Raw genomic sequence first — 72,089 nt, forward strand, 5'->3', positions numbered from 1 at the left:
TCGTCCCCGGCGTTGCCCTCATCACACTTCTCTCCTCTGCAGATGATCGTCTTGCAGTCGCTTCATAAATACCAACCGCGACTGCACATTGTGGAGGTGACGGAGGACGGGGTGGAGGACATGAGCAACGAGGCCAGAACTCAAACCTTCACCTTCCCAGAGAACCAGTTTATAGCCGTCACCGCGTACCAGAACACGGATGTAAGCACTGGAATGCTACATTATTGTAGAGTTAGAATATATTCAGCTTTTTAGAGGCCATGCATTAGTTTAGTCATTTAGTTGTGTGTAAAATTATCTCTCACATTATTAATGCAATATTTCTTTTTTGTTTGTTTTAGATCACCCAGCTGAAGATAGATCACAACCCTTTTGCGAAAGGGTTCCGGGATAACTATGACTCGTAAGTGTCTTACACTTTGAGTCCGTGCGGTCGCTCTGTTTTTTCCTGTGTTATGCTGTTTGACGCGCGTCACGGAAGCTGACTTTTCTTGTTCTCTTTTTTTTTTTGTCAAGCAGGATGTACACAGCCCCGGAGAGTGACCGGTTGACTCCGTCCCCAACAGACTCCCCTCGCTCCACCCAGATTGTGCCCGGCGCCCGCTATGCCATGCAGCCTTTCTTTCAGGACCAGTTCGTCAACAACCTGCCTCAGAACCGCTTCTACGCCAGTGAGCGGGCCGTCCCCCAAACCAACAGCCTCCTCTCCCCACAGAGTGAGGACATCGGCGCCGCGGCCTCTGCCCAGCGCTGGTTCGTCCCCCCGGTCCAGCAGCCGGGCTCCAACAAGCTGGATCTGGCCTACGAGAATGACTATTCCACCAGCAGCCTGCTGTCCTACGGCATCAAGCCCCTGTCCCTGCAGACGTCCCACGCCCTCAGCTACTACCCAGACTCGGCCTTCGCCTCCATGGCCGCGGGCTGGGGCACCAGAAGCTCTTACCAGCGCAAGATGACCACGGGCCTGCCCTGGTCCCCTCGTCCGAGCCCCCCAGCATTCCCGGAGGACCAGCTGGGGGCCACAAAAGACAAGCTGCCCGAGGAGAGCGCGCCGCCCGCCTCGACCTGGATCGAGACGTCCCACTCGCTGAAATCGGTGGACTCTAGCGATTCCGGGGTGTACTCCGTGGTGTGCAAGCGGCGCAGGATGTCTCCTGGGGGCTCGAGCACAGAGAACTCCCCGACCATCAAGTGTGAGGACTTGACCACGGAAGAGTACAAGGACAACCCAAAAGGCATGGGTTATTATGCATTCTACACAAGCCCCTAAGACTGTATTTATGGAAACTACATATAATTCTTTTGTTTATTACTGCGTGCTCTCCATTCCTTGTTAATGTCTGTTTTCTCTTTTCTCTAAAGGTGCCAAAGCTTAGTGTTCTCTTCCCCCCCCCTCCCATACCCCCCCCCCCCAAGCAAGCTGCACATGGTTATTTTCCCAGGCCAACCCCTCTCACATACCTGAGCAGAAACATGCATAGTGATTGTGTTGTTTTAAAAAAAAAAAAAAAAAAGCATGTCCCTTTTTATTCATTTATTTTTACAAGTTTTTATTTTTTACAAATGTGAATTTTATTTCCCCCCCCCCCCTCCCTCCTTGCGTATTTAAGTCATTTCCGTTGTACAGTATTCGTGCACTTTAGAATGTGATGTATCTTGTACAAATTGTCTTCATGGAGGTGTTATTAAATGGATAATAAAACGGCTTTTCACAAAGCATCTGTCCAAATGTCTGTCTCGGTATGTTTTAACGTCCCGTGTCCACGGTGTGTGAATAAGACGGGCCTCTGGCAGTTCTTAAAATCTACTTTTTTATCACCAGTAGATAAAAGTCTCCACACACATTTTTTTAAATGTACAGTCGCTGCTGGAACTGAAATAACTGGATGCGATACATTTTCTGAAGAAGATATGCAGTGAGTGAGACCTGTGATATTATACTGTATTTTTATGGCTTGTTATTGAAATTTGGGCCTCCAAAATAAAGGCTCCCTGAGTGGTTGCTGCCAACAAGTTGACATAGCAACAAGCCTACTATATAAAGTCCTTTCATCTTAAGACGATGCTTTTATATGGAGCGGAATGATGATTAAAATCTAAGGAATGTCTGATAAAACTTTTTGGGAATATCGTAAACATTTCTCCTGAAAGCGCATTGAGACAAACTGCAATTGAGGAGGGAATTAATTTCAAGCAATGTTACTTTGCAACTTAAAATCTGTTGTCTTCTCTATTGCCCTTCTCTGCTAATAAAACACATTTAGCTGAATTTTTCAAATCATTTTGATATGCAAAGACTTGTAATCAGGTATCATAAACCAAAATCACAAGCATTTTCTGACACTACTTGGCTCAGAAAATGAAAAGGGCATGGGATGGCGTACAATGTGTGGAAAGCCTATTTCTCTTAAGGTCACAGTCAACACTGTCTGGTTTTTTTTGCCATGTTTTCTTGAGATTCTCCAAGCCCATGGTGTTCATGCACAAAAGAGCTGAGCAATCCTTTTCAAGCAACAAATGAGTGCAAGGAGCTAACACCACAGCTCATAATTCAAGTGAGCAAAGTGTGATTTACATATATGTACATGTTTTTCGATGACATGACTCAACATAGACCCAGTTTGGTAAAAAGCACATAGTCCTACCGTTCCTTCTGTTGTTGCCATGGTGTTTTCACGCATTATTATCATTTACCCAAGTAGTGCAACTGCACTGCGAGGCATGTGTGCTTTGAAGATATGAAAACAGGCTAAATGAAAAATGGTCCATCGGCCACCCATAAGGGCAACGCACAGCCCAACACCTCTATTTATACGCCTCACAAAAGTGGATTAGTGGAGATGAAATCCATGAAAAGAGAAGTCATAATATTCACACAGAGACTACTTGGCTCATGTTCTCAACACCTGTTTTTTTTCGAGTGAAAATACTTTGAATCCACCCCCATAAGGACTCCAATTTGAATTGATTTGCATACTCAAATTCTAATTAATTCTGTTGTCAGACTCCTTGACAAAGTGAGGAGTCTCACTAACTCCAATTAACACCTCCTAACAAGGTAGAGTGCCTGATTGCCCTGGCCTCTCAAGAAAGCTGTAAGAAAAAGGCTCTTGGGTGGTGGGGGTGGAGGTGGGAGGGTGCCGGGAGAAAATATATGTTTGCACTTGTGCGTGTCAGCAAATTGTATTTCGGAGGATCTGAAGATGTTTTTTTTTCTCATTTTCATGCGGCCTCGACCTCTGCTCCTCAGTGGTCATGAGGCGGAGAATCGAGGTTATGACTGGACGACTCCAGCGACTACAACGGAGAGTAGCGGCAGCGATGTGACAGTAATCGATGATCGGGTGGGAAAAACAATCAGAATTTCACACGCCCTTAATTTACAGCCCATAACTGAGCGAGAGTTTAGTGGAAATGACGTGATTCTTTCAATCAGATGAAAGAAATGCATTTAGGAGCTCTTCTTATATTTTTATTCAACCTTCATTTAGCCAGGATCATCCTTTTGAAATTTTGAGACTCATTTAAAAGGGGTCTTGGGCCAAGATGGCGATGTAAAAGCTTCACAAAAACAGCAAATAAAAACATAAATGACCAAGTTTTTCAAACAATTTAAAAAACGCATTATAAAAAAGTTTCATATCAAAGAGGTAATAAAACAAACCAGCAAATTACATTAGCCAAAGAATTGTGGTTGTGGGTTAGAACAATATTCAGAGCATAAATGGTCTTTAATTCTCATGGTGAAATTGTGCATATATAATAATGCAGTTTTTAATATGCTTCTAGTAACACAATTCTGGTGCTTTGTAGTGACCTGAGTGTGCAAGAGCGATGAGTATTTCACTCCAATCATTAGAAATACTATAGTTTAACTACCAATAAACATACAATTGCTGGAATTTGTCTCTCCAGCACACATACAAACAAACCCAAGCACACATGCACGCTTCCAGGTGCATTAATCATTGTAAATGCCTCATCAAATGCATGTTGGCGCTGCATATGTAATGTCTGCCATCCTCCCACTGGAATGAAACCTCATACAGCGACAGCATGGCTTACATACGCGATTACAGGGACATGCATCTCGAATTTAAAGTACAAACATCGTGCTCGGTCGCCTCTGCTGCTCTGTCAACAATCCTCTTGTTATTTATTTGAAAGATATTCCAGGTGATTCATGGGCACTCTCGACAACTCCAAAATAAAGACGCAGCATCACGTCGATAAATTGTGTCTTTCTCAACCCGTTCATGCAAGAAGTACAGTAATCAATAGACACCTCGACAGCATGCTACCACAAATTCAGACGGTGTCGACTCGCTGTATGCGCATCGGGATAAGACCTGAAGAATTGACTATACTGTTGTTAACATTGCTTGCTACAATCTCAGTAATTGACTGGGTTTTGCTGCAGTGCCAGTAGCACGAGGCCTGGGAGAAACAATCCAGCGGTTTGTAGGATTTAAAGCGCTTTAGTAAAACTTCTTCTTGCTTCGCGTGTGTGACCAACCTTCCCTCAGGCCGTCCATTGGCGACCACGTTGAGGGTTCATGTAAGAAAGGCCAAGGAAGCTACGGAGACATTGTACCCAAGGAGGACTGACATCTAAACACGGATGAAGGCCTGAGGCTGTTTCCTCACCTTCAGTCACACACTATTACTGCTCTCACTGACTAAATGCAGCCACAGGCAGACGTGTGTCTGGGTCAACATTTCTTTTAGACGCTCACCACCCCCCCCTCCCTTTTTTTTAAAAAGTACCCTACAGACGAGCACGAGTGAGACGGTGGCGATTATGTTTCCTCTTCACACTACATTTCCCCTTTTAATGTGTTGATAAATGTCACCTCGGTTAAATGCTTATCAAGCCAGTTAGAATTACTGTGGAATTGTTCCTCAGGGACGGTTTGAGCCTCGTATGGCCACTCTGCTGTTATGTGATGTATTCACGCATGATCTGGCTAATGGCTTTTATTTAAAAACAGACTTTCCTGAACATCTTGAGTTTATTGTCATTAGTCGACATGAGTCAGATCTTTTTAACAGTAGGAAACGATGGACACTGCAGGCACACGCAGGGCCACACCGAAGCCAGGAGCCAGGTCCAGTGTGCTATCGTATATTGTAAAACTTGCCCAACACACTGTAGATATTCTCTGGCACGCGATGCAATATTCTGTTTCCCCTGTGATGAGCACATGTTCTTTGTGTTTTCAAGTAGAGGTCGTCGGCATCGACAGTCCTTATGGTGCTGACAAAGGCTCTCCTTTTAGCTCGCCCCAGGTGTCAATGTACACAACACAATGCTATATGTAGTCTCACTGTCTGCTTTGGACCTGGTTAATCAGCAGTGAATGGGGTGAGGTGGGGGTATGTGTGTGTGTGTGTGGGGGGGGGGGGGGTTGCTGACTAAAGCATGGGTGTAATGCTTGCAGGTCTGCTGAAGTGAGACCCTGGTGTGAGATGAGTCTCAAGTTGGAGGGGCCACAACTGTTTGCAGAAGGGCGTTGAGTGTTGGCAGAGAGCGCGGAGGTGAGAGGAACCGGAGGCCAGGCCGGGCCCTCGCGTCGATGCCCTCAGACGGCGTGTGCAGCGCGCAGGCAGGGCCCTGACTCACTGGTGCATGGATAACGTTGCAGAGAGTATCCCGCGGCTAAGCTGCACTTAACAGCACATTGATTTCAAACCCCCGTGTTGCCTCTTGAGGGCAGGGGGACGCGACTCAACAGGCCGGACCCCCCCCCCCCCCCTTCCCGCCTACCACCCTCTGCCCCACCCTCCCTTTCTTTTCCCCTTCTGACCACTACCATTTATCATCTCCTCAGCTATACCCCTCCCACCATCTACCCATCCCCGAGTCAATTTGGGTACACCATGCTGGTCACTGGCCTCTATCCCCCCACATCCCCACCTCCTCTGAGTGTCCCGTAGGAGTTGAACAGGTTTCAGGGGCACTAAGGCTCCAGCAAGTCCCTGGTCTTGAGAGCGATGTTTTGGGTTAGGGCGTGCAGACGCAGCCGCGTGGAATAGATCTGTGGTCAAAATCAATGCATTGGCACTTTGATGGAGCGCTCCAACAGATTTGGATATGTCACATTCTGGTCTTTCTCTCCTGGCGCCATCAGAAGACCTCGCCACTGGAGAAAAAAACATCATCCACTAAACCTTCTGGGAGAGAGGGACTCTTAATTTTGACAGCTTGTGGGACAAAACATGACACAGTCAATATTCATTTGGTGGCTTGCACCTGACATGTTACTCTCTTCGAACTGCCGACCTCTTGCTGCTCAAAGCTAAATGAAAAATGTCTGTGTAACCTTTGCACACATTCTATGAGTTCTGCAGCCATTCCTTCTGGATTGGACATTTGACATCAAGAGAGAAGGGTTGTAATTCTTCCACGACAGTTGGTTCAGTACGACTACATTTTTCTTTTTTCTTTTCTTTTCTTTTTTCTTTCTGAAGCTCCGAAAGAGAAAACTTTCTTCCTCAGCATCGTCACACCTTGCAGTCAGCATCTCTTTCCGCGAGTCCCCCAGCACAGGTGGATGCCAGTGTGGTGCTTCTTCCACTTGTCTAACTTCTGACTCATCTCAGCTTCATTATGCGGATGCATGTTTCAGGAGCAGTACACAGCACTCTTGGTTGTGCGCTAATGGGCTCTCAGCATCTTTAAGACTCAGGGTACAATTAAGAGGTGATAGTTTGATCTCCCACCTCGCAGTTCTATTTTTGAGCTGCCGCGTGATTATGCCGGAGGTTGACGGGTGGGTGAGGAACGGGCCTCTATTTAAAGGAAGACACCCAACTCTTCTGAAAGAACAGAATACTTTTGCTGTTGCCCATGCCTGATTTCTGTTCTAACTGTACTTGTACTCAAATGCAATACAATGTATGACTCAATCTCAAAGTGATTTTGAAATAATGCTACTGGCCGTATCGCTGAAGTTAACTTTCTATTTTTGTGTGCTAAATCCCACAGCTCTGTAAAAGAGGTGGTCCTACAGTTGATTCCTATTGGTCATTAAAGGTAAACACAAAGACTAAGCGCACCACACTGTGTATCCACTCCAACTTGACCTACCAGATTCTATGCAGAGGCTTAAAACCATCTTATTTCTTATGTTTAGTTTGTGATCCATCACATCTCAATCACAACCTATTTCTGAAATTAGGTGTCCCTTCACAAGGGGTTTCACTTGACTAATTATTCAGCATTAAAGCTCAGGAGTTAAAGAGTGAAACTGAAAGTGTTGTATCTGAAGAGTGAAATAAATATGTTCATGTCTGCCGACTGCTGTCTTACTCATGGAAGAATGGTTGGTACAGCATTGCCATCTGCTGGTGAAAGGTAGTTATTACAAAGTCAAATTGTTTTATACATGATAAGCAAAGGTGGTTTTGGGGAAGATGGATAACAAGCAAATGTCATCAGGGTGTAGGATAATAAGGAGGATTTAATTTCAAATAATTGCAAATACAACAATTTAGCTTTCAGTCTTTTAAAATTTGACATACTTAGCAGCCTATACCAATTTGAATGGATTGTAATTTGTGATTTCATTATATTTATTTTAGTGAATAACTTCAGATCATAATAAACATATTTTAACAATGCAATTGTAATATTGGTTATTTCCTTTCAAACCCAAGATACAGACATGGATCATTTCTATATCTGCAGTTAGTTTCGATATAAAATATAAAAACTTGGGGATCTAGCCTTCTAAATAAGTTGCATTTACTTCAACAATTATTCTCTTTACAACTTACACTTCAAATGACTATGGAAGCAAACCGTCCCCGCAAGTTTACAGAAGTGAAGAAAAAAAAAAATCACAAAAAAAGACACCAACCAAACGAACCCGCTTGATACTTTATCGGAGCACGGGAAGTAGCCCCTGCCCTTTGTCGTGACGTATTATATCTGATTGGCTGAGAAGGCCGGCATTGCACGTGAATTGGCAAACCGTCACTGTCAATCACTTTAGGGGCGTGTCCTCACCGTGTAGTTAGGTAAAGCACAGCCAGTCCTCACAGTTCACGCAGTCTTTACCGGCCCGGGACCTTTCCGTTACATCAACTGTTAAAAAACAAAAGGTAGTGGGCAGAAGACCGGCAGCAGATGAAATGGACGAACCGTCGGAACAAATGAGGCCCCTTTTGAGAACAGTAAGTGCCCGCCCCACACAGTTAACCGTTAGCCCACCATTACATCTGTGCGGCTCTTTGTCCGTGTTTGCCCCTTGTTTGTCCCCGTGTTTGCCAAGCAGCCGCAGAAGTAACGTTTTCCAGTGATGCTGATGCTCGGGAGTCAGATTCAGCGTGGACCCACCCGGCGGCTGGCTGCTATTGTTAGCCGGCTTTCTACTTCTGACACGTGGCATGGATACAAGTTGGGTTCGGGTCTCCCGTTTAATTCAACCAAAACCGTTCATTCAAACCCACGTTTCATAGAAATGGGGTTCTCTGCCACAAGTTTTTTGTGTTGTTCCTCTTTACTTGTTTTCAGATAGCACCTGCTAACGTTAAAGGAACGATCGAGGGCACGAGCGTAGTCCAGCTTGTTAGGTGCCGTTATTAACGATAATCGTAATTAATAGAGGTCTCGTTTGGACCGTTCGTGTTTGCTTAAGCAGCTAAAGCACACATAGGTTGATGAAAGCCTTTGGTGAGCGAGTCTGACGACTGTTAATAAAGCACGGACCTAATTAACGTTTCATTTGTACCAGCTGTGTAGCATTTCCCCCCTCACGTTCAACAGGTCCACGCGTCCATTACTACGTAATATGTGTCCCAGCTAGTCAATTGGTACGATCCGCTGGTACATTTTACAGAAATAAAAAACTAATTTGCATATCAAATGCGCCCAAAATAGAGCAGCCTTCTTCCTGTGTGACATTTCCAAGTGAGGAAACGTTGCTAATTTTACAACCCGGGCTCGTCCAACTAAAGAGGAGAAATGCACGGCCAGAGTGAAAGAGGAATTGTATTGAACAATATAAGACACGTAAAGGTAAAGTTGGTCACGTCCGACAAACTCTTTTCAATTGTTCTATTTTTTGTTGTGACGGAGTAGAGACTCACATCCTGTTTCTTTTCGGTGCTACGTTTACCGTCACTGAGGTAGTGATGAGCATCAGACGCACAGCGGTGTGCGCGAGCCCAAAAGAAGAAACTGGCTTCAGAGCTAAGTTTTAAAAGGCGTGCTGACATCAATGCTGGTGTTGGGTTATCCACTACTATGTTTGTGTGTGCGCCTTATCCACGTGCATGCATGCGTCTGAGGAAACATGACCCCAGGCTGCCCTAAGAAAAGGAGTTGCTGGATAGCTGTGCACTCCTTCCCGGCAATGCAATCGCTGTGACGTAGAGGCCCGTAGACAGACATTCAACTGCTCGATGCCTATAATTGCTATTGTTGAGCTTTGAGTCTGACATTTAACTAGTGTGGGCATGTTTAACTCCCAGGAACCTAGTTTAAAAAAATAAACTTGTTATATTCAGGCTTGCTGATTGTCCAATGAGATCACTCTGAACTGAATAGTTTGCTGTTATTGTTTAGTTTGGCTTCAACTTCTGTACATTTAAACAACTGTGAGTCATACCAGCGGGCCATGGGGATACTCGGCATGAATGTCATTGAGCGGTTGTTGTTCGGCTGCCTTTATTCCACCGATTATCATCTCAGGCTGTTTGTGGCATTTATAGAAAGCTACTTAGACGGATTTGGCTTTGTGTTTAAGTGACCCGCATTAGCCTCAGTGTTAAAGATGATCTTCCATCCCTGCCTGCATGCCTTTTGCATGTTTAACCTTATGAGTGCTTAGTGGCCGAATATTAGACCTATCCGCACCACAGTGTAATGGTTGAAGCGTATACCAGAAAGATAGGTTGAATATGGAAAGGCTGAGGCTATAGACACTGAAAGAAAACAGAAAGATTATAGTAGCGGTTTTATAGCTTGGACCATTTCGGGTTACCTTACTGGTTGTTCAATGCGCATACATTTTTTAATAAATGCACGCTTTTACTTTGTCAGTGAAGTAAGTAGACTGCAAACTAGGATTTTCAACAATTTGCATCCATCCATCATCTTTAACCACTTATCCTGTTCAGGGTCTTGGAGGAGCTTGAGACAATCCCAGTTGACATTGGGGCGAAGGCAGAGTTCACCCTGGATCAGTTGCCAGAAGATTGCAGGCCTCACACACATATGCATACAACTATTCATGCTCACATCCACACCTATGTGTAATTTATAATCATCAATTAGCCTAAGCTGCATGTCTTTGGGCAGTGGGAGGAAGCCGGAGAACCCAGACAGAGCCCATGCTACTCCGGGGAAAACATGCAAACTCCATACAGGCCCGTCTTGGCCGAGAATTGTCCCTCCTTACTGTGGGGTGACGGTGCTAGTCACCACACCACTGCGCATCCCTACCGACTGTGACGTGTGATCTCATTGAATTTAAGCTCAGGCGTTAGCCAACTTACCAAGAGAAGAGGGATTTGTGTGGCCTGCTGTTCCACTAGTGAAAGATGGGTTTTAGTCCAGCCAGGGTATTCTCTATGAGCTGGACTATTATTGGCTCAGCACTTACTGCCAGGGTTAGTGAGTTTTTTTATGAAGCTTACACACCGTATGACATTGCTTTGGCTGGGCAATTAATTACTCATAAGACCTCCAGTCTGATGGTGCTGTGCACTATTAAGATAATGCTTTACAAATATATAATTCCTACCGTACCCAGCGATAGGCTAATTTGTGTTCACAACAGTGAGCCTGTTTGTTTATATTGGACCAAATCTACTTTCAGAAAGTAGAATGTGATTAAACATGCCACAAGCGTTTAAGTGCCCTTTGCAGGCAACAATCAAAAGTCCACAAAAAAGTCCTGTACTTTTGATTCTTACTTAAAGTAAAAGTTGTCTTTCATTTTGGGATTATATTTACTTGTCACAGGAAGGTAAAATGGCACGCTTTTCTAACTTCTCTGTGCCTCACCTCGACACAGTTCAATGCATTTACGTTGTCATGCGGCTCTGTAGATTAGAAAGAAGCCATGGAGGCGGGGGACAGCGTTGTTCATTTCCTTTTGCCACCCACATTTTTCTAACCGAGGGATTCAGAGCAGCCTTAATAATACTGCTGGGATTACCAATCAATGCCTTAAATGTAATTTCTTGAATGTAAATGCAGAAAAGCAGATCAAAGGGCTCATGATTGTACTAATCTGCATGGTAGTATGGTTTTGTTCACCATGGGAACAGAGAGGATTTAAGAGTTCATCCAATTACAGGAAAACATAGGAAACCTTATCAACCCCAAGCTGCTACGTTTGGCCTGAGTCAATCTGGGTGGTTGCATATAATGGTTGCTTGGTTCCAAAGCCTCTTTCTTGTGCATAATCACTGGACTGAACACATGCAACCATGTGCCAGAAAAACTTTAATCTTTTTACCTTACAAGAAGCAAAACCTTTTGGATGGCTCTAGGGATTAATAGGTTTACAACTGAAGTAGTGAGTCAATTAATTGATTATTTGATCTTTTATGATTGATTATTAGATTGTAATTTTCAAACAAATGTTCCATTCTCTTAGTCCAGGTTCTACAATGCAAGGACTTACTGCTTTTTCTGTCTGCTTAATATCCTTGAGTTTTTGGATTGTTGATCAGCAAAACACGCAGTTTGATGTCGGGGCTCAACAACACTAACTTATACCCTGGTGGCCAAACTAGTAACCAGACATCCACTTTTGTGAGGGTGACTGGGTAGCTTTAGGCCACTGCTGTACACTGCTCTCATGGTGACAGACGATAGGCCAACACGACCCACAGCATCGTCGCAGAAGAGTAGCACCTGGCATCCGGTTACCCCAACATTTTTGTCATAGTTAGCCTTATTAGCCATGTTAGCGTGAGGTTCCCGCCCAGCGGTGTTGAAAGCCATATGGAGGCAACAGAAAAGCTCCCATTCTCACATACGTCACCTTTTTAAATGCCCTTTCTACAACCTCCCACCACAACAAATCCTCATGACATACTATATGAAATACTACAGGACACAATCATTTGCTCCAAAAAAAAAACATCAGACAAAAAACTGATGCAGGCTATAGTTTCAATAATGCAGAACAGCTCAACTGTTAATTTAAATCTATTTAAATTGGTCCAGCCCACACATCTTAATCTACGCCAACTGTAGCTGACCACAAGATCCATGAACAGATTGCTGTAAGCAACACATTATTTTCTATTTTCCATTGACTCATGTCATTGAGTCAATACTACAAATACTGGTCTGTATTACTTTTCTCCTTTAAATAGTTGTCGATTCCATGACAGTGCGCTTGATGTAACCAACAGTAGAACTTTCTACCAGCAGTATACTGTACTAATATTATACATTATTACTGTACTGCCCCTTATTGTGACTAATTGATATGTAACCAAAACCCTAACGTGCACTGTTTTTACCCTAACGCCAGTATTTATTATGGTTGTGTTGCTTAGCTCTGGGTCTGAATGTGTTTTTAATGATGGGGGTTGTATGAGATGTATGTTGAAAGACACAAGGCACCTTCTGCATCCTTGATTATACAATTTGCCAATAAAGAACACTGTAAATCTGTTGAAAGAAGTGCTTGGTCAATGATCAACAATAAATGGTTTCAGCTTCATTCATCTCATATTGTATTACACTGAATATTTGGAGTTTTAGACTGGTGGTCTGGGAAAAGGCAGTTTAAAGACGTCACACTGGGCTCGGAAAATTTGTAATTTGGCTTTTTATTTTTTCTTCAACACAATTATGACAATTTACAGACTATAACAATTAATGGCAATCGTCAGATTAATCAATAACAATTTTGTTTTAGTTGAAGCCCCATTTTAATTTTAAAGCTTTTAATTCTCATGCAAATCCTTAAGGTCTTTTTTTTTCCAAAACATTTGCAACATGCACAATAGTACAGTCTTGCTCTTTGTTCTGGCTCAAGACCTCAAGTTGTGAAGTCAAATTTGCTTGATGGCTCAGCGAAGGTTCAGCCTTTAGATGTCACTCTTTCTATTTTATTTCATGCACACTTTATGTCCGTCACCATGAGGCTATCTTAATTTTAGGTTTCGTGTAACCTTTGCCTTTATCATTTTGTGGCTACTTATAACCGACTGGCACTGTTATGGATTCTGCATTCAAAGGGTCTCCCTGGACTAAGCTCCACAGCGTTTCTTTCAGTTAGAAAATAGTTACTGCTTAGGTTTCAGAAATATGCTCCTGTTGCCCTACTCGTGTAACGGTTCCGGTTTTGGACAGAACACAAATGAGCCATAGTTCTTTGTCAAATTGCAGGTTGTCAAAAGACATGAGCGACCTTCAGGCTACGATGAGGATTGTGAATGTCAAAAGGCACAGATGTATTTGAAGTCTCAATGAATATGCAGCTATCTGTTCTTTTTCAATTCAATGCCACCTCTGAGGAATGCCCAGCTCACACGTGTGCTTGTTTCTATTTATCTGTGTTGGGGGTGGGAGAAGGGGGGTCTTCATTTGTGACCTGAATACCTCAGCGGGTGAGCATTTGAATGTCCTCCAATTGTGCGTGTACGTCCTCTGTGTGTATGGGTGTGTTTTTAAGCTCTTGGCCAGGAGAATAAAATATTCATGGTGGCATGGTGGGATTGGCCGCTGAGCAAAGAGCGCGCTGACAGGGTAGAGCAAAGCACCCTGCATTCAGAAGCGGCTGGCTCTCTCTCTCTCTCGCTCGCTCTCGTTCGCTCTCTCTCCTTTCTCTGTATAAAGAGATGAGCAGAGGAAAGGGAACTGTACGAGTGTGACAGCGTCTCAGCTCACGCACGCCTTCCACAACAGAGATAGCAGTCAAAGAAGGAACTGTCCGACGTCTTTACTGCCTTTGCTTTGCCGATGTTTTAGTTTAAATGGATGAACAGAGCGAAGGGGAGCATGTGCTTACGGTACGTCTGGTCCTGTGTGTTTGTGTGTGTGTGGGGGGGTGGTTTTACGTTTGCATGCTCAGAGCTTGTGGATCCTGTTTAAGGATAGAACATGAGTGTCAGCCAGGCAGTGTTATTTGTATAGTTGTTTTGTATTGGTTTGCCCTTCTACCGTAGAGTGCAGTTGTCTGTGCCAATGAATGGGACAGGTGGTCAGTACAGGGAAGCTGTTGCCTCATGTGTCTTTTTTGATATAGAAACGTTTCCTCCTCTACTCTTTAATCCCTTTTGGGAAACAGGAAAGCAAGGAAAGCGACGGTGACAGTTATGGCTGCTTGAAGGAGCGGGACAAGGAGAACAGGAAGGAAGAGAGGAGAGAGATGAGTGTTAAGCAGAGGGGGGGAATGGGTCTGCCAACTGCCAAGATAGCTGAATGCAAACGAGGTGCATGTTGTCAATAGAGATGACGTTTATCGAGTGAATTTAAATGAAATGCTTATTTCCATTCAGTCCAGATAACATGATAAAGCCCAGAATGGGAGCAACACGCAACGAGGAATTGTTTTGATTCAGGAGGAAAATATTTGTGAGGCAGAGAGAAGGGAGGGCTTCCATCTTTGTGTTTGTCTGCAAAGTCTGTACATGTTTGGGAGTATTGACTACATGTAATGGAGACTATGATTATTATGTTTGTTTTCTGCCAAATGAGCAGGTTAAACTATAAGATTAAACTACATTTTCACTTGGGAGACATTAGAGATGGGGCTCAAGCTTGTGACTACCTCTGCCTTCTTAATTTTGTCCTGTCCAAACATAGAGAAGGGCTCCAGGGAGGTTAATAATTGAATAGGTAGCCTGCACAAGCTGAATGTTGCTGCCTGATCAAATTATATAATTATTATCCGTGTTTACCTTTGTTACCCAGCCTCTGCTAAGCACCATGGATGTTGGTGCCTTCCTGAAAAGATTTTCCCAAATTATATATTACTTGTGCATATAATTTAATATACATAATTTGGTTATCAGCCATCTATAATGCATCAAAGTGTCTTTTCTGTTTTCAGACATCATTTAATTGGTAACATCATTTACCCTCAATTAGCAGTAAATAAATGTCAATATTCTCATACGTTGTATGCAATTGTGCAATTTGGCAGTATAAGACCGAGAGAGATTCAGTATTCTCGCTTGACAGGTCTCTCACTATGTAACACCTCTCTTACGTCAGTCTCCATTTATTGGATCGGGTCCCAGTAAAAAGAGGCTGGCAAGGAACCAGGCCTGTTTGGTGGCTGGTTGTTCTATTCACTGTCTGGTTGGCGAAAGAGGCATTTGGCAGCTGTGTGGCTCAAATCACTCCCACGCAAGGTTCGTAACAGATGAGAGGTTAACCTTCATATTGTCAATGAATCAGCACATTAGTTTAAAGTGTAAAAGATATAATGATGAAGTGATCGTCAGAAAATAAATCGGTAACTACTTCTTATCAATCAATTAATCCTTTCGGGCAACAACATGAAATATTTTCTGGTTTGAGCCTCTCAATTGTGAGGAATTCATTTAAACATAAGATCAAAATATTTATTAACTGTTGCAATTTAAATGTGCCCCTTTCAAATCTGTCAATACAATTTATACAATGGAAAGCATGGCCATCAAAAATTTTCAAACTATTTTTCTGTGGAGTTTTTGACCTCAAGTAGTGCCTTTTTTCTGTGAGTGGGTCACGTTTTACTCAAGCATGCACACAAGGATACATATGCATGCACACATGACATGACACGCATTCCTGTCAATGGTGTCACACTATCCCACTGATCTACAGGTGCCTGTTATGTGCCAAGATATGCAGCAATGCGCTGGCAAATGCAGGAGAGAAGTACACTGCTTTCTAATGAACAAATATGTAAAGTAAATGGGGCTTTCTCAGACCAAGTACATTTTGTTTCACGTAACACAGTTTCTCCACAAAAACACATTAAAGCACCACTTACAATATTGTGTGTATTAGATGTGCTCCAAAAAGCTTCTTGAAAATAAGTCATTCAGCATTCAAAAACAACAAAACTTCAAAGATGACTGAAGGAGGAAGGAAAACTCCACAGGACATTAATTAAGAAAATAGCCCTACAGTTGCCAAATATGAGAAATATATACCAATTAGCTAATTGAATGTAGTGTGTAATTGAGGTAAGGCAGATTTAAGACACTGACATTAATTGTGACATGAAATATTTATTCAGCTCTGGTAATTAGGGAGGCTTTACGTGAACAATATTTGACGATATTATAAAACAGAATGAGGTGATGAACTGACATTTGTTGCGTTGTATTAAAGTTATTCATATCTGAATGACAAACACCTCTACATGAACAACATTTCCCATCAAGTCTATCGTGAGCTTGAATATGTCCGTTTGTTGTGGGTTGTATCACAACCTTGTACTTGTATAAAGATTATACTTTATATAAGTACATTATACTTGTATTTATATAACCTTATACTTTCATCTTGTACTTGTATAAAGAAAATATATAAAGTTTAATGGCGAGTTCAAATGGAGTGTTTTCTTTGCTAGTGGATAGACACACGGAAAGCCTTGTGTTTACTCTTAAAGCTTCATGTGAACCATAAATCCCCACTCCTGCATCATAATACCCTATGTTGATTTTACCTCCTCAGCTGCTGTAAAAGCCAACAAATCCTCATATACAGACATAAATGCTTGCGGTAACTGTTTTAACAGTCTTTTATGATTTCCTTCATGGATACTGCATGGAAACTAAAGTACATATAGTGGAACATATATATTTGTAATTAATATTATTGGATTTGTTTTGTACTATCTCGCACAGCAACTTTATTATTTCAAAAATATTATATGTAATTTTCATAAACACTTTTTGCCAGTATTGGTAAGTTACACTTCTGACCGTATTAGAAACTGTAGTACAGTTCAAACTGATGTTTTGGGGTTTGTCAGGCTGCCATCACGTCATTTGCTCCCACCTAAGTATTTGCTCAGTGACCCACTTCAAAACAATACCATTTAATTGTTCTGTTGTAGCTAGCGGATATCCAAGGCTAAGACTTCCTTTTACATGCCCTGCTCATAGTTTACGGTCCGATTAGCAATTTGAGACCAGAGCAGGAATTGAGAGGTGACGTGTAGCTGGCAGTTTAGATGCTGAGTTTCAACCAATATAAAACAAAATCATCGTCAGACGAGAGTTGGGTTCTGCTTTTGCATTTCCGCCAATTTATTCCACATCTTTTGCTCTCCACATGGAGCGTTTACCTTTTTATTCAACCACAGCCTACTATACAAATGGAAACCGGCACGCTTCAGATACCTAAACCTGTCCAGTTGCATATGAATTCCACTAATTGTAAAAATCACATTGAATGATGGTTGCGAATAAACTAAGAGGAAAAACAGATTGTTTTTTTTTCTCCAACCACATATTTTCATCATTTTATCATAACGGTATTCCCACAAGACACCCATGTGAGAAAAAATAGAGTGAGGGGGCTGGCTTGGAGAAAAGAAAGATAAGAAATGAAGACTGACACTTTACTTCATGATTGTGTTGTCTTGGCAGGTTGCCTGCTGGTGTTGCCTACCTCTCTTTTTTGAGTGTTTTGAGAAAAGCCAGACAGGGTTTATCTCGCACCAGACTCCATGCATGCATGCTTTCACTTCTGCTGAACTCGGACGAGAGGTGGCGCGATCTTCCCTGGTGACAATCAGGTGATGCTTGTGATCGGAGTTCCCCACTATGCAAGACATCTGTTTTGCCAGTGGTAGAGCAGAATATAGCGCATCCCATGAGTAATGCTTCTGTCGTGGGGCAGTATGTATGTCTCAATGGACAGGCCAGGAAACACTGCTTATATTTAGGACTACAGTACACCATTTTCTAGATTAACCTCTTACCATTTATTGTGCAGTCTACTGTTGTATGGATCCAGAGCTACTTGAATAATGTGACCTGCAGCTTTGCTTGGCACTCATTAGTTTCAGATAGGTTTGGTGGCATATTTAAAATATCATAGTATAATATTGGTAATTATTAGACACTTTGCATCCACAAGAAACAGTGCTAGGCCCACAGTCTGGCTGTGTAGATGTAGCCAGAGCTGCATCTGCTTTTTGCATTTTGGCATAATCTATTAATGTCGCCGGATGGTATATTTTCTTACCTTTCCCACTGGCGCAGCTTCTGCAGCCCAACCACAGCTGTGCTTAGTGGGCATAATGGACAATTGCCTTTCTTGCCTGGGGACAGTGGGTGATTATAGAAGGAGTTTATTTTGGACAAAGCTATGTGACAGGTTGTATCATGTGTTCTTAAATTGTAGAAAGCAATGTGGAGTTGAGGGCACAACAGACTTTTAACATGCATAGAATACATGATAATAGGACAGATTTGTAGAAGTGGTATTTTAAGAAGCTTAGGAATAAGACTCATGAAGCAGGAATATTTTCACACTAGCTTTGTGTGCTTTGCTTGTAAACATTTGTACATGTGATTCCAGCAGATTAGGAAATTAGAACTGTGGCTGGTAGCCAAATTTTGTTCAAAATCTATACCATTAGTTGATTTAAATTGTTTGCTTTTTTATTTATTTTTGTTTTTCATATGAAAATAAAGTTTGTTTTAATTAAACAAATGGCAATACTTGTAATCTTGTTTGATCTTACATTTTTAGTCAATTGAAAGGCTTTTTAATATTAAAACTAATTACGCAATACTCAATCTAATCTCTAAATGCGTCAGCTAATGTGACTGACACAAATGACCACGAGGAACCAGTCCAGTTTTAGTTTTTCGCGCCTTTGATGTGCGGTAGTTGGAGGGAAATAACTTGAGTAACTAGAGACAGATTAATTTCCCTCAGCTCTGCTCCCTGCAGCTGAATTATTACCGCCCTCATGAAGGCACTGTCAGAGAGCAACACGACTCATTATCATGCAAATCCACGAGTAACTGCAAAACGCAGGCACACAAGTGCACACACAGACACAATCACAGATGGCATCATTCATCGTACGTGGGGTTCTAACAGGAGAATGATTATGGTAATGTATATCTGAATGTCATTGACAACATATCCACAGTAGGAAGCTACTCATGAAACGGGGAAAGCAGGACATGGACACTGAGTAAATGCTTTCTACAAGAATGAAACTTCAGTGTGGTGAGTGTTGTTGTGGCTAAGATGCAAATGAGTCCCTGATATCATCCACGTATCAAGTGTCTTTTTAGCATATAGCTGTCATCGTCTTTTATGTTTCCACACTCCTGCTTTGCTGTGTCTCTCTGTGATTGGTTGAAGGAACTGAAAGGCTCATCCAATTGGGGATTGTGTTGCATCAAAGAGTTTGTACACTGCAAGAGACCAGCGAAATTGCTGTTGGTGCGGTGTCTGATCATGTTGTATTAAAACATCAGTTAAGAGCAAATGGTAGATATAAGCACTTTGGTCTCCGTTGAAATGTACAGAAATGTATTTTTAGACTGTATTCTACAATTTGTACTGACCTGTTATTAAAACATAAGCTGTCAAAAAAAACTGGAGGAAAAAAAACCTGTGATAGGACCCTTACTATTAGTCGTAATGGTCACAATTATAGGAATTATTATGATGAAATCCTTCACATTTAATTGGACCTTAACAAATCCTTCACATTTGAAGAGCTACAGAGATTTGTTGGCGCAACACATCTCTTGGTGTATTTGGGAAAATGTAAGGATCTCCATGCTGTGTTGTTCCTACTAGTCTTATCACAGCCAAGTCGATTCTCGCCAAGCCACTCTGTTTCATGGAAAACTTCCCACGCGTTCCCACGCGTCCTGAATTACCTGGGAAAACAGTTGACTAATTTTCCAGTCATAGAAAACGCATGGAAAATTAGAGAAAAGGTCAAATGTCCTCCAAACACTTGTGTTGTCCTGGAAAATTGTTCAACATTCTCCTATTTTTAAAGGAACTACAAGGCTATCTGTTAGAGCCCTTTCAAAACAGATATTATTGCCATCTGAAAGGGCAGATCTATGTTCAGGATCATATTAACGCCGAAATGTGTTTATGGACTAGAGTACTTTGGTTGTATTGGGAAAATGCACACCCTAAAGTGGTCCCATGTAGGTTAGATAAGATTGCAACTCAAATGGCCAAAACTCTGAATAATGTAAGTTACATTATCCTTCAAATGTAATGTTAGTCACCGCTTGCTGTTAAATACTTATTATATTTTTTAAGCACATAAGGGATGATATCATACGGAAGTTAAAGCAATGGACTGCACTTCTTTCTTAAATAAGACTTCAACAGAGAGGAGCATGTTAGGGTACGGTGTGATCCCTGACTGTCATACCGTCTAGATCTGAAAATGTCCTGGAGATGTGCTTGAAAATGATATCAGAAAAAGGTCCCCTTGATAGTTGAGGATCTTTTCTTGGCCCTGTTAGTTTCCCACAATCCTCTGCTACATCTTACAGCCACACCAACAGATCATATATCTGCCTTGTTCATTAACTTTGAGTTGAAAGTTGAAGTATATAATATTTGCAGTTTGTCTTTGTTCCTAACATTGTGTTTTATTGCAGCAATGAGAGGTCTTGTTGAATGTCTGTTTAAAAAAAAAAATAAAAATAAAATCTTCTCTCTTTCTCTCCCCTGTCATTCTCAGGGACTAGATGAGGAGGCAATAGTTGACCATGGGAAGAGCAGCTTCACCACTCAAACAAACTATGAAAGGGAAGATTTGGAAAGTAAGTTTCAAGCCAACGACTGACGTATTCTTCCTGTCACCAATGTATAAGCTGTGTTGATGAATCAATAAATGTCATTTACTAATTGAGATCAAAAGTGTTATTGAGAAGGTAGCAGCACTCTCTCAGCCCACTGCTCTTTCTGTATGTGGCTCCACCACACTTTATATCCTCCATACTCTATTTAATAACATCTCTATTTATCCTGTCCCCACCCCTCCACCTTCCCACCCCCACCCTTTGTGACATCCCTGGAGCCCTCTGCTCTTTGTCCAACTAAGCTGTTTATTTTCACTCCATCCTCTTCTTTCATCTCCGGCGTAGTCTCTCTTTCTCTCTCTCGCTTCCTCTCCGTCTCTGTTTCTCCTCCATCTATTCGGCTCATGTGTACTGTATGTCACTTATGCCTTGAGTGCTGCATCTTGGTTTCATTCCTTCTGGATTTCAAATCGAAGTGTGATGACTCATCTGTGAAAAATGAGTATTGGCAGATAATGTAGGTCAAAAATAGGGCGTATGCATTTCAGAACACAGTTTCTGTGTGGCAGTAATAATAATGGGGGAAAGTAAACATAAGGGGGCAAATGTCAATGTCTTACTCTGGTGTCCTTCTAGTAGAGTAGCACAAGAACTAAAAAATAAATGGAAATAAGTTCGTCTTCGGTCTAAATTTGAGCTTCAGCTTTACTTTTGTTCCAACAGACCTTGGGCAGTGACACTGTTCTTGTAGGCTTGAATTGTCCATTTTACAATGTAGCCTTGGATTTTTAAAGTGAATTTTGTCGAATGCATTTGGAATTCCATTTATACTATTGCTGTACTCTGGGAAGACTCTGGCATAATGCTTGCTTAGTCACTTTATTTGCAACCATCTGTGTGTGATGGACAAGAAAAAGACAGGAGGCTTCAGCTTTTACAGTAGAATAGTGTTGTAGGTGGAAACTGTTGTAGATGTATCAAATGTTAACGTCTTTATCTGAGGTAAACACAAACCATGTGTCTACTCTATTAAATACATAGCATGTGTTTTTTTTCTTCTCTTTACCACCTATTTATTGATTGCATAATACTGAGGATGTAACTAAAGGAGCAAACATACTTTATGCTATTTAAACTTTTCTTTTGTTTACTAAATGCTTTCCTGCTTGTTTTCCTTTTCCAAATTGTGTGAAAGTAGGTGTACAGGAACAAGTAGTCTTATTGGTTTTGCACTTTTTTTCGCCGCAGGCCACAGAGCAGTGTATGTTGGCGTCCATGTTCCTCTTGGAAGGGAGAGCAAACGAAGGCATCGCCACCGAGGACATAAACATCACCGAAAGAAGAAAGAGAGAGACTTTGAGGAGGGGAAGGAAGATGGCAGGGAATCTCCTACATATGGTTGGAAACACTCCCCCTAAATGTCTTGATCTTTATTTGCCACCTTCAACCTTCAAGCCTTCAACTGTGTTTATTCATACGGGACTAGCTTCAGACAATACACAGAAACCCTGACGATACACAATGGATAGACCTAGCTTCCATTTGGCATACGTTTTCAATTTATTTCACAGCACACTATCTGCTACCTATACAAATGTTCTTTCTAAATAGTTACAAAGCAGTAACTGGCCGGCACCGAATGGGCATTGACATGAACTTTTAATGCAATATGGAGGCTATTAGACCTTAATTTAAGACGCACTAAAAGCTGAAAGGTTTTCAACAGTGTACAGATTGCCAGGTACAGATTGCACCATCCTGCTTTAGCCTTCTCTGACACTCATAGAAGGCAGTGACATTTTAAGTAATCTGTGCGTGCGTTTGTGTCAGAAATTGCTACATCACCTCAACTGCAAAACTTATAAGCACCCAAACAATGCTGTGAACTCTGTCATGGTTTGAGATGGACTCTTGCACGCTTTCTCAGCATCAAGGCTGCAAATGTATTCCTTCTTAAGTATTATAATGAAAGCAGTTACAGTGGTGTAGTGGCCTTTCTGCACCCTACCCTAAATATTATTATCTTTAGAAGGCATTAGGGCAGTTGTACTGGCCAACCACAAGCACATATTTTTTATTACACTAAGCACAACAAATTCTGTTTCATCCTACTACTATTATGATGAAATTGAATCTACTTTAAGATGCTTGGTGGAGTTTACATTCAACCTCCACAGGTTATTTTAATAACAACTAACCTGAAGAGTTTTTCTTGTATTGTAAATATGAACATTTGCCCTTTTTTTTCCTGTTACTCTTTGTTCAGACACGCCATCCCAGCGGGTCCAGTTCATCTTGGGTACAGAGGATGATGACCTGGAGCACGTCCCCCATGACCTCTTCACTGAGCTGGACGAGCTCTCCTTCAGACATGGCAATGCCACTGAATGGAAGGAGACTGCCAGGTCAGAAAGCAACACAAGGGACAAACGGCATGACGCTAACCGCATGAAGTGAACGCAATACAGAATGATGGACCTTTTCAAACTTGATAACTGGGACTCCTTTGTATTTCCTGTTGCAATGCTTGTTCATGCAGTATCTGACCACAAGTGAACTTGTTGCCCTAGCAACAGAGTGGCAATGAAAAAAGTCTATGAATCTGTTGGCTTTTTAAAAAAAATTTATAGAAGTATTAGTTTTCAGAATTTGTTTTTTAATGTATCTGTACAATATCTATAGCATAATTATTTAATATCATTGGCTGGAAACTCTGATTAGGTATCATGATCATGGCTATCAGTCACTATCGGCTTCAGTTACAGTACATGTGCACATTTTCAATACCATAAATAAGGCGGTCTTCATAAGGGATCTGAGGAGACCCAGACTAAGCTCACGCTCAACCAAGGGTCATTTTACTCAAGTTTGAAATTATAAGTGTGACTATAAAAATTACTTTATTTATATAGCACTTTTAAAAACAGAGTTTTCAAAGTGCTTTCACAGATTCGCAAAGCATAGACATGACCCAAATGGCGGCAAACAAAAAAGACCATACCATAAAAGCTTTGAACACAACCAAACCAAACCAATAGCCAAAAAGGACAGTAGAAAACAAACAAACAAATATATATAAAATCTACAAACAAAACTATGGGGACAAAAGAACTGCACAATAGATCATAAAAATAAAAACGTAACCTAATTCATGATGTAATCTATATTATTTTTTGTTACAGTAGAATTAGTGGATTCACTAACAATTAAGTATCTGTGTGTTGTGCTCTTGGTTTTAATCTGCAGGTGGTTGAAGTTTGAAGAGGACGTGGAAGACGGCGGAGAGAGGTGGAGTAAGCCCTATGTGGCTACGTTGTCACTACACAGCCTATTTGAACTGCGTAGCTGCATACTCAACGGCACAGTTATGCTGGATATGAGGGTCAACAGTATCGAGGAAATTGCGGGTAAATTTCTCATTGAAATATTCATATCATGTTACAGTATTTCTTATGTAGCAGTGGGTGACTTGTACTTCCCTGTCTCTGTACGACTCAGACATGCTGATTGACAGCATGGTGGCGTCAGGCCAGCTGAAGGAGGATTTGCGCTACAACGTTCGGGAAGCCATGCTGAAGAAACACCACCACCAGAACGAGAGAAAACTCAGCAATCGCATCCCTCTGGTGCGCTCCTTTGCTGATATAGGCAAGAAACATTCTGACCCGCTCTTGCTTGAAAGAAACGGTGAGATCCAACAATGCACTCGCATTTCTTTTTCCTCCATTTTGTTTTTTTTTCAACCTCTGGGGGAATTGTTCCTAAAAAATCCACTGTTCAAATCCCTCAATGCCATCGTAGAAGGTGGATGGTTAAAGTGAGTAAAATCTAGAGAGTCGGTCCAAATAATGAAAGAGAAATTTGGGTGCTACTGACTGTGCTAACCTGTATTGCTGGCCTGGCTTGAGGTATTGAATTAATGATTGTTTTCACTCCAAAGGTTGACACTCAGGAAATATTGCTTCAACTGTAACTGGAGTCAGCATTGTGTGTGTGTGTGTGTGTGTGTGTGTGTGTTTTTTGTTGTTTTTTTTACTGGGCATGGCCGCAGTGATGTTAATGTGTGGTGTGCATTTTAAGAACTTGTGGTTTCTAATAATGAAAGAAATATCACATTCTACACTTTCCGGCCGGTTGTCCTTGTTGGGCGTGCGGTTTTAATTTAATTAAAAACGCAAATGTCAAAATGATATGCTGGTGATGATGTGCGTCTTGTGTGAAATAAGTATGTACGGTGTAGGATTTATGACTGGTCTGTTGTGGTAGAGCACACGTTTGCTTACTGTGCACTGACACCGTGCTAACTCATCCTCTCCTGCATGCAAATCTCTCTAAAGTCGGAGCTTTGCCTTACCTCCGACATGTTGTATGATTTGTTGGTTTGAAGTTGAATGAGACAAGCCGTTTGGCCCTCGTGGACCCTCCTACATATCTCACTGACTCATTCTTAGTGTCTTCTGCTCACAGCCATGCTTTTCGTTCAAGCACGATTCTCTCTAACTACACCTCTGCCCTGCTCTTGCTGCCCACCCCTTCTGGCTGCGTCTCCTCCAGATACCACCTTTTGTGATGTACTCCTACTTCATATGTTTTTCCTCTCTGCTCCATCCCTTATTCCTTTTCCTACTCCTCCTTTCTCTCCCTTCTCCTATTCCCTTTCTGCCATTGTCTCCTCTATTAGGAGAGGGCCTGTCCTCTTCCCGTCTCTCTCTCCACAAGGCAGGGGCAGCTTCTTCTGTCACCAACCTCTCTCAGAGACGAGAGTCCAGGGTCTCCATCCTGCTCAACCATCTCCTGCCCTCTTCTTCCTCCTCCAACATTGGGCACGCCCCAGGCCCTCCGCTCCTCACCACCTCTCAAAATACCCCATTTGACTTCCTCTCCTCCTCCCAAACCCACGGCACAGGCCTTGGCCCTCAAGGCATCCCTGAAGTGGTGGTTTCTCCTCCCGAGGATGACGACCCTCAAAACTCTGCAGAAGAGGCATCCTCGCCAGAGCTGAACCGGCGACCATCCTCGGCATCCCAGGGCTTCGAGATGCTGCCCTTAGAAGGCAAATATCTGTGTAGCCTGCCAGTGTGAGTCACTGCTTGAACAGAGAACACTAGCACTAGCATGAAAGCTATGCTCCCTGTTTAGGGGACAGTTCACTCTAAAATTAAAAATGTTACCTGTTGTGCTATTCATCATATAGAATGTGTTGGTGTAAGTTCCCCAGATATTGGACATCTCTATGGCTGATATCTCTAAAACTAGACAGTTTGCACCAAAAATAACCTAGATTAATAAATGGCACAACAGGTAAGAGGAAAAAAATATGTATTTTTGATTTGGGATTGAACTGTACCTTAACTTTCAACCCTGCGGCCATCTCATCAATAATCCACAGCAAGGTTCACTCGCTCAGACGCTTTTCCCAGTATTTATCCACAGTTTTTGACACTTCTCTCTGCCTCATAATTCTTGCTTCTCTCCCTTCTCTGTTTACATCTATTCCAATGACCTATTCTTTTCTTCTGATATCTCTCGTTCTCTGTGCACTCCAACTTCTATACTACTTTTTGCCACTCAAGCTTCTCTCTGTCTCTTAACACATTTCTTGCTTGTCCATGTCCCCATTCACACCCCGGACATTGTTGCATGGCTGCCTTCCAAATTGTCTTTCTCCCGTACTGCATCATGAGTCCCGTGGTTTATTTCCATATTGCGCTTTCTTCACCCATCTTTCTTCTCAGTCAAGGCATTTCATGTAAGCCCTGTTTGAAGGGATGTCTCGATCATTTATATTTTTGTTGAATTTACCTTTTTTTTTTGTATATCTTTTAATCTTGATTATCTGCTATTATCATACGTATAAGATAGGTACATTATACAGTTGTCCAATTCAAACTTGCTTTGGTGAGCACATGCATCTCGGAAGAAAAATGCCAATTCAGGAAAGTTTTTAAATCCCATAATTGTCTCTATTTTCTAAATGATCGACCAAGTTTCAATATTGTTTTTGCCGTACACTGTGGCCTCTTTTTTTTTTTTTTGTTATATTTTGTTCTAAGGTCACTTATTTTAAGTCATTTTTGTTTAAGCCCAGTTCATCGGGGCCTTTTTGATTAGCCACATTTTCAGAGCACAATTTATAATAATGAAGGATTTCAAATATATTGAGATTTTTATTAGTAATGGCAATCAATGTCTAAAAAAAACAACCTTAGTCTATAACACAGATCTTATATATGGACTCCGGACATCCTTATATGTGTTTTATCCCCAAGTGACTGTTCCATGTTGAGGACACACCAATATAGATGTCATGCAACTTGTGCTTTTCCCATTGCATCAGTTGGCACACATGCCCTTTCTTCTCACCAATTCCTAAGTGTAAACATTATTTTCCTCGAAATACGAGTAGGGAGGGTAAAGGGTGCCAGCAGCATGACTAAATATAAGCCAGAGACCAGGATGGTTTATTAGTGCTGTATGTTCTAAAATATTGGCACCTGCAGTGACTTGTTCTTCCCAAACCAAGACTGGTCCGTTATTAATAGACTACGTTTGCCTTTCACTGTGTGCGTCTGTGTTTGTCTCACTCTGGGACTGGCTCCATTTCAAAGTATGGGTCATTTGGTTGGCGCTGTATCTAAAAGGTTGGGGTGGTCTTATTATAGCTAAGGAGCGTCTGTAATTGTACCCTCTTCTCGGAAAATACATAGTATTTCACAAGAAGTATGCGTCTTGACATCAGTGTGTGGGTTATTATTCAGAGAGTGGTTTCAAGTCTTCATTATCACAGTTTAGTAACACAAAGTTGTTAAATTAGCTCTATTGTACGTTGACTTAAAATGGCAACTGTCTGACTGTATTGAACTGATAGATATACATGTAGTGTTAGACAGTCAAGCGCCCTTGATATCCCATTGATAAGTTTTTTTAGATGAGTGAGGAAATAATTCTTGTTCAACGGTGTGCTTTTCAGATATGTGATGTCATGGTATTGACTTGACCGCTGGCTATTTATACAGATACAGGCCATGGATCCATTGAGCATGAAGTCATAGGTGGAATACCTGTACACTTGCTCCATGATATTCTTGACCCTGTTTGAGAGGTTTTCGAAAACCCTTAACATTTCCCTTAGACATTTTTCGAAAACATTAATTTTTTTATTAAAGGGTAACAAATGTAATATTTGAACGTCTTTAATCTAGACTAATTGGAACCTAGAGTAGTTGCATAATCCCTGTACGTTAAATGCATGCATAAATCTGTAAATCTACTACAGTATGTCATTTTTTTTATTACCCTTTTTAATCTGAAAATTCCGAGTGCTACCAGCTCCGTTACAAGTCAGAAATGCTGTATAATTTGTTATTTTTGTTACTGTTTTGCATATGAAAGGGGATTGCAATGACGCCACGTTTTAAAAGACCAGTTTGGGGGAGCATTACAGGGCTAAGCTTCCTGTACGAAGCATGATGGCGATTGCAACCTAAGCTAATCCCTCCCTTATTCCAAGAGGCTTTGTCAGGTATGTGAGCAATCATGCTCCTGTTCAGCAGTTGCAGTTACCCAGCATCCACCGGCCTTACTCCAGGGTACAGTTCAAGGTTGTGGATCACTGACCAAACCACATGCTGTTTATATATGGCTCATTTTAATTTGGTTTAGGATTATTGTAAAGGAAAAATGCAGCATATTGTTCAAGCCTTCTATAAATCTACTTCTGGCTTGATTACTTTTTGAAGGTGAAATGAGAAATGTATGCATGTATGTGGGGGAAAAAGGAAACCCTGGTTAAAAAAGTGTTACTTCAGAATTTCAGAGCATAGCATGCAAATGCTATCCTTTTGATTCAAATACACGCCTACCTCATTTCATGTCCTGCTGTCATGTCACCTCAAGTGCTAGCGTTTCCTGTATCTGGTATGGCTCAAATTGCATCAGCAATGTTAGTGTGCAATCAATTATGCACAGAAATATCAAAGCATCACCACTTGAAGGTGCTGAAGTCAGAGGAAGGTGAACTGTCTGGCACATCAAAGACACATGTAATCACATTTAATTGTAAAGGAAAGTGGATAATATGATGGAATATTAGCCGATACCAACCTGAGAAGTAAAGAAATTTACTGGTGACATTCTAACTAATGAGGCTAAGTGGCTGCATGTCATTGACACAGTGATTAATTGTCCTGCTCTTATGACCAAAACAATGTAAACATTACACAAAAACGGGACTGATCATTTTAACTTGTAAAATTGTGCCTTCAAGATTTTATGTCATTCATTTTTAAAAACTCTTCTGACCAAATAAGAGTTCACCACCTGTGAAATTGCTATCACATTGTCACAGATGAAAATGCCATGGCAATTTTAATTCTGAGTAGAAAGAAACATTAAAGACACATGGCATTTAATAAATAGCTTTATGCAATTAAATCAGAAATGGCATTTTGATGGTGATGCACACTGCAATTCTCTATCGTCTAAGTACTGATGCAATGTCCATCAACACACTGTCTCTCCTTCCCTTCCTCTCCCCCATTAGGACCTCTGGTTTCTCCGAACTCTCTCCCAAACAACCTGGATGGCAACAAAGCAGTGGAGAGGAGACCTTCCAAAGTAGGGGTCAGTAGAGAAAGCAGCAGTGTCGACTTCAGCAAGGTAACCTAATCACAGTACTGAGCACAGAAACAGTCCATGGTGGAAAAGCCCATGAGTTCATCAGTGTCTTTCTTCAGTTTCTGGACGTCCATAGACATTTAAAAGGTCTGTGTTTAAATAGCCTATATGAGAGCCACCATCACATACCCATCAGCGCTCCTCTTGCAGGCTCAGTAAGAGGCTTCACCTGTAATGGACTAAGAATGAAGCAACAAAGTAAAAGACTTTCATCGTTACATAACTGTTTAGTTTTGAAAAATCCTCCCTCGCATGGCCTCCATTCATACTACCATTTTCTACTTCATCCATTAAATAAAATGGCAGGCCGCCATAAATAGTTATCATTATAAAACCATCCATTATGACTGCCAAAAAATAATGTGCAGTGTGAGTAAGAGGATTCAAAAGAGCGATGAAGGCACAGTCTTTTTTACAAAGGGAAAAATAAGTTGTTGCCATGCGCAGATCAATATGCAGCATTGCACAAGAGAGATCTATTCAAGAAAATGAGACTGCAGCTGTCTTCGCTCAGTACTAGGTAGTCCTACATGTAGCTACTAACTTTCCTCATCTTTAATTAGTTGTCAAAGTGCCCAACCAAACTGCATGTGTGTCCTTCTAAGTGAGTCACTCGTGCTTTCTCTTTTTATTATTCTTATTTGTTTGCTTATCCAACTCAATAATTTAATTTGTTACATTGATTTCAGGTGGACATGAATTTCATGAAAAAGATTCCCCCGGGTGCTGAAGCTTCCAACGTACTAGTGGGAGAAGTGGACTTCCTGGAGAAGCCCATAATTGCTTTTGTACGACTGTCCCCTGCTGTCCTCCTCACTGGTCTCACAGAGGTGCCAGTTCCCACAAGGTACAATCATTTTGAATTTAATGACATGAGATTCTTTGGCAGCAACTTAAATCAAACTGACAGTCATTTGTAAAAGCCCAATTCACATGTGACTGTTGTAACCAGACTATAGTTCTAAAAACAGTACATCTGTGTCCACAACCTTGTTTTCCCTCTCTTTAATCTCTTTACGAACATGAATAACATGTAGTTCTGTGAAGCTCTAATGCTCATTACGCTCCATTTACAAGATGATGCCTTTGGAAAACAGAGAGACACTTTTGCAACTTTTGATTATTTGTCTTTTTCAAAGGTTTCTTTTCCTGCTTTTGGGTCCTCATGGCAAAGGGCCCCAGTACCATGAGATTGGCAGATCCATGGCCACACTAATGACTGACGAGGTGAGACAAAGATTTTTTTTTTATTTCAGCTTGACATGTCCTGAAACTGTATAAATGATAAGCTTTGTTTTGGATTTTTTTTTTTTTTAAATCTTAAAGTATTGCAGAGATGTTTAATAACTCCTCAAAATATTTTCTATGTAGATTTTCCACGATGTGGCATACAAGGCCAAAGACCGAACGGATCTCCTCTCGGGCATAGATGAGTTTCTTGATCAAGTTACTGTCCTGCCGCCTGGAGAATGGGACCCCACAATCCGGATTGAGCCCCCCAAGAATGTCCCATCTCAGGTTAATGACTTTCTGTCAGAGAGTTGTGTGTGTGTGTGGTGTTTTACAGACTTATATAAAAGGAAATGCCATGTACAATAAACAGAGGTACTGACGCGGAGATCATTAACCAGCTGCACAGTACACACGGACAAGACCTCATAGCTGTGGTCTGGTCTCACAAACTGTAACCAAGATGTTTTACCTGTGTATTTTTGTACATCACACTTTGTCATACGACTGTAATCACAATTAGAGTGCTGCCCCCTTATGGATTTAGAGCATCATGGCAGCAAAAGAATTGAGTTGTGTGCAACTATGTCATTTTTAAATATCTTGACCTGCAGATGAAAAGGAAGCAACCAACCCAACAAAACGGCGCTGCGCCTCCAGCTGGAGAGCTGGAAAAGGAGGAGGACCATGCAGGACCTGAGCTGCAGAGGACGGGAAGGTGAGTTTGCCACCTCTTATCCTCTTATTGGCACAGCATTGAATGTTGATGAGTTGAAACTGTCAATGAGTTGTGAAAGTTACATACATGCGTATTTATGTAAAAAAGTTAAATGTTCTTGTTAAACACAGCTGCAGGGAAACGCTCATCAGGCCTCTTACCACTAACTTCTTTAGTGGGTTATACAATTTGTATTCGTTCCGGGCTCGAATGACTGCAGTAGTTATGCATATTTATCAGCTCCAGCTCCAATCGGCAGTTATGGGAAACATGACACCCAGGTGGACGTGCTAATTGTCGCCCGTTGTACTGTGTTTTCGTTCTCATCTCCGCCACAAATTCAGTCCATCTCCATCCAAGTAGCGTGTAAACATTACTCCAAATTAGCGTTTCAAAAAGACTGAATGAGTAAAAAATGATATATATTTTTTTAAAGAAGTAACCAGCTTAACCAATTCACTGGCCTCCATGCTGCTTTCTACTGTTTACTAACCTGTTTTTGCAGCATGTTCCTGAGGTTGAACTTGACGTGTACAGAAAGGCTTGATCGTCAACTTTATCCAGTGGGAAATGGACTTGAGAGACTAAGGACCTCATTGTAGCTCTTTAACTTACAGGGACTCATTTGAGGTTACAATAATTAAAATGTCCTCTCTGCAAACACTCTGCATGACAAAGACATGTGTTGCAAGACATTTTTACAGTACATGTTTCTTTCTTACCCAAAACATAATGGTACTTGATCTATGTGCATTCAGTTTAAGTTTTTGGAATTATTTCTAAGATTCCTTACATGTCAATTAAGTACAATATAATTTGGAAATGTTAAATTGGATAACCTCAACGTCACTGTCTTTTTAAAAAAAAATTTAAGCTGGTACATGTCTACTGTACTCTGTGAACTCAGTTGCTGACATTTATGGGTAACTCATGCTAAGTCTCTAGAGACAGTAGAAATGGGGAGAGAGGGAGAGAATGTGTTTATTGTGAGGTTATGAAACCTCAGACAGAAACATGCACTCTGCGCGCGCGCGCACACACACACACATCAGTTTCGAGGCACTGTATTATTTACAGTTTCATTCTGCTTTTAACTGCTACTATAAAAGGCTCATGTTATGACGGAGCTACTGGAGGACAAAGGAATGCACGGAAGTGTAAGAGGGCTAATATCAGGAAAATCTATCAGAAACCGTGGCTGTATAGAAGAGACTGCAGGCGTTGTGGAGGTAGGCAATAGAGGGTATTGTAGAGGTGTGGGGGGGAAATACAATTTTAAGAATACCTCCCAGCAGAGCAATTGGACAGACGTCAGAAAAGAGGAAGATATACAAGGTCAGAAATGGAATTGTTCAAATACACTGTAGAGCGAGGCAGCCAGACGAGAGGGCAGCACTACCCGTGTTTAGGTTTTGAGTATTGTAAAGACGCAAACTCAAGCCTCAGCCTCAATGTTAATTCAGTGTTAACTTTCAGTGTTGAGACCTTTTTTTAATCGGGGTTCAAGCAAACACTTACCAATTTACTCAATTTGCCTCAGCACCTAGAACATATTATTGTTCAATAAGTTTTAATCACATTACATTTAAGAAACTGCAATTTAATAATTTCAACACGAAAGGTTGTAAAAAATTAACACAGAATTACAATGTACAGGTAGTTAGTGAAAAGAGACCTGCAAAGATCCTTTACTTAAATGCCTGGAAACATTTAGAATTTGTATTTTTCAATTTGTAACCATGAAATCAGTTATCTTTTGCACTATTTTATAACTGAAATAATCTCTATGGAATTGATAGTTAGATCACTGCATCATATCATGGATTTTTTTGTGCCATTAATCGAACTGTGTTCTCCTGCCACTCCGCCTACCTAATGTACTGATGTGTTATTTAATCATTTATGTTATTCTATAATATCCTTGGGCACTCCTACTTGACGATTCAAACAAAACGTTCCTCTTCCAGGATATTTGGAGGTCTGGTCCTGGACGTCAAGCGGAAGTTACCGTTCTACTGGAGCGACATCAGAGACTCCTTCAGTCTGCAGTGTCTAGCCTCCGTCCTGTTCCTCTACTGCGCCTGCATGTCCCCTGTCATCACATTTGGAGGTCTACTCGGGGAGGCAACAAAAGGCAACATAGTGAGTCTCAAAGCTTGACAGTCAAAAGTCAATACTTTTCTTGAGCCCAGTGGGAATCTAACCCGTAACCCCCGTTTGTCTCTGTGCAATGTATACTTCAACATCCAGAACATAGTACAATTCTGTAATCATATCTATACAATTTCTGCTGGCACTGTCAAGGAAAGCCACCATAATTTTTCAACCACTTCACTGTGCTATCACATTCTCATCTAGGTGGCTGTCTTTCACTGTGAGGTCTGAAATCACTGTCCAAATTAGGATATGATGAATATTCAGCCTCCCATGCACTAATCTGTTATCATAAGGCAAGCTATATAGTGTCCCTCCTTTTTAACCAGATGTCCTTACTAGGACAGGGACTGTTGGCACAGTCTGTGTGCTGGTGTGTGTGATGCGTTTGAGTAAACTCAGCAAGCGAGGGCTACACACTGAATGTTTCTGCTCCACTGACTTGTCCAAAGACATATCTAACAACCGTTTTTGTCTAGCCTCTCAGACGCAGCCCTGAATGTTAAATCACAAGTGTCTGTCTTGTTGGGTCTCTTCTTCACCTCTCTCTCTCTTCTCCCTTAGTCTCTCCCTCTCTATCCTCCTTTGGGTGGATTTATGTCCCACATCCTCACTCCCTCCCTCTCCTGTGTTTCTACAGAGTGCCATAGAGTCTCTGTTTGGGGCCTCACTGACGGGAGTGGCGTACTCCCTCTTCGCAGGCCAGCCACTCACTATTCTTGGCAGCACGGGCCCTGTTTTAGTTTTTGAGAAGATCCTCTTCAAGTTCTGCACGTACGTTCAAGCAAGTTTGCTTCACAATAGTCAAAATACTCATAAGACAAAAGGGTCTACAGAGTTTGCAACATTTTGTGTTTTTAAATTATTTCATTGTCCTATGGATTCCAATCGTCTAATCGGCCCTAATGTGCTTGTGTACCTGAATCCATTCCCCATCGATTTCTCCACCTTTGCCTGTCTTTCCCAGTGACTACAAACTGTCCTACTTGTCGCTGCGGACCAGCATTGGTCTGTGGACAGCCTTCCTGTGTCTGGTCCTTGTGGCCACAGATGCTAGCTCTTTGGTCTGCTACATCACCCGCTTCACAGAGGAGGCCTTTGCTGCACTCATCTGCATCATCTTCATCTACGAGGCTCTCGAGAAGCTCTTTCACCTAGGGGAACACTACCCTGTCAACATGCACAATAACTTGGACAATCTTACCCTGTATTCGTGAGTACTTTCATATTGACGTTTTGTATTTTTCTTTTTTGTCTTTTTTAAAGAGTTAGTTGAATAAACTATGATATTTTCTGATTAAATATGTTCAGTATATGCATGAACTACTTTGATTTAATGCATTATGCTGTGTTTACACCGAACGTGGCGCGAAAAGTTCAGCTTTATACTTGTTATCCATAGTTCCACTACAGCGTTTGAATGACTGCTGCGGTCGGCGCTACTTACGGGGGACCGGGCAGCAGTTTGAATCAGAAATGGCAACGGGCGGAGCTTCTCAACGCTGATTGGCTGACTCAACTATCACTCACACTATTTTTTTTTCGCCAGAGTTGGGATATTTGAACTCACGCAAATTCGCCCAGCGTCAAACGAGCTGTTTGCACTGCCTCAAACGCATCTATTGCGCTGCAAGAAAAAAAGGTTTTTCGCTGGGCAGTGCGTCTTTGCATTGACTTTACATGAAATGTGGTTGCGCGTCAAATTCATGCCGCGTTCGGTGTGTCATCTTAAAGGGTTGCATAAAGTAGGGTATTATGCACATAAGAAGTATCCAATTAAAAATGTGCTGCTCCAGCTACTGGACACTATAATGATAGTGCTTGAACCGTTCCCAGTCCATGTCTTTCCCAGAGCTAAAAATTACCCCCCTGCAAAATAAGGATTTTAAAAACAACCGATGCCAGAAGATTTGCTGCATCCTTTGTTTTTAATTTACTTTAAAATGAACCAAACTTAAGCTAAGCATCCATACTATGCTCAGCATTTGTTTTCTTGTCCCCAGGTGTCAGTGCTCTCCACCAGTCAATGCCTCGGATGAGCTCATGCAGAAGTGGAACAACACAGGATACAGCTCAGACTCTATCTCATGGAGCAGCCTCAATGTTTCGGTGAGACCAGCACACAATGATCTCCATTGTCGTATGCAGGAGTCCCACCCATGTTTAGTATGTGTTGAGCAAACAGACATCATCGGCTGTACATACTTTCTCACACTTGCATCAACTCACTAATTCACACCGATAAGTTGGACACATTAACAATAATGCAACAACTGTACAAGAACTGTTACTGGTCTGCAAAACCAACTGCTAACATTAATACTGTCAGTATTGAAATAGCTTTTCACATGTTGTATGACAATACTAATTGAATACTCCATTTTTCTCTAGATGTGTAACACACTCCATGGGGAGTTTGTGGGTCCTGCCTGCGGTCATCATGGGCCCTACATCCCAGATGTTCTCTTTTGGTCCGTCATCCTCTTCTTCACAACCTTCTGCCTGTGTTCGTTCTTTAAGCAGTTCAAGACGGAGAGATATTTTCCCACCAGGGTGAGGCGTTTTCTACATCGGTTATGTGCATTCTTCTCTAGGTACTGCTAGTACTACTCTTAAAGGTATAATGGGTAACATTTCCGAAATAAATGCCTAAACCCAAACGTTATATTTTCTTGAGTTGCGTTCTTGCGTTAGCCTGAATGTTTCCAACAATGTTCAAAGCCGGTAAGCGGTTTGATTTTGTTAAAGGAGACTGTGTTTTTATTTGGTTGCCTGTTACGTGTCATATTCCCTTTACCCCAAATATGGAAAAAGGATCCGCCTCGTATAAAACTAAGTTTATCTGTGCCCTCGAGAGTTTGTGTTCATGCGCTTATGTTGGGCACAGCCTTGCACTTGTGGAGTAATCCTGTATCTCTCCACTTGTGGGAAGGTTGCATTGGCAGCTCTGCATGACATGCTAATTTGAATGCAGTGTGGAATTTGCGTTGGGTTGCGGTTCTAGTTATAAAGTCATAAATCAAGCAACTCATGAGCCCAAGGAAGGCTGCACAATTTTGAAATGGCAATATGGTGTTTCAAAATACATTCTCTTATTAAATATTGTCGTGCAGCATTGACGTCCTGGTCTAATTCCATATTCCTCAGACTTCAGACAAAATGTCTGTTTGGCATATATCCCCTTTAAAAATTGTTTTTTATAAAAATGAGAATAATTATGTGAAAATTAGCATTCCTTCTGTTACAGCAAATCATATTGCAATATGAATACACATATTTTTATTGCATACGTGACTTTGAACAGCAAAGTGGCTCCTCTGTGCATGCTGTATAGATCTGGCTTATAGAGCTTCTCTCGCTATGTAAATGTTTGCGTTGTGTCAGTCATTAGTACGCTGGAGCAATTTCATGTACAGAAAGAAAAGACTTCATTGTATCCTCCTACACAGTACCAGCTAGTCTGTTATCACTTAGTCTTCTGCGTGGGCAGGTGCTGGTATTGTCTAAATTGTTACGCCTTTTTTACTGTTGACATCAATGCAATTATTTCTTTGTTGGATCGCTACAGTGACCTTAAATAAAAGGCTGTGTGTGACAGTAGAACATAAATAACCGTTTTGCTTGTGTGTTGTGTTCTGTAGGTGCGATCCACTATCAGTGACTTTGCTGTATTTATAACCATCATGGTCATGGTATTGGTGGACTATCTCATGGGGATCCCTTCTCCTAAACTGAATGTCCCTGACCGCTTTGAGGTAGGCATCTATTCCAGCATGTCTGTCTGTTTAATTGATGATCAACCCCAGTGACAAAGGGACATCACACATTATTACTTCTTCTTTAAAGTAATTCTTACATAAGCAAAGGTCTAAATGCTGTACTTAAATACTATTCACTTAGTATACTAGTCCTTAAATAATGTTCACATCTTTGAATGTTCTCAAAAAATAATGCTATGCCGTATATAATAAATAAACAATTTTTTCTACACAGCCAACTTCAAAGAACAGAGGCTGGCTGATGGACCCGTTGGGGGAAAATCCCTGGTGGACGCTGCTGGTGGCAGCACTTCCTGCCTTGCTCTGCACCATCCTCATCTTTATGGACCAGCAGATCACTGCAGTCATTATCAACCGCAAGGAGCACAAGCTTAAGGTCAGACACAGCCTGCGGAGATTTACTTTTAGCAGCATGGCATCTTAGAGTTACACGCAGGATATCTGAAGTTATTATATTTCTTTCTGTGGCGACGTCTATCCCTTTTTTTAATATCTAGCCGTGGAAACTGTAGCATCTAAGACACACGTTATATTTTATATTTATGTTTAAACATATTTATTAAATTCCCAATTTTACTGCATAATTAATTTGTATTATCTTTAACCTTAATTTGTGCTGCCTCCATCTTCCACTCTTTCTATCTGAACTCATTATTTGCTCTCTCTCCACCTCCCTATTCCTCTGCAGCTCATTCAACTCTCCCACTTCTCTCTTCCACCTTTTTGTCATCCTTAATTCTGGTTGAAGCTTTCATATTCTCCTGTCCATCTTCCCGCTGAGCTCGTGTCACAGAAATATTTATCTATAGTCTCGTTCAGTTTTGTTTTTTCCTGTGGTATTTCTCTCTCAGACTTATTTGCTGTCTCTTTGTGTGTCCCACAGAAAGGCTGCGGCTATCACCTGGATTTGCTAATAGTGGCAATAATGCTGGGCGTCTGCTCCATTATGGGCCTGCCGTGGTTCGTGGCGGCAACCGTCCTCTCCATCTCCCACGTTAACAGCCTGAAGGTGGAGTCTGGCTGCTCTGCACCAGGAGAGCAGCCCAAGTTTCTGGGCATCCGGGAGCAGCGTGTCACTGGATTCATGATCTTTCTCCTCATGGGCTGCTCTGTTTTCATGACATCGGTGCTCAAGGTGTGATGCAAGAGATACACTGGAATAATTCTGGCCTCACACTATAGATAGTCCTAAATGAGAAGTTCATCTAGCTAAATATCAGTTAATTAATTTCACAAGTTTTCACTACTCGGTCTTCTCAATTTGTCCTGGTGCAACACAACTGCGAGTTGAATAATGTATATTGTTGTACTTCTGCTCTTTACAGTTTATTCCTATGCCCGTCCTGTATGGAGTATTTCTCTACATGGGTGTCTCGTCTCTCAAAGGCATTCAAGTAAGACTCAAATATCCTGGTTTTTGTTTTATTAAATATATCACAAAGAACAAATACAACTTCAACATAGTACACGTAAGTCTAGTTATTGTCCATCCCTTCCAATGCCCCCAGTCTCCCAAGTACTGGAACATTAAAATGTGTAGAGGTAGACATCCATACATATACTGATATAATTATCTTGTAAAACTCTACTTGCTGGTCTTTGAAGATAATATGCCCTTTTGTTCTGAACAGAACAGCAGTTAGTTAAGATACGTTTTCCCCTTGTAGTTCCAAACCTTTGATCGTTATTCAGACAAATCCCTCTTCTGGTATTGAATTCCTCCTCTCCTCCTCATCAGCCCTCGTCTTTCTCATTAGCATTTCTTATCTCGCTCACTCAGCCTCATGTTCTCCGCAGTTCTTTGACAGAATCAAGCTTTTCGGCATGCCTGCCAAGCACCAGCCCGACCTGATCTACCTGCGCTACGTGCCGCTGTGGAAGGTCCATGTCTTCACTCTGGTGCAACTCACCTGTTTGGTGCTGCTCTGGGTCATCAAGGCCTCCGCAGCAGCTGTCGTATTTCCTATGATGGTAATGACCTCAACTTCACATTTCATAATATGTTGAAGACAAAGAATCAATCAAGATTTGAAGATATGTCATAACACATAGGGGATTGAGGTTCAGCTGTAATAGGATGAAAAATGATTTGTATTAGCACCATACATGAAATTAAGATATTAAATATTTTCCTCAGTGTAATATGTTTTTATTCAGTTTTATTGAAATTTGTTTACATTTAATGAAGTTAAATTGATAATGGCTTTCTTATCTATGTGTCTCCAGGTTCTGGCACTGGTCTTTATCCGAAAGCTTCTCGACTTTTTCTTCACAAAAAGGGAGATGAGCTGGCTGGATGACTTGATACCAGAAAGCAAGAAGAAGAAAGAGGATGACAAGAAAAAGAAAGAGCAAGAAAAGCTGGTAAATCTGTAATGGAATGTCTAATTTTTAAAATTCTTTTAAAGGGCAATGTGGCATTTTGAGTACCCGAAAGATATTGGCGTCAGCATTTGCACTACTACGACTAGAACAAAGCAAGATATAACCAAACGGAAACTCTGACAGCGACTATAGTTTACGTTAGCTGTATTGTCCATGTACATTTTGATAGTTCAATTATTAGATTAAATGTGAAATGGTAAAAACTAGAAACAATTCTTTGTTTCTTCCTCCCTGCCACCAGAATATTTATTTCAACAAAGAAGAAAATTAAACTGCTTTGGGAGAGAGACCTTCTGACCGACCCACTGCAACACAATGCATAAACGTCTTTGACATAATACCAACACTGTAACCTCTCTACATTCTGTAGCTAATGTTGGATAATTTATTAATTCAAAGTCTGACTGCATCTAGCCCTTAACAGTGTCATGTTTCAGAGGATATAAATATGACGATTGTGCCTGTATTTTACCTGGCTCACTGCAGTTGTTGCTCTCTTGTGATTTAGGCTTCAAACGCTGTTTTCACTCAGGAAGAAGAGTCCATGCTGTACCAAGACGAGTCGAGGGAGCTGAAGGTCAACTTTGAAGGCTCGAACCTTCTCAACATCCCGGTGAAAGCACTCTCGGGCAGGTAAGTGGAGCAATGCTGTGAAGCACACTTTGATGCACAGTTTTGGGATTTTAAATGCTAAGTGAGGCATCAAGTGTTTTCTGTTTTTAATCATACAGACATGGTGATTTATGGTCTGGCAACAAACACATTGTTTGTGATGTCTTAAAATGCTTTATGGACTACATTTTAATGTATATACTTCCAAAAAGAAAACCTGCCCAGAAACGTAAGAGAAAAATAAAGTTCATAGTAAATAATAAATTAGAGCTGAAAGTAAAGTTTCTAATGCATCATGTTGTCATGTACAGCTTGTAAAGGCCATTCTGACACTGGTAGTCAGCTGTGTGTTGTTATGTCCATCTTGAACAGATCATACAGAATAGGACTAGTGACCCACAGCCTCCCAATGGATGACGAGGTAGCAGGGCTGTGTGTCTGATGGAAAACATCTGACCCACATGGCTGTGTGTTAACCCTTCTCACGGATACTTGGACAGTTAACGCATGGCCAAAACTGTCAGTCCTCCGCTATTTAATAAAACAAACCCCGAAATAATGGCTTATTAAAACACACTGCTTTGTGTGTTGTGTTCTTTTTTGGTTTTATGTTAAGGTTAAATGGTCTGTGATCATATGGTGTAGTAATCATATCCTTGTATAACTAACTATTAAGGTGTACACAATCAACTCGTGACAAATAGCATTGGCCTCTAATGCAAAAGGCCGACATTTCTTTGATACACGTAATGGAGCATATTGTGTCTGGTCGGTATGGTCGGCCATCTGTTTTTATCTCTGATTTTTATGCATGTTCGTGTCTGCTTGTTTGAACTGTCTTGCACTGAACCTCTCCCACTGATTTGACGTCTACAAGCCTGTTTTCTCTTTTTGTGTGTGTTTGCATTTTGTGCATGTAGTTCTGATTCTGACCCCTTGCTTGTAAATATTTCTGATGAAATGGACAAAACGACAGCGTGGAAAGCAGTGAATTCAAGTCATGTATCCAACCTGTGAAGCGTAGCGGAAGGTAGCTATACCATCTGCTGGAGTTTACTAGATCCCCTCCTCCCCTCCTAGCTGTATTGCTTTTTAAATAATTTTCTAATGTCAACCAGAAAAAAAAAGGTATGTTGGGCTACTGAATTTTCTGACTCTGCAGGAAGATTATCTTCACACTGTAGTGAAATAAAAGGAAGTTTATTGTTGCATAAACTATTTAAAACAGGATAGAACTGTACATCCCAAATGCAGTGTTGGAAAAAGCAAAGCTGTTAATTTGAGTGTCAACAGGAATACTTTTAAACTTTCTCAGGAAATCCATAAAACATTGACAATTTGAATCTTGAATAGTCTCAATTAAGAGCTGCGTATTCCAACACAACCCTCTCATAACGCATCCTCAAAGTGTACTGTAAGTGGTAAAATCTTGTTCTGAGAGCACTGGTAATTGGGCACGATGACTCTACGTGTCAAAATCCCCCAGTTTCATTTGCTCTCCACCCGCAGTAGCAACATGAATTTGTGCAAGGGCTCATCTATTGTGCGTCTTTTTCATCTCTTTACCACAGCCAGGAGAAGATGGCCTGCGTTAGAGTCGACGTCAGCCCCGACTCGCCAGGAAAGGTCTCCACAAGCGAGACCTTCCTGTGATAACCGGAGGCCCTCCTCCCCGTCTCGATACCTCCCCACCCCACCCGACACGACGCGTTACCCCGCTGACGAGCGCCATCTTGGTGGCAAAGGGGGCATAGACCTGGAGCGGCACAGCCCGCCTGCAGCGTTCCTATCTTCGGGGCAGTGCGAGAGCTCCCCCCGGGCTGTGAGTCCGACTCCACTCCAAGTCTCGTCAGCACGCAGCGCATGTACACATGGCTGCCGCGATGCACCGCAGAGCGCACATCTCCAAGGAATGAAGGAATCCTGCTGTTACGGCCCACCGACGCTCACTGTTTAAGAAGTTTCTCAAACTATCAATTTGTCACACATTTTAAAAACCACAGAAGCCAAAGCAAGGGCCTCACAGGTGAGGATCTTGGACTGGTTGAATTGAATTTTACTTTTATCCCACTGTATATTTTAATTTCTGTTTACGGTTATTGTTTTAGCTGAATACCACGCTGTACATTTTGGGGTTCTTTGTAGGTCCTACACAATGAGTTGCTCTGCACTGTTATGTATTTTAGGTTGGATTAAGATTAAATCTCTAAACTACACCAGCTTCAGAACTCGTTTGATGAAAGCCATTCAGGTAAAAAAGGTACAGTCAGTGCCAGCTGATTCTCTTTTCACAGATTGTACGGCACAGTAAATGAAACAAACCAAAATGGAGGTACATTTTCAGATAGATACTAGTACTACTACTACTACTGCACCACACTACTACACGCATCTTAGTAGAATTAGCTCATGAATCATCTCTCCTGTCTGCAGGAGAACTCAGTATTGACGTCGGTCGGTTGTTTTTACTGTAAACCTCACTGTTCATATTGTATGTTATATTATAGAAATATTATGTATGTATTCTGTGTTCTGATTTGTAACATTATAGGAAACCTACTTCAGAGGCCATATGAAGTCTGTACTGTACAGTAAGCACTTTGCCAGTATAGTTTCTTACCAAAAAAATGGATTGTAGTGTGTTAATATCTGCGTTAATTATCTTTAGAGCTGTTGTTCAAATGTCAGTTAAACAACTCAGGAATCTTGAATGATTTCTGACTGGTCACTTGATATATATTGTATTTTGGTCACACAGCAGTGAGAATTATGTGTCCACCGTATTTCTTTCATCGCTGAATATCTATTTTAACAAATGCTGTAGATTATAAAACTTACTAAGTTGTTAAATTAAGAAAAAAGAATATTCGTGACCCAGTTGGATGCACCAGTTTTTATACTGTCTGTATTACTGTTGGTAATAGTTTGTATGTGTGCGTAGCGTGAATATAACTTGGTATGTTTAGCGTTGCAGATCATTTTATGCAAAATATTTCTACAGTAAATGTAAAAAAAAACTATTATATTCTAAGAAGTTGTTCTTATTTTGCTAAGTGCAGTCCTGTTTTAGCAATAAGTATTCCATACCGTGCAATGTATGGACTCGTGAACCTGGCAAAGAATAATTGGTGAAATTATTTTTGTGTCCATTTCAGCGGCTCTGTCTGTGTGTAGCTGCAGTGACTCTACGGACAATAGCTTACGTGCCTTGTCGAAGCTCTTTATGTGCAAAGTCTCATATGATGATTTACGTGTTCAGACCAGATGTACAGGTACACACCTGATGGCACACAAATGCCAAAGACGGACCATCGTAACAACAGTGAACCAGTGCGCCGCTACGCTTCTGTCTGTAGTGTTCCTCGTCTGTGAAGGTCGTAGCCAGAGCCACCGACTCAAACGATGTAACTCCACCTATCTTCCATTTGCAAATGTTACTCTGAATACCTTTTCTGTGTGTGTGTGTGTGTGTTCTGTCACAGCTCTAGTATTTGCTGACGTTTAAAAGCTCTGTTAACAATATTGAGGTACTGTTTCTTATATATATTTTTTGAACAATCAGTGAATGGCAATTTGATTTTTTGTTCTACCGTCAAATGAAGTCGGGTGCATTTTGTCAAACTTCTATTTTCAAAAAAATCGTTGCGTTTTGGATTCAGCCACAAGTATTGCACAAGTTATTTCCTTCCACATGAAGACAGTTTGATATAAAAAGTAAACTGTCGATCAGTAGAAGCAACACAACCACGTGAACATCCACCAACCGAGTACCTATCATTTCAGAATTGTTTATTTTGATGAATAACCTATTTTCACATGACATCGGTTTCGACGTTGATGTATAAACTTAAAGAGGCGGATAATCAACGTAAAAAAAATAAAATGTGGAGATTTTACACTCAATCATCACTTTGTAAGAATGCATTTGTTCTGATGTACAGACGCACAACATCAGCGGAGCACTTGGCATCCTGTTGTTTGATTGAATTATGACTTCTGTCATGACCGATTTGGTGCAAAGCAATAAAAGTAAATACATGCTAATGATTTTCTGTCTTCATTTTTAAAACACGCTTTTGCCGTTATGGGAATTAATGCTCATTGATTCTTGGGTGTTTGGTAGTTTGAAGTAACACACTTTCTTTTCTTTAGCCTATGAAGTCCATCACTCTGAGAAAATGCTCTTTTTGGAAGGTGATGCTCGGCCTAAAAGACAGCATTTATAACTGGAAATTACTGAATAAAAAACCAGGTGCAATCAACAAAGTCCCAATATATTAGTCTACAATAAAATGTGTATATATCCATAAATACCCACTCAGAAGCAATCTTTATCAAAATGCATATATTGTAGGGAAGTTCTTGACTGCAACATTTTCATTAAGACAAAAGGTGGCAGCAGAGACCTCTTGTACAAAGGATTGGAAATTACCACCCGCCATCTCTCAAATGTAAAGAAAAAAAAAAGGTTGATTTTAACAAATAATCCTAGCCAGTCAATAAAAATCACAGTAATCTAATAACCCCGCTGGCACGTTAAGTTTGTGTGTAACTTTGATTACAATCGTTGACACACCGGGGACTTCACTCATTTGACTGATTAGACCCCCTCTCAGGCCTGAGGGGGCATGCAGGCCACTGCGTTTGAGTGACACTTCTCCCACTGGTGTAGCAAACTACAAACAATCACAGAGAGAGCTCACTGACTCTTATTAACAGCAGGCGTTGGTGCACAGGTGAAATAGATTACATTAACGATTGCTCAGTGCCACTAAGTGAAATGCAGCTATCATCAATGTTATTAAACGCACCTGCGCCTTTCCTGCTTTTACCCACTAAGGCATGGTATGACCCACACACAGCGCCTACACCTCCAACAGTGACGGGCGTGCAATCCAGACACTTTCATCGCTTTCTGGCTGAGTGGGGAACCCGTGCTTCCATCCGGAGCTTTACACAGCGGCGCTTCAGGTTAACTGATTTCATGAAGTAGTCATCTGCTTCTGTCATCCTGTTGGCAGTTACGCCACGAGTTGTGACCACGTGTTCCTAAAAGTGATAATCTGGAGGGGTGGAAACATTGAATGATCCATCTAAATCCACATGACTACATTGCCATGAATGAAGGTTTAATAAACATGACTATTATTGGTACAGAACATGTCAAAAGGTAACAGCATCAGCCATTTTTCACACACTCGAGAGGTGTACGTTTTGTCCAACATGAAATCTGAACTTTGGCAGTGCAAAGTTTCTCTTGTTCGCTCGATGCAACGTGACCCCAGTCCATCAACGACCGCCCTGTTTGCTATTCCATTAAGAGCGGAAGATCAACTCTACCTCACTCTGTTCACTTAGCTCTCGCTCCAGTCAAAAAATAAAATAAAAATTACGCTTTTGTAGCCGACATCTCTCTGGGATACACTTCAACACAGTACACAATGTGTTCAGACACATTTTGATGAACTTCATGTTAATCATCACAGGTGTTGCATGATTTAGGATTATTCTCGGAAGTTTAGCTTTTGGACTAAAGTTGCCCTTTTTGAAATAAAACATATTTGAATATAACTGCCAAAAAAAAAAATCACATTTCAACAAATATTGCAGCTTCTCACAAAAAAAAATTAAATAAAGGATTCTTGTTAAAAACAAGAATGCTGTATATATTTGTCTTAATAAATGTGCCAATTTTATTAATGCAGAAACAATGCATTGGCACTATTATTATTATTCTAACTATTTACAAGGCATCACTAGTGATCCTTGTGTATAGCAGTTAAACTCATTTTCGTGTGCAGTTAAAAAATGTAACAATTTTTCCTCTTCACGTCAAATCATCAAATCAAGTCATTTGTGTTTCGGCTCAGAGTCTTGGACATGTAGTAAAGTACACTATTGGGAAACTATAACACGGTACTGCAACAGAAACGGTTTCCCGAGGCAGGCAGGATACTCGTCCTCCTCTAGAAGAAAGAATGTGCCCTGGTGGAGAACCGTGGCGGCTCGTGGTTCAGTTAGCAGCGTTTGGCGGCCCCTCTGGGATGAGAGACATGAAGAAGGTGATGATGAACGACCACGTGGAGGACAGGAAGCCCGCGTGGGGGGCGCTGTTCGGATCCTCGGCTCCTTCCTCTCCACTTTCCCCGTCGTCGTCAGAGCCCTCATCCATCACGCCTTCCTGTACGGGGTGAAATCGAATAATAGGAGGAACATCAGGGGAGGCACAGCAGGTTTAACACTGACATGCAGCGCACTAGATTAGACATCTTTGACAGAAATGTAGTAGACTTTATGCAAACTTGAGCAATAGCTTCTGAATGCTCAAGTTTAGACTAATCATATTCAGATAAACTATTTCAAAACGAGTCAATGTTCATTATGTTCCCTGATGAAATGACCATGTAACCTAAAATCAGGGATGAAAGTAACAAAATCACATTTACGCTTCTCACTGTGACAAAGTTGTACTCTTAAAAACATTCATTTGATTTCATCACATATATTGTAATTTGCTACATTTCAATTGGCATTCGTTAGAGAGAGAAAGCAAAGGTGACGTGGAACAGTGCTGACGCTGTGTGAGAATGGAGCAAAGTAAAAAGAGGTGGACCAGCCGCTGCAGTAGAGAAGAGTCTGCTGTGTGAGGTTTGCAAGAGGAAAGTAGATGGTTCAATTTTTTGGATCTATTAATGTAATATTTGGTGCTTTGAGCACCACAAGCTGAGAGGCATCACGTCCTGTGTATGCACAATGGCATTCATCATCTGTTTTGACAGAAGAGGTCATGTGTCACACTGGTGTGGCACGTGACCAGAATGGCAATACAACTTGTTTTTAGTTCTTTTTGTAGGGCAGTAACCTTTATTCAGGGCACATTTAAACTGACCTCATTTTCACTTCTATTCAAGTCCCTTTTTACACTTTTTAACTTGAGTAAAATGTTTTAGATGACAATCTAAAACCCAGATATGGTAAATGAACGATGATATGATCAACATCTTGGGAAACTGGTACAAGCAGATGTTTTGCTTTTTTTAATTAATAAATGGTTCAAACGATAAATCGATTATGAAAATACTGTGTGGGATTCCAGGCCCTACTAATCACTTTTATTTCTAGGAAGGCTTGTTACTGTGTATTTAGATGTTTTGTCAAAATCCTGTAAATATCTAGAAACTGGAAAATCAGTGAAGGACTTGCACTGCAAATACAAACTTTGCTTCAGATAAAGTGTTCTTGGTGAAGCTGAGACGAACGAGAGGCAGCTACCATTTCCTGTAAGTCCTGGTTCTGTAGCTCTCCCTCCAAATCCTCCTGATTGGCTGCGTCTCCAGGAAGCTGGAGCTCATTCTCCAGGTTGAAGGGAAACCAGCCGGCCTGATGCCTGCACACAGCAAAACAGCTGACATTACAAACGTTTAACATCCAGCCAATAACAATATCTAATATTCATTCGTTCATTATTAATTATACATTTGGAGCAAAATGTGAGGTCTGTGATACTTATAACAAAAGAAAAGAATCATTATGGAAGGTGGATGAATATTAACCAAAAGCCCAGACTGCCAAATCAATATGCAGCAGCATAATTAAGGAACACTCACAGGTAGAGCACGAGCATGGCCATCATCACCATGACAAAGCGGCTGAAGGAGGAGTAGAAGTACACTATACTGAGTAGGATCGCGGCGCGGGAGAATGTGTACACCCAGTCCAGCCAATCCCGGTTCAGCTCCTCCTCGTTCAAGATCTCCCCTCCCTGGGCGTTCATCTGGACTTCTGGGTTGCCACGGCGGTCCGCCTGAGGCCGCTGGCTCAGAGGGTCGGGCTGGTTGGAGGAGGTCGAGGGCTGGTCGGGCCTGGCGTGTTGAGAGGAGGCAGCCAGCAACTGACTGGAGAGAGAAAGAGAGAGAGAGAAAGAGGGAGAGAGGAAGGTCTTTTTACTTTTTGGCTGGACAGTTACTCGGTAAACACTTGGACACAAGAAGGGACTTACTAGTGCATGTAGTACTGCCGGGCGTACAACTGCTGCCACCACATTAGTGTCATGGGGTTGATATAAGCGGGCATGTTTGTGGGAGCCGTTGACGGTGGAGAGTACTGATTCCAGCTGGAAATAGAGACAAAAACATTTCACTTGCAGCACACACATCTACTATTTGTCTTTGATTGTCGATACAACGTGCGTTATTAAATGGCTGCATCAACTAACGCTGTGGCAATTATATAATCAGGAAACAGGTCTAATTGTATTTTAACATGAACCACGGAGGCTGAGAAAATCAGACATGTGATGGAGTACAGTTTGCATCAAAAATCAGTGCAAGTGTATTTTACGTTAATCTTCCTTACAGGTCTTTTCTTGGAGAGCAGCAATGCTGTTCTAAAACTCTATTTGCTGTAGTGAGCTGACCTGTGCATTAATTGTGGATACATCTGGTGGTAAGGGAAGGGTCCTGTTCGCTGTCTGAGTCCATCACTGCTCTCAGCTGGAAGCGACTGGCTATGTTGACCAGCGGAAGGACTAGTAGAGTTTTGAAAGGGCTGAAACCAGAAAATTAAATTGCAAGTTAATTGTTCATCCTTAATAAAGAAAGGCAAGACACTTTTTTTTAATCTTCAGGGAGGTAAATCACAGCAGTGAGCTGGATGATGAAAGGAAATGCGCTGATGATGAAATAAATGGAAAGGTGTGAGTAGCGTGTGGCTAACCCACCGCGGGACCAGCCAAGTTCTCCTGAGGCTTGTTACTGCGGCTGCGGGGGGGCTTCGGGGAGCTGGGAGGAGTTCGGGACGCGCACACCAGATGGAGCATGTGGTACTCATCCTGCTGGAGAAGCAAACGGAGCTCATTATTAAAACACAGTCTTAAAAGTATTGCATGTTCAAAGAAAAGAACAAAGATAAATTGTGAACTTTATAGTACAGTACAGTGCGTCATTTTGTAATAATTTGCTTTAAGAACTGAAATTAAAAAGAATTGTTTTCATGTTATCTGTTTATGAGTAAATGGAGTTGATCTGGGACAATACAGTTATTACGGTGATAGTACCTTCCCTGGATGGCATGTTTTTGTCTAACTGTTAAATACAAAAGCACCCTGGTATGCTGCGACACCAGCCTCCGCTCTTCTGGGAAGGCTTTCCCCAACCTGTCTGCAGGGCCAAGACGAGAGCGTTTGTGAGGTCAGCAGGTGATGCTAGCCAATAAGGAATGGCTCAACGTCACATGTAAGAGTTTCAAAAAGTGTTTGATGGAGTAGAGGTCAGTGCTCCGAGTTAGGCCTGACCAAACCAGGAAAACTACTTCTTTATAAACCTTGCTTTGTACACGGGGGGCTTTGTCTTGTTTAATGAGGACAGGATCTTTCCCAAACTGTTGCTACAAGCAAAACATTATTTTATTTTTTATTTTTTTATCAGCAAGATTTATCTTCAGCGAAAGACCAAGTCCAAACTACGGGAGATTGACAGGTGTCCGCGTGCTGACAGTCTGCAGTTGGTGAAAGCAGAGATTTAAGCGTGTGTGCTTCTTGGTAGCTTTCGAATGACTAAACAAGCATCGCTCTAATAAATACAAAATCCACCACAGAGAGAACCTACCTTTCTGAGCACATCTTTTAGGGTAAAGTGATCCAAAAGCAGCTTCCCAGAATACACCAGCCTCTGGTCTTTGGAGCTCTAGAAATCCAAAAGTACAAAGGGTAATTGGGTCACGGGAGATAATAGAATACAGTTCATTCTATGTTGTTTAAACTTTTCGCGTGCATTTGACAATAATGTCGACAACGACAACATCGAGCAGGAAAAAACGCAAACTCTGAAATGTAGATGACGACATGAAAAGGTAGACACTTTGTGTGAGCGAGTAATGAGGATGAGATTATTGTAACCTCAACTGGAATAAGTGGGTTTTAAAAGTGGATTATCCTGGCATTGCAACAAGGTCAGAGTGTGTCCTCTTAAAGCCTACATTCACTGAACGAACGTTCAGGAATTCAAATTGCTTTTTTTTCCACATCTTGGCAAACCTGTTTTGGGTTCAAGTTGCCTCATTGTTAAATGTGCCACAGTCAATGTCCGCTAATTATTAAAACAAGTGCAGCCTTTACAGGGATTATTAAAGAGCTTTTAAAAGGGAGATGTTTGTCCTTGTGTGTTTCATACAATGATTGCATCAGAACTATTCCAGAGCAGAGAAGAAAAGGGGGCAAAATCAGATTAATAGCACAATACAGCAGGAGTGTAAATGCCTTCCTTTCATGACAAATCCACAGACTCCAAAGCTCTTTCAGCTGCTATGACTCTGGAACCTTTCACTTCAGAGAGGAGATCAGTGTCAATGATCTCTGTGACTATGATAATTCAACCCTAAAAAGTCAATACAACTACTACTCTATTCTTTCGGGCGGACATCCAACAACGGGTAACAATTTGTAATCTCATCTCGCACAAATGACTTTCTGGGTTTAAATTCTACAGACACTATGCATGCCATCACATGTAGGGAGGGAGTCTAATGTTAACGTCATGTTACTGTGCCGCACTATACCGTCAAGCTGCCCAGTACAGGTGAAAGCAACAACACACAGGTTGAGCTCTTTCTGGTGCATCAACAAAGGCAATCAGCTGACTTGAATGACAAAGGACAGTCGTGTGGGCCAGAGAAGCACAGACATCGGCCTTCATACATTGTTCTGGTCGACTGGAGCAAAAGACAGTACTCACTGGTTTGCTTGGGTATACATCTGAGATGTGCAATTTGAGTTTCTCCACAGTCCAGTTCTGGCAACAGTTGATGGTGTGGTCATTGTACTTCTGGTTGGGTGCCCTGATGACAAGGGTAACATGACTGTCCACAACACCTTGATCCATGACTCAAAACCATTTGTCTCAAGTGGGGGAAAAAAAGAGATCTGGACTGTCCTGTCAGGGCTTTATTGGCTCCAAGTCCTCCTGATATCTATCTAACGTGTTCTTGACATCAGAATCAAGCTTCCATGTTATTGTCACGTCTGGTGTCGCCGCAAAGTGTTTCCTGTCATTCTGTTCAGGCGGCAGACAGCTGGAGCCCGAGGGGAGAAAGGAAAACGTGAGGTTAGCGTGATCCCAATAACACAACATGTGATATACGTTATAGACTCGTTAGTCGTGCTACTGTCAAAACATACACCAGGCATTGCGAACAAACGTCACAATAGCATGCACATAATGACCCGTTATTGATTTGAATGATTCGTGTAGTCTGACACACATTTAGCAAGACAAAAACCTGTAATGACACCTGGCGTTACGGCGTTATAACGAGCTCGTACAGACGCACCGAGACGCTACGTTACATATGTGAGACACGATGACGTTTAACAGCGACCGTTAACTTGCCCCGGTTAGGAGTGTTTCACCGGCTAAGCTAACGTTAGCCTCAGTAGGTTTTCTACTACTAATGCCCAGTCAACTCAAGCAGAAAAAAGTTGTTGGCTTATACTGAGTCACCTACATTAAAACGGTCTACTTTCGTAAATACGGTCGTCTCAAAGTGAGGTGTGACATATCGAGTCTGCCTACCTTGTTTACCCCCCAGTGACAGAAATATGCAGCCTTCTTTTAACTCCGAGCCCTGACAGAGCCCAGAGGAGTGTCACTCTTCTTCGTTGGATTTCAGGATGTGGTCAATATTCCATATTACCGGTGCTTTACCGCCGCCCACTGGTACAAGTCTGAGCTACAAGCACAGGGAAGTGACGATAGAAACAAGCGTGGGCCATAACAATAAGATATCTGTACTATATGGCCATTATTTATTACAATAAATACGTTAGCAATTCAATAAATATTCCCTGTTATATTAATTGGATTGAACAAATATAAACATATTTTCTGTATCATGCTGTATAACTGGACAGAGCTACAAATTACATCATACAAAATAACCAAATAGCCAAGTTAAAGTCTAAATAAAAAAACTAAGCATCCTTCATGAGTGTAAGATTTATTGCGGGGCTGTTTCATTTTATATCATGTATCTGTACGACATAAACTGGCAGCTGAAAATATATTTTAAAGCATTTTTCTAAATCTATTAACATGATTCTGGCCATAACTGGACAAATATTGAAAACAACAAGCACGCGAGCATATTAAACTACGCAGATATTTGATCACTAACTAAATAAGAGATTGATTGACCTGGGATGTATGACTGCCATCTGATGGTGGCAAAGCATAATGCCACTGCCTCGATCACTCTTGTTCATGGTCGAATATAACTATAAACAAAGGAATCTGTTTGCCTTCTGGAAGCTGGTTAATGCATAATATTAAAATTGTTATATTTTGTGAGTGGAATCTGAATCAGCAACTTAACTTGTAAAACTCTCTGGCAGGAAAATGTATTACTAATGTTTTCCTCTTCTGTAGAAGTACACAGCTGAGTTGCATATTTTTTTTTACATACAATGGGGACCTATTTGTCAAGTTTTTCAGTGTAAAATTAGTAAGAATATTTATTTAATTCAATACATTTTCTATGTAAACATCATAATATACGTAGGGGTCATTTTATTTGAACCCCAGGCCAGGTTGCCTACCAAGCCGAATGGCTAAGTCTGCCCCTTGGGTTTTTCCCTGTGAACCAAAGTGTATTTCATCAGTGTTTCTGACCAGGAGTAGCTGTGACGCAACTATCATATTGCAGGTGTATTGCTCAGGACCACAGGAAATGCAGTGTTAAGGCTGAAGTTGTTCTCAAGCAGCAACACCACCATATTGTCTATAACGACCTTCAATGAAAAACTGAGAACATTGTGCTCAATATGCTCTGAAAACAGGTTAACCTACTTCCACTTGACTCTAGAACTCAAGAGACACATGTCTCAACTCAAATGTCTTGATAGCTGCTTACAAATATTTTGTTACAGTTCGACGCATTCCGTGTTTCTAAATGCTTAACAGGAGTGTTAAGTGTTATCAAAGCATCCTGTCTCCATCTTTTGACCTTGGATGATGGCTAATTGTTACTGTTAACGTAGAAAGCACAGTGGAGACTTCACTGCAAGTCACTTGAAAGCTTCTGAGCAGGAGGTTGAAAATTAGTGTGCCGATTTTGTTTCTCCACATTAAAAGACAAAGAAACCTTTCAACATAAAGCTGCCGTTTCAAATGATAATAGATACTCAAAAAACATATAAAGCCTTTGGCAATAGGTAAAGCTTTCATTCGTACACACATACAGTCTATCTGCCCCTCAGTGGCCTGGAGGCATGGCCATTTCTATAGATAACTGTTGTCTATGACACCGAGCTTGGATAATGTCGTCCTTCAGCAATTCGAGGAATGAGTCTCATGAATGATGATTTCAAGAAATTGCTTTCGTCACATTTAGCCTTTGACAGTAATCAAAGCAAAGGAAAAGCTGTGTTGTATTCAACACAGCTTTAACTTTTCTGTTGAACTGAACCGACTGCCCCTTCTGTTCATAATGAGCGGTTATATTAGTGAGTCACTCGAGTGAAAAGGTCACTTCCTGGAGGAGGTTTTAAAAAATCAAACAACAGTGGGTTCTTTGTGTGTTAACATGCACTCATAATCCATGCGTCCATGGATCTGTTAATCTGTCCGTACATCCGTCATAGTTCCAATTCATTTGGGAAATTAGAACATTTTAGCAAAACCTCTTGAGTTCGTTCAGCTCAATGTGATTACTTTTAAGGCAATACATGAATTTCAAATACAGACATTTTACGGGACTCGCCTCAGTATCTCTCAAACCCCGGCTACGGCCCTGCTGAAGGCCTCAGAGTAGGGCTGCTAGATTATGGCAAAAATCATGATGATTATTTAAAACGATTTCTCGTGGATTTTGGAAACATGCACGTCACTGTCCGCCCGAGACTGCAAGGAGCGGGTAGCGACGAGGTCTAAGAAGTGAGTAACACCGTCAGAAGCTGGAGGCCACCTTTAACTTTCCCAACCGATCTGGAGTCGTGTGCGGTGCTCCGCCACGAAGGAAAATCTGCAAGGGCCAGTTCATGTGGGGGATTGGCCTTCCCTGAGAGTGCACCAACGTTAAAGGGTCAAGAGCGTCATTGCAAAAATGCAGCACAATAATGATTTAATCTCGATTATCAATTATCGACCATGGAAGACAAAATTAATAATGAAAAGTTAAATTGGACCGCTGCCTCATAGTGACACATACAAGTTATTAAAACTTCCACCGGACAAGTTACTCTTCCTCCAAGAGTCTGGAGATATTTCTCAACACTTCAGATATTCTCCCTGACGCTGAACTCAGAGCGGTCAGCTCATGCCATCAAAGATTCAACAAGTTTGCTTACGCAGGAGCTTTGGTTTAAAGTTTCTTAGCTGCAGTGTCGGGTCAAAACATCTCAGTCATCCTGCGGCAGATGATGTTCTGTATGGCAGAGATCTATATTGACTGTGTCGTAAATGATACGCTATGGGAGAGCTAGTTCGTCACGTTGGAGCAAGTTCAAGGTCTATCGGTCTTGAAAGATTTTTTTTTGCAAAAAGTACACAGAGAGCTACACTGCTTACGTTAATGTTTACCAAGATTTCAAAGCTCAAATGTGTTTGTACATTATGTGAAAGGATTTATGTTTATGTAGTGATTGAGAGTTTCACTGATGTGGACCATGTAGCAAAGTAAATGTAACTATATACAGTATTTTATACAAAACTAAGCTGCTACTAAACTAACATGATTTTAAAGCAAAATTAAATTGATAAAACATTGACAAATCCTTTGTGGATATCTGAAATGAGTTTTTGTCAAAATACGCTTTATCGTCGTTTTGACATTTGCCCTTTGAAAGACCATTTGTCACAAAGAAGAATAGATCGTCAGTGCTGTCAGTCTTTGTTTCCATTCGTATTGTGCTGAAGATATTCAGAAGCCCTCGGTGTAACTCACGACGGTTGTCTGCAATTAGTGAGTCACGGCTGTGGAGAAAGTCAGGAAGGAGGCGATAACTGCATATCCGCTTTAACTGTTTAAGACAAGCTTGTTAAAACCATTGACTATGCCATACTAATAAGAGGAGCCCCTTCAATGTGTAGGGCCATAAACAGAACATCCTGCCGCCTGAAGGGCTCACTGTGTTTGTGTTTGCATATACATGGTGTTGTAATAGTGAAAACTGCAATCTAATTCATATTGATGTAAAAGTATCCTTTTACAAGCACAGTATATGGATGAGTCATACACAACTCTCGGAAAACCTGTTGCTTGCACTGGGTGGCAGTGTGTATTCATTTTTACACTAAAACCAAGAGGTAATATCACTTTTGATGAGCAGCGTTCCTATATGTCCTGCACCTAAACCTTCATTCTGATCACGCTTACATCTATATAATTATATTTTCATGCTTATAACATTTGAAAGTGTGCACATGCATCCAGTGCATGACATATTTGTCCTCAGTGGGCCATGCAACCTGACTTTTAGTGAAAAACTGCTTTTTGCAGCAAACAATTCTCCAACATTGGCGGGCTGTTGTCCTCCATGCCGATGGCATGTGCAGTATTGCTTTCATTTACGCGTGCATACACAAACAATACTTTGGCATGTGAGTCTTGGATTCATCTACTGTTATTTTTCACAAAGAAAAATTGCTCAATCTTAAAGAGATTCCTGTGACAGCGGCTGCATTTCCTGTGTCTCTCGTAACCGCTGCCTCAACCTTGTGCACTTTGATCCATTCGTCATCAACAATTTGAAATCTCAGTTGATGCTTTTACACTGTAGTAGGCCATTGATTAGTCAGAAGGAAATTGGTCGATTACGCTGAGAAATTCATCTTGCGTCAATAGTTTAGTCAAAGTGGAAAACTTTATCCTTTTAAACTGCATGACTGTGTTACGCACTCAATGTCTAGCCGATCTCAGAGACAGCAGTCCCCATGGAAACAGGTTTATCTGCGGGAGCTCCATAAAGTGGTTTCCTGCTGGAGAGGTGGGAGAGGGCGGGAGAGGGAGGGAGAGGGAGGGAGAGAAAACAAGCGAGGGAGAGAGAGGACTTCAAAGTTGAGATATATGACATACTGAATATATATGCCTTATCGTCCATACCCAGTAAATACAGAATCTGCACATATAATGACAGTCCTGCATGCCATTGTTCTGGCTTCACCTGGCTGTGCAGCGCCATGCCTTAATGACTCACCTGCCAACTCGACGAATGTGGCGTTTTCATCCGCCTTGAGATTTCCTTGTGCATCTGACAGTAATGATGACTCAGACCTTTTTCTATGCAATTGGTCTCCTTCCGCTGGAAGGGAAAAAAAGATACAGATTAGACAAGTTTAATTGGATGCTATTGCAGAATGAATCCCTCCCGCTGGTGCTAAAAAGGTAAATTGCTTACGAAGTCACATAAATGGTATTGGTTCTTATCATCTTAGGATGGGTCATTACGTCGTATCAAAGGTCATTTCACCCCAAAAGGGGCAATCATCGATGCCCGTGTCACCAGTGGCTCTGTAACACTGACTTTTGTTGGTTTTATTTCTGGCCAGCTCATAATGTGGCCTTACACAAACCACAAATGGTATACTAAGCAGGCTCTGGGTGTGCACTGCTTAGGCAGAAACATCTTGGCAGAGGCATTGTAATCAAGAATGGTTCCCTACGCGGGTAAATTAGTAGTTACACCAACTAAAAATAGTTCCTTGAATCCACTCCCAAGCAATAACGATAATCACGAGTGGTGGGCGACCTGTGGTTCGGTTTGAAGACATGTATTTATAGGTAACAGATCTAACAAGGAAACCCATTATGGCTAGAAATAGTTATTTTGTAAATCAACGATTTATAAAAAGAACTTCTTGGATCACGAACTGTTTAAACAATCCGTGCTGCGTTTTGTCTCTACGCGTTTATCCAGAAAACTGTCTCTGCAGCTGAGATTCAGGGACTCAGCTGTCTGAGCAGAATCGAGGCAGGTCATTTCTGGAAGTATAGGTGATGATGTGGGTGTCAGTTGAGGGACCCACAATCCAAGACTTCAATACTGAAAGGCCAATTTATCTATGATGAGAAAACCAACATTTGGAAAGGGAGGGCAAATAACGATATGATATGAAGTGAAAACTATACTTTCACTTTTAAAACTGGAGCCTGATTGCGAGCACACTCTTTTAAAGAGCTGCACAAATTAAGTTTCAACAAAAGTTTTGTTTATTTAGATATTTGCTGAATTGTCAGTGGTGTTTACAAGGATACTTAAAGGGGGTTGACTGGGAAAACATTTGACAGCTCAGCCCCCTAAAAAACAAAAAAGATGTTCTGTTCTCCCTCTTGAGTGCTAACCATTGTTTTACCACCCACATGGAACAAAATCAACTGACAAACTTAATGATAGAATTACATTTATCCCAGCTTAATTTGGAAGGAAATAAGGAAGGCTAAAAATACCCTCAAAAAGCACTCAGCCAAATTGAACATGTTATCAGTTCATACTGCTTGTCGTTTATATCAAAGTGAACCCGATGTGAGCCCATTTTCCAGTTTTCAGGTGTGACAGTTGCACAGAAAGCTTTGGCAAATGAGTCTTACGGGTTATTTTAGGGTTGACTTTTCCGGACCAATTGATTTGCATACACATCTTTTGCAACATGATCTTGTACCTCAGTTGAAGGACAATTTGTCTGAAGTAGTCGCTCTTGCCGTGCAATTTCTGCAAATCAGCCTTTCATTTTAGATTCAATCTTAGAAGTGTTAGAAGTATTAGCACAATACGAACAGTCAAGCTCCCTCATTTGGCTCAACGGTTCACTGCAGATATGAATGTTTAACAAAATACTTTTTCGTTCTGTGAATTTGGTAACCCATCATCTTTGGCAATGGCTGCATTACGGAAACTTTGGAAATATTCTAGTAGAAACACAAAGTAACATGATGAACAGGAAAGTAGTTATAAGTTTCCTTCAATGAATATCTGTACTTCCATGCCATCAATCACTTTTTCATTCATTTCAAAAATATATTTACGCCTCTTCAATGAAACAGCAGGTAACCGGTGATTGAAGGGTCTCTACTTTTAGAGGTGACATAATTGCTCAAAGGTCGTTATGAGCTGCAGTTCTTATGCAGTAAAACCACATTCTGTGTCAAATCCCATCCCATCCCACAGTGTTATTCAATGGAAATCATTGAATAACACTCATTACTTTATGCAAAGTAATAAGTATGTTTTCTGTCATCCCACTGAATCAAATGATGTAATAAGTGCATTGGTAGTGTGAGGCAGGACATCCAATAAACCTTTCCTCTTAGTCCTCTTCATTCCCATAAGCCAAGGCGCAAAACATGAATGGAGGCACGGACTCCGCCATCCCATCTGTCAATGGGCTCGACAACTCATTCAGAAAATCGAATGTTTAAAAACCTCTATACACAAACTGTTGAAAAAAGATTCTGTCTATCATTTGATCGTCCATCAGCATTGAGATAATGGTTGCAAGGCCTCAGAAATGAGCGAGTCAAGCCGAAAGCTGCACTTAAGCGAAAGTGCCGAGCAAAGCTCAAAGTGTGTTGTGTTGAACAAGTCGCCACTCGAGGACGAGTTTCCATAGCTACGGCTTGATAGGAATGCAGGACACGTGAAATCCAACGCCACTTGAGATGGGAGAGAAGGGACGATCGGGTTGAATTGATGCACTCTGCAGAGTCACAATTTCTACCATTAAGTTCAATTAACAGGCATCCGATGACTTCATGTCTGTTGTGTGAATAGTTACTAATGGTCTGTTACGACACTGTTTGACTTCTGTCTGAAAGTTAACTAACAGACAATATCTGGAGGTCAATACTTTAACTTTACTTGTGGAAGAGGTGTGCAAGTGAAGAAAAAGAGCCAGCTAATAAGATAACCTGTTTTGAATATGTATTTATACATGTATATACTGTATTTATTATACTCCTATTGTATGCTGTATACCTTCCTTATTCTGCAAAAGAAGACTACACTCAGCCTAGCTTTGCAAAGATTCTTGTTGTTACATATACAGAATGCAAATTTCAGGGTCAGAGCCTGTCCTGCAGCATTTAAACAGATGTGGGAACATTCGGAAGTGCCCTTTTGACTCTATTGTCATCGGGATAACCAATAATGATCTTGCAGCACTTGACCTATACATGGCGGCTTTAACCTCCCCCCATTGTTGTCGGGGCAGGCAGCCCGCAGAGCCTTACTGTTCCAGCTCCTCCTCTCAGGTCTGAGCGGGGAGCAATGAGCCACCTGACAGCCGCCGCGAGAGCTCGTCAGTATCAGAGCGATGTACTCAGCTCCGTTCTCTCTTCGCCCCTCAAGGGCAGCCAACTTCCTGTTGCTGGGTTACACTAATTGCGGCATTAGTATTCTGTATTGAGCCGCTGCCGGAAGCTGAGGCTCGACCAGACACTGATGGCCAATGCAAGTCACAGTAGTTACAACACCGCAGAGACCATTTCAGTTCTTCAAACCAATGCAGCTTCCGTTTTGAATGCATTCATTTTGCTTTACCCACTTCTTCTCCTGACCTTGCAGGTAAAGAGGGTGTCCTCTTTTCTACTCTCCCCTTTCGCTATGATATCTTTTCATAATATCAGTTGTGCCTCCTGTTGATTTTGCAAGATCATGACAGAACAAAGTGTCATTAACCAAGAGAATAGTCAGTGTGCAGCGAGACGCAGTCGTATCATCTGCAATATGAACTCAGACACAGTTTCAGACACAGTAAAATAATCGAATATCAGTTATTTTGTCCCTTTCAGTGACGACGACTTGCATTTACAGCTTAAATAAACGTGTTTGCATTGACATTCTGTGTTTGTGCATTGACATTATCAATTTAATTGAGGTAATTTTCCTTTTGAATGCCGCGCTGCCTTCGCCATTCACACTCTTCTTGTCAAATTAATTAAATTCATTCCAGGAAAGACATCACCACAGCAACAGGGCTATGACAAACTCAGGGTTCCTCCATATGTCCGACTCGGTTACCCTGACAACATGTTTAATGGTGAAGTTCCAGCACAGAGGAGCTCCCTGCACCCCGACGCACAATTCAAAAGAAGATGTGAGAACTAACAGAAAACATCATTCTGAATTTGGTGTTCACTTCCGGCAGCAGTCCGCTGTGTCGCACAGAGCATGCATGTGCATGTGCATGTGCATGTCCACGTGTGTGTCTGTGTGCACATGCATGTGCATATGAAAGGGTGCAGTGCGCACAGACGTGGGCGGTCATTCAAAACATCAGAGTGGTTGGTGCTCACTCAGTGACGCAGAAGCTCTGAAGCAGCCTGCGTTTCTGCCTGACCTGGCCAAAGGCAGTTGGAGGATTTGTGAGTGAGGCGGTTATCAGTAAACAAGCCTTGTTTTGTTTTGTTTCTTGCAGTACTTTCTGAACTCGCCGTTTCAAACTGTGTGCACAGAATCCATGGGGTATCTAAATCTGCAGAAACTTTCAAGTGATTTTATTTGGATGATTTTTGCATGCAGACCATGATTCCCATGCTTTTGCATTGATGAAACCTGAAGAAAGCGTCACTAATCTGCAAATTCCACCTTCCTGCTGTTCACCTGCTTCTCTGCCTCCCCAAGCATAACTTCTTTTTTTTTTCCCAGGGACATGTGCGTCATCAGACCTGCGTGAGGCTAATCTCTCAGAAGTAACATCCTTGGCTCTGTCAGGGTTTGTCACCGGATTCTTGTGAGTCACATCTCAGCTCCTGGATCTCAATATGAATAAAAGACATGGACCGACCCATTCCTAGGTGAAGGGCACATTCTATAACGACAGAAATGGAGAACCATAAGCTTATCGATAGCTGGAGGCAACTGCAATAAACACAGTGAAAAATCGCTGTATATTAAACGCTGGAGCTGTTGTGCAGAGCATCTGTGTGGCATGTTTAAATTGTGCAATCACTTCCAGTGCCTGGCAATTTCATTCAAAGCAACCACTTGTAACCCACTGCTCAAGCGTTCCAGGAGAAGGGGTTTATAATAGCAGACACATATTCTGTATTTGCAAAGCACCAATGGCTTATCCTTGGTGTTACAGAAACCGGCAAGGGGAATGTTCTTTAAGGAAATGGAGAACCAGGTTATTGCTACAACTTAAAAGCATATCTTTCCCCTGGAGTGTTATCTGCGTACATTTATTCATTCACAGTTTCACAAGAAATCTGATTAAATTGCCTCGATGCCTTTTGCACACCCCTGCGATATATGGCCACTAAAATTGTCATTTTTAAAGCTGCACCGATCAATATTTTTTGTATCAACAGTGGATCAAATGACAAAAGGTGAGAACGGTATTGCTGGTCATAAACCCAACAGATGATCATCACCTGAATCTCCAGTCTCACACATATTAACATCCTTCAGCTCATCGTCTTGGTTTGACAGACTGCAATTTTACTGCTTTAGTTCTCTCTCCGGGACTACCTGATGACCATGGCTCATTTTGCATCTCAGGAAACAGATATTTCCCTCAGCTGTGATGCTGCATGCCAAACATTGCGTGTGGCCTCGGCACGTGGAGCGCTCGGAGGGCAGAGGATACATTTCTTTGCGGGATAATGCTCTTTGAGGTCTGCAATTCAATTCATGGATGACGGGGAAGCCAGAACCGGACGGTTACAGGCTTTATGCCTTACATTGTTACATTTTGCCTTTTGTTTGAGAAGCTTTACTTCCTGCCATGTGTGAGTTCTACCTTTGTGTTTGTCTGACCCGTCCTGATTGTTCTCACCTGTTGCTCATTAGCCCAGCTGTCATCAGCCCCTCGTTAGCACCCTGCTTTCATCGTGTCCTTCGTCTGTGCCAGTTTGACTTGTCTCAGTTAGCTTTCCAGCTGTAGATTCCTTTTTTTTCCTCGTATGAACATAGTTTCTTGAAATCCTACATTACCTACAGCAATCCAAACCCTGTGATCGAGTGAATACTTCCTAATTCTGAGTGTGCAGAGTAATTTAATCATCTTTCTGCTGGAACTGATATACTTCCGTTCGTCATGCTACTCAAACAAAACTCTTTAAAAAGGTTAAAAAAAACAAACAGGATATCCCAGGAAGGTTTTTTTTATGTCCATTTAAGGTCATTTTTAAACTACACTTTTTATTGCAAATTTTGGCAATCATTTATGTTTTTATTGCATTATATGTTGGACTTCAAAGCTTCAAACAATATGTGTTTCTGCTCTTCCTGTGGTGAAAGGATCACACAGCAAAACACTGAAATGACTGTTCAGCTAGTCAAAAGCAGCAGTGATGACAATGATCTGGTAAAAACAAAAAGGATAAGTCTCTGTGATTCTCACACATGCCAGTTATTGCCCTCTGCAAAGGCACCATGTCATTACCAGAAAATTGAAAATCCATCTGTAGCTTCAAGCATGGGATCATTACACAACCGGGCAGAGTGCCAAGCACACGTACACATCCATGGTCTGCAGAGTCTCTCCATCTGGACGGACACACTGGCTCTGTAAAAACACAATGTCTTTGCTTGTTTTGTCCCATCTCATCAGTGACTGCAGAGATGGAAAGATGAGATAATACTTGCTGCAAATATGGGAGGTATTTCCTGTTTCTGATATGGAACAACAGCACTTAGTCTTTTTTTTTTTCAAGAGGAAATGACTTTGCAGAAAAGTATTCCAATATAGTTTGTTGTTCTCACCTTCAGTGACCTAGGCTGTTTGATTTGTTGTGCAGAGAGGCTTATTCTGCACACATTGAAGCCACTGCACAGATGTCTGCATATAAATTCAGTTTCTTATTGGTCTGATACATGAGGTTGGTGTGGAGACAGATGTTGGATAAACAAAACCAAATCACAGAGGAAAGATCCATGCTTCCTGTAGATTAATGGGGGCAGTTTTAGTAATATTATTTAGTGAGTTTCATTGATCAGCTCTCGGGGTACATTATTTATTGCAGTGCTTGAATCCTTTGAGAATTAAATTAGATATTACATTTTGTTTCGCTGTCCTCGTCTCCTCTCCATCAGTGTTTAATGACGTCTGCTTCTGCTCAGACCACTGAAGTGCTGTCATTCATATGTTCATTGTGTTCAAGAACTGCAATTATCCCTTTTGCTTACTCTCTTTGTGCTGAATGTCTGTACTTTCAACATGTGTCTGTCTATATGAAAATGGCCCAGGGAGAAATTGTTGAGGTTAGCCGTTTCTTCTCTTTTTTTTTTTACTCCATTGACGTCAATGACATTTTAAGGCAGGCAGCAACTACAGAAAATTAACACCTACAGCAATCACTTACTTGAAAGCACCGGCTTGCCGAGGCAATTAGAATGAAGTGAGTGTTGAGTGCTTGGAGCAAACCTTCAGGAGAAGGTTTTTCTTTTCCAATCCCTGTAATTGACAGAAGGCTTTTCCGGACATTAACGCCTTCGGACGACTTTCCACCAGCTTCTCCGTTTCCAGAGCAAGCCCCTCATTTGTTACCCTTTGAAACCAAACTGTTTGAAATAAGTGTGTTGTATGCATGCTGTTGTGTTCAAATGTATAACATGAAGTGGTTGCTGGTGAGCCAGTCTTGGCAGCAAACTCGAATGACTCATGCACACATGCACACTCATCCTGATAGGGGGCATGTGCATTAAATGTCGTGACCCCATGAAATAGTTGTTAAGACGTTTCACTTAAAACCACAAATGTCAAAATCGGTAGGATCATAACCTGGGAGCCATGGATGTGGCTTCTCAGTCCTGCACACTGTCAGCACGACATATACTGGAAATGTTTCACTCATGCTGCCTTTTCAAGCAATAGATTCATCTTTGAGAAAAATAAATGCCTCAAATGCTCAAGAAGACAAGTATCCCATCAATAATGAATCGCACAGATATGCACAATGAGATGAGAAATCACACAATAAGATTAGATATAATGCAATGCAATAGACAACTGAAAATGGTACATTAGATTCAAATGACTGGATGATAACTATGTGATAATTGAAAGTGAATAAGTGGGTGTAGCAAGGAGTAAGTGTTGAATTAGCCCCAGCCTTCACACAAGGGGCAGTGTGCTTGTGGAGAGAAGCAGACTATTTTTTTTGTCGAAGTTTGTCCTCTCCAAAAACTTAAAGGAGGATTAGTAACCCTCCATACAGCAGACCAGGAGGCAATGTCAAGTAACCGATGTAGTAAAACACAAGACCGGGTTCAGATAGGGTCAAGCAGCAACCAGTCCAAGGATACTGTAAACTAAAGTTTGAAATCTTTCACTTTTATAGCACTGCACTTTTCCTAAAAACTATTGTCCTAAAAATGGATAGCTTGTTGTGGGATCATATCTCCTGGCTAACTCAGAGGCATACTCCCTACTCACACGTTCTCATTCAAATTCTCATCCCAGTAACTCAGTGCAGCCTGAAGTCATTATGACATCAAACAGGTCAGAGTTCAACCGACATGCTGTATTGGATCATTTTACAACAACCTCGCTGATTCAAGCAACATGTATCTTCTGATCCTGGGCATTGACGTCAGTGCACTTATTGGATTTCTATTTGGGTTTTAGTGGACTGATATCTGTTTCTGTCAGATGTCACCTCCTCCTGTCTGCTCCCACTTCCTGTGAAAATAAATAAAATCACACGGAGGTCCTGAAAAATAGAAATAAATCAACACACAGATGTTTTAGATCTTGCGTGCCTGCAGGTTATTTGTCTATATTTGGTTTGAATTGTGAAATTATGAACAGAAAACTATAATATGGTTTTCAAAAGTATAAAGAACAGAAAACCCACTGTGGAAAAAACACATTGTGAAGTAAATGCTGCTGAAAAAGAAGATGGGGCCACGATATAATTCAATTCTAATTCAATAATCTGCATTTTGTTTGGATCGAGGTCTAAACGTCAAACCATCAACACTGTCACCAAACAATTCTTGCTCCAGAATTTCTCAGGGGAACCAGAAATGCATTATACTCTGATTGCCCTTTATTATCATATTATTATGAATCTGCTCATCTTTTTGCATGTGGCAATTAAAACTTCAATTATGCATCGCTAGATCTCATAATGAATATGGAGGAGATGGGGTCGGGGAAGGCCTCTGCGTCATTATCTCCCTCATTCTGCGTGGGTTTGGTTGAGGACTTGTGAGGTTGCAACCAGTTGTTGTGTACAGTTTGGATCACTGACACGTGCGCCCACCTGATGGCTCTACAATAGCTGCTACACACACACATACATATAAATGAACAACACGTATAAATGAACACGCACAAGCATATTAGGTAATATTGACTAATTTGAGCTTGAATGTACAAATCCCTGTTGGTTCCTAGAAACAAAAAAAAGAAAGAATATATATCTATTGCACTGCAGCATGACTCATTCATTTTCAATCTAAATGTCTTCTCATTTTGTTGAATACATCCGGTTTAATGATAAAATAAGTCCAGGATTACAGTCGAACTTGTATTCTTGAAGCATCATTGTAGTAACAACTTATTTTAGGTCCAGACCTTTTTGTGTGCATGCAGTATTTAATATTACACAACAGGTATTGTAACATAGAGCGGGAATAGCTTGCTAACTTTTGATCATCACATGATGGATGAATGGATGTAGAGAATATATATATATATATATATATATATATATATATATATATATATATATATATATATGCACACACACACACACACACACACACATGTTTGGTGCGTGTGTTGACATAACTTTTTTTTCCACATTATCCCAGGAAAGTAGTAGTTTGTACTGGTGTTACTTGCTATTGCAGAATAATGCATTCATGTGCATAACATACCTGCACAATCCCTCCAGGTAATTGGATATGATTTGAGGTTTGGCTTTCATGCGCTCTGACTAGAAACTGTTGACCTCATTATTCTCTGATGTAACGTTTCCCAAACACAAGAAACGTCGGTGGAATTCCTTTAATGAAGTTGCTCTCTGTATTAATTAAGGTTAACTTGCAACGTGATGCAACGCCTGTCGGACATTTACATATTACCAATCAGGCAATACAGATTAATAGCATTTTAAATTGGTGACTATGACAATTGATTATTACATATTTAATGAATGAGGAAAGTATATGTTTATACCTCATTAGTTGATAAGAAATAAATTGCTTCCCAACAATAAGAAAATAACTTGTTTTGATATTATAATAGTTATTCTATTCTGTATTATCAACAATTTTAAAAATAAATCTTAATCAGCTGGTGACTTATGACTTTTGTTTTTTTACGAAAGACTGTCAATTTATCTTACATCAATAAATGAAAATAAGTTATGTTGTCAAAGCAATTTTATTTTTAAAAGGCTTCAAAAAGTTTGAACATATTTTCTCAACTTTTGAACTAAATGTTATTTGGATAAAATAACAAATACAACATTATAATATTATACAATCCTATGGTCATGAGGTGGAGAAATTTAAATAAATTATATGTCTTCTTGCTTTTTTATTTGTTTTTGTTCTCCGAGAGTCTCATTGTTTTTATATTAACAATAATTCACCCAGCCAGCTCACATGGATCATTTTATTAGTATGAATACAGAGTGTGTCTTGATATTGTTCATCTAGACTCTGACTTTGTAACTCTCTCCAACACAAACTTTATTCTTTGGAGTTTTCATTCTAAGCTAGAGTTTCACAAATCAAGGGTTAAAATCTAAACATGACACAGATTATTTTCTTGGCTGGCAGTGGGTGTTTAGGGAAATCTCTGCTGGGAAAAAGAAAACTTTTTCTACTTGATTTCAAAGACTCTGAAGTACAGTATTGCAGTGTCTATGAACACCAATTTACGTCATTTGAAACCTGCCGCAGTCTCCAGGAATAATAAATGCCACACAAGCCGAAACCTTTGTCAAACTTAATGGATTATCAAGCAACGGACTGTCTTGTTTGTTGTGAATATGGTTTGTTTGTATGTTGTTGAAGTGTGTTCAGCTGTATGTGTGTGGACCCCGTGAAGAATAGACAACGTTTACCCTGGCGCTAATGGAGATCCCAATAAAGAAATATAAAGACAATCCCCTCTGGTTGCTGAGAGATGAAAAGCAATAATCCACTTCCCCTCAGCTCCCTTTGGAAAAATAAGCTAATGATGACAAACCACTGAAAAAAATAGTGATTCACAGTCCTCCCTGACCCCCTCCTTAGGCAAAGTAGGGCTCCTCAGCCAGTGAAACAGAGGGAATACGTCACACACTGAGACACTCAATCCTGCCGACCAACTGTGAGTTCATGCTGGCGTGAACGGAAAAAAAAATTGTTTATGCTTGTGCGTAGATGTCTCTCTCTGAATGGCCGTCTGTGCGTGAGCAGGAGTTAATGCAAGGTGGATAAAATGTTGTTTTTTTAATTTGTGTGGGAGAGGTGGAAGGGATGCTCTTTCTGTGCCTCAAAGCTTGTTTGTGCAAATCCAGAGTTCTCCATGAGCGCACGTCGGTGTGTGTTTTATGTGGCACATGACTTGTTAAGCATTTTTTTTTCTGTACTGTATATATATATATATATGCATTTGCATCATTGTGTACGTCAGCAAACACAGTTCCAAGCCAAGTCTTTCTGTACTCAACAACTCCTCCCACGTTTATAGTTATTGCTGGAATCTTTAGCAGTACATGTATCCTCTTATTCCACACTCTTTTGATGTGGTTAAGAAGATGTTCTGGTCCTGCCTGTGTCTGTCTACACAGGTTATATTCCAAATTCTGAAACAAGAATCTAATCAGCCTGAATGTATATTCTACTCAAGTTAAAGTCTTCCACCAACAGTGTTCTTCTCATATTTCTTCCTTTCAGTGGGAAGCTGGTGAGATTCTCATAAATCAAAAAGACACTGTATACTACACAAAACATTTATTGTAAAAGCAACTAGAAAATTTCGCAAGAAATTTTGAAAGTGTGGCTACTACTGCCGTAAGACGTCGCAATATATAGCTTTTGTTTCTGACGCCCGTCTCTCCTCCAAAGCACTTGAGTTGGTTTGTGTGTTAAACTGATTGGCTGATATGAAGCACCTGTGTGCTGCCGTCGTCATGGTGACCAAGTGAGCGCCAGCAGACTGATTAGAGGCAGACTGGACTGTGGATTTAAGGAAATAAACTACTGAACGTCCTGAACACACACAAACGTATATGAAATATCATATGACCTTATTAATGATCACAGTGTTGACAACTACACAATATAAAACACACATAAACGTCTTTGTGTGTGTGTGTTTGTGTGTGTGTGTTTGTGTGTCTGTTTGTGTGTGTTTGTGTATGTGTTTGTTTGTTTGTGTATGTGTTTGTTTGTTTGTGTGTGTGTATGTGTGTCTGTGTGTCTGTGTGTGTGAGACAAACAGACAGAGAGACAGAAGTCATCTGTGTTGTGTGTGCGTGTGTAAGTGTCTGTGTGTCTGTTAAACTGCCCTAACGAGAACACCTGTGGGTCGCTAGATCAAAGGTTGCCATGGTGATGACTTCAAAGGGACTTCCTTACGCTGAGCTTAATAGACCTAAATGCTGTGGAACTCCTTTCAAACTATTTTTAAAAAATGGTACTTTAAAAGCCACTATTGCTTCGATATCGCATATTGAGCGTTAGGAAGACCTGATGAACAGATACTGTGACTGGCGAGTCTGTACGATAAAACATGTGTCTGTACGGGCGATTTACAAATCAGGTACGAGCTTCAGGGGAGACGTGGTTTTGGAGGGAGATTTAACATGGCGGCGGATGGCAGAGCGAGGTGGACTTTCTCTCACATTCAGTCCGATTTCAAGACGTCTGAGTCTGTTGGATTCCTATCGACCGCAGTTTATGACAGAAGACAATATTTCCAACGTTTCTATCCAACAATGGTGTATGAAGAGTGAACATTGTGGGAGTAAAGACAAAATACGTTTTATTTTTTTAACAGTTTCTGTCGCTTCTTCTCACTCTGTTAATTGGTGCTCCACCCTCTACGAACGTTTCGTGAAATTTTTTTTATGTTTTTTGCATTTTTCGGGAAAACGTACGGGCGAATCTCTTAGAAAAGTCATACCTCACGATTCCCGCGCAAACCGCACGTTTCGATGTAATTTTTGCGCATGTGCTGGCAACGCTCTGGGAGGAGTAGTGGTTTGACTATAAGAAGAATAATAATAATAATAATAACTAGAAAATTTCGCAAGAAATTTTGAAAGTGTGGCTACTACTGCCGTAAGACGTCGTAATATATAGCTTTTGTTTATGACGCCCGTCTCTCCTCCAAAGCACTTGAGTTGGTTTGTGTGTTAAACTGATTGGCTGATATGAAGCACCTGTGTGCTGCCGTCGTCATGGTGACCAAGTTAGCGCCAGCAGACTGATTAGAGGCAGACTGGACTGTGGACTTAAGGAAATAAACTACTGAACGTCCTGAACACACACAAACGTATATGAAATATCATATGACCTTATTAATGATCACAGTGTTGACAACTACACAATATAAAACACACGTAAACGTCTTTGTGTGTGTGTGTTTGTGTGTGTGTGTTTGTGTGTCTGTGTGTGTTTGTGTATGTGTTTGTTTGTTTGTGTGTGTGTATGTGTGTCTGTGTGTGTGAGACAAACAGACAGAGAGACAGAAGTCATCTGTGTTGTGTGTGCGTGTGTAAGTGTCTGTGTGTCTGTTAAACTGCCCTAACGAGAACACCTGTGGGTCGTTAGATCAAAGGTTGCCATGGTGATGACTTCAAAGGGACTTCCTTACGCTGAGCTTAATAGACCTAAATACTGTGGAACTCCTTTCAAACTATTTTAAAAAAATGGTACTTTAAAAGCCACTATTGCTTCGATATCGCATATTGAGCGTTAGGAAGACCTGATGAACAGATACTGTGACTGGCGAGTCTGTACGATAAAACATGTGTCTGTACGGGCGATTTACAAATCAGGTACGAGCTTCAGGGGAGACGTGGCTTTGGAGGGAGATTTAACATGGCGGCGGATGGCAGAGCGAGGTGGACTTGCTCTCACATTCAGTCCGATTTCAAGACGTCTGAGTCCGTTGGATTTCTATCGACCACAGTTTATGACAGAAGACAAGATTTCCAACGTTTCTATCCAACAATGGTGTATGAAGAGTGAACATTGTGGGAGTAATGACAAAATACGTTTTATTTTTTTAACAGTTTCTGTCGCTTCTTCTCACTCTGTTAATTGGTGCGCCACCCTCTACGAACATTTCGTGAAATTTTTTTTATGTTTTTTGCATTTTTCGGGAAAACGTACGGGCGAATCTCTTAGAAAAGTCATACCTCACGATTCCCGCGCAAACCGCACGTTTCGACGTATTTTTTGAGCATGTGCTGGCAACGCTCTGGGAGGAGTAGTGGTTTGACTATAAGAAGAATAATAATAATAATAATAACTAGAAAGAGCATTTCCTGCTGAAAATGCGTTGGAATGCAAAAAGCTGAAGCTTATAGCTGAAATATTTGAAAGAAATAGCTGAATATAGCTGAACATAGTGGAATATAGCTTAAATTAGCTAAATATAGCTAAATATATTTGAAAATGAAAGAATAGCTGAATATATGTAAAAACAGCTGAATATATTAATATAGCTGAAAATTGCGGAATAGATGAATATATAAATAAATAGCAAATCATTACTGAAAATATAGAAAAGGCAAAATACCTGCTGAAAAATGTTACAGTTCGAAGTCATTTCATTGAACTGTTGAAAATCATTGTCGTTTAAATGTATAATTGGAAAAGTTGAAAGGAAAACTGCATCATCTAAATCAGGGGTGTCAAACATACGACCCGGCCCGCCACAGTGTCCAGTCCAACAGAAGAAAAAAAAAAGTTTTTTGGAAAAATTAAAATCTGTCATAGGTGGGGTTTGAACCACTGACCCTTTGCTCCTAAGGCGGAGTTGCTAACCACTGATCTACAGGTGCAGTTGGTGAGAGACCTGATATTACTGAGTGTCTACAAAACCATCCGTCAAACCTCAGAACGTGAACGTCAGTGACGCTGTTCATCCTGACGTCTATAACCAAAGTGACCTGCACACACGCGCGCGCACACACACACGAACGTGCACGCGACCATAATAACACGTTCACGCGCGAGCACGGCCGTTCATGTGCGCGACCCGTTCGCGTGTGCGGCCGCTTACGTGCCTGCTGCCTGTAGATGCACAGACCAAAGGGCTGCTGCTGGGGACGGACCGGCTCTCCCATTCAGTCGGACCTCAACACGTCTTATCTGTTGGATTCCTATCGACCGCAGTTTACGGCAGAAGACAAGATTTCCAACGTTTTGAGCTATAAATTATGTCCAAAGAGTATACGGTTTGGAGTAGAGAGCAAGTTTAAAATATGTGTATCGCCAAGTGCCCTCGCTCTGGAGTCTGACGTCACCGCTGTGAGCTGCCCAACACACAATAATGAGAAAGGCAGAAAAGGTGCGGAAAAACTATAAAACGAAAACGCCTACAGTTAAAACACTACAGGAGATATCAAAAAGATGAGTAATACAATAACAGCTAAACGTTTTGTCAACATTTTAAAGGTGGAATGGTGTCTCTAGTTGAAGGCATGACAGAGTCTTTCCCTTTTGAAGTTGAAGAGTTGAAAGCGGATTTGAAGATGTTCTTCATTGGAAACCATTCATTTTTTTTTTATAAAAAGCTGAATAATTTTGAAAATTGAGAAAATATGAAAAATGTAAAAGCGTAGATTAATAGCTAAAGGTTTTGTCAACATGTGAAATTTTAAATATTGTCTCAAGCTCAACGTATGAAGAAACTGTAAACGTT

General features: G+C 41.1%; 3 protein-coding genes across 10 annotated transcripts in view; 2 read left to right on the forward strand and 1 right to left on the reverse strand.

The window, feature by feature from the left end:
- The window catches only part of eomesa (eomesodermin homolog a), a 3,737-nt gene extending 2,334 nt beyond the window's left edge, over positions 1-1,403 (forward strand). Inside the window, exons 4-6 of the mRNA XM_068575094.1 lie at positions 43-201; positions 342-403; positions 520-1,403. Coding sequence (XP_068431195.1) covers positions 43-201; positions 342-403; positions 520-1,270 — 972 coding nt within the window. The 3' untranslated portion in view covers positions 1,271-1,403. The remainder of the gene's footprint in view (positions 1-42; positions 202-341; positions 404-519) is intronic.
- Positions 1,404-8,009: 6,606 nt separating this feature from the next.
- Positions 8,010-44,325, forward strand: LOC137784443 (sodium bicarbonate cotransporter 3-like). Of its 7 annotated transcripts, none has more exons than XM_068575086.1 (25): positions 8,010-8,178; positions 20,664-20,745; positions 21,973-22,122; positions 22,991-23,129; positions 23,971-24,131; positions 24,223-24,411; positions 25,406-25,777; positions 29,267-29,382; positions 30,090-30,247; positions 30,540-30,627; positions 30,772-30,918; positions 31,245-31,348; positions 33,316-33,490; positions 34,143-34,276; positions 34,470-34,715; positions 35,506-35,611; positions 35,894-36,055; positions 37,144-37,257; positions 37,496-37,657; positions 38,165-38,416; positions 38,607-38,675; positions 39,079-39,252; positions 39,508-39,645; positions 40,175-40,299; positions 41,850-44,325. In XM_068575086.1, the coding sequence occupies exons 1-25, from the start codon at positions 8,137-8,139 to the stop codon at positions 41,929-41,931; spliced, it is 3,687 nt and encodes a 1,228-aa protein (XP_068431187.1). In that variant the 5' UTR covers positions 8,010-8,136; the 3' UTR covers positions 41,932-44,325. The 7 variants fall into 7 exon arrangements, with proteins under 7 accessions (XP_068431187.1, XP_068431189.1, XP_068431188.1 ...); XM_068575088.1 differs by having other exon boundaries at positions 40,199-40,299; XM_068575087.1 differs by lacking the exon at positions 41,850-44,325 and adding an exon at positions 40,651-40,839.
- A 1,047-nt stretch (positions 44,326-45,372) lies between these two features.
- LOC137784446 (homocysteine-responsive endoplasmic reticulum-resident ubiquitin-like domain member 2 protein) lies at positions 45,373-51,934 on the reverse strand. 2 transcript variants are annotated; one of them, XM_068575096.1, is made up of 9 exons: positions 51,846-51,934; positions 51,009-51,345; positions 49,884-49,961; positions 48,998-49,108; positions 48,695-48,825; positions 48,278-48,391; positions 47,886-48,173; positions 47,551-47,665; positions 45,373-46,459 (listed from the first exon to the last, which is right to left on the reverse strand). In XM_068575096.1, exons 2-9 carry the CDS (start codon positions 51,153-51,155, stop codon positions 46,292-46,294), a joined length of 1,152 nt encoding a protein of 383 aa, XP_068431197.1. In that variant the 5' UTR covers positions 51,156-51,345; positions 51,846-51,934; the 3' UTR covers positions 45,373-46,291. The 2 variants fall into 2 exon arrangements, with proteins under 2 accessions (XP_068431197.1, XP_068431196.1); XM_068575095.1 differs by having other exon boundaries at positions 48,998-49,111.
- Positions 51,935-72,089: the final 20,155 nt, after the last annotated feature.

The sequence above is a fragment of the Clinocottus analis genome, unplaced genomic scaffold, assembly GCF_023055335.1.
Source record: "Clinocottus analis isolate CAN_PGR_092001 unplaced genomic scaffold, fCliAna1.0.p SCAF_14, whole genome shotgun sequence".
NCBI classification, from domain to species: Eukaryota; Metazoa; Chordata; class Actinopteri; order Perciformes; family Cottidae; genus Clinocottus; species Clinocottus analis.

What these genes read in the sequence shown, in the direction of transcription:
- LOC137784443 (XM_068575086.1), top strand. Translation starts at nt 8,137, where the DNA reads ATGGACGAACCGTCGGAACAAATGAGGCCCCTTTTGAGAACA. An exon ending in TCATGACATCGGTGCTCAAG is followed by an intron (nt 38,417 to 38,606) that starts GTGTGATGCAAG and finishes TGCTCTTTACAG; the next exon opens with TTTATTCCTATGCCCGTCCT. An exon ending in CTGTCGTATTTCCTATGATG is followed by an intron (nt 39,253 to 39,507) that starts GTAATGACCTCA and finishes ATGTGTCTCCAG; the next exon opens with GTTCTGGCACTGGTCTTTAT.
- LOC137784446 (XM_068575095.1), bottom strand. Translation starts at nt 51,155, where the DNA reads ATGGATCAAGGTGTTGTGGACAGTCATGTTACCCTTGTCATCAGGGCA. An exon ending in ATGTATACCCAAGCAAACCA is followed by an intron (nt 49,962 to 51,008) that starts GTGAGTACTGTC and finishes TTGGATTTCTAG; the next exon opens with AGCTCCAAAGACCAGAGGCT. An exon ending in AGAACTTGGCTGGTCCCGCG is followed by an intron (nt 48,826 to 48,997) that starts GTGGGTTAGCCA and finishes TTCTGGTTTCAG; the next exon opens with CCCTTTCAAAACTCTACTAG.